Raw genomic sequence first — 72,089 nt, 5'->3', positions numbered from 1 at the left:
GCAAAACACCCCCCCAATTTTTCAGCAAACACCACCGTCCATCGTCGTGAGGAGATCTAGGACATATCTGTTTTGCATTGTCACTAGGCGCAGTGCGCAGAGCTCTATTTTTATCACGTTGAACCCTTCTTCAGTGTCGTTAGCCAGTTGGATGAGCTCCCAGCGCACTATCTGCAACCATTTGGCGTTCGTTCGTGCTTGCAGTCCCGGGACAAGACGTGAGGCGAAAAATGTCTCTGCTGATGAAAAGAGCTTGTATTTCTGCGGGATCTCAGCAAGGAGTTTCGATGATTCGATGATTCGGATGAGATGTAATTGGAGGATCTTTTACTTCATGTCAATCTTCTCTTTAGATTCATATTCTGACAATAGTTCATACAATGGAGCTTCTGTTATCATTAGTTGGGGCGCTGTTGATGGTTCAGCCCATTGCCCTGCTGCCGATAATCGAGCCGATTGCCCTGCTGCCGATATGCAAGCCGATTGCCCTGCTGTCCCTTGGATATGGCTCTCTGGTATTACCATCAGGGCTGTGTGGAGGGTGGCTAGAGCACAAGGTCCTTTCCACGATGCGGGGAGGTGCAGGTAAGCTTGTTTGCCACAAATCCAGTACATATGCATTAGTGCAGCGGTGCCTTTCTTCATGTCAGGTATGATTACCGTCTTGTTACATTTCGTTGTTTCCCCCATGTTCACTCTTCCTTCCCCATGGAAACACAGTTCATGTGGCACTTCTTTCTGTATTTTGAAAGGTTTTTCTAATGCTGTGACCCACGTTAGCTTTGTGGCATGCTGCGACCAGATGGGGTCACATACCTCCTTTGTCCATTGGAAAGTGTCATTGGATAGGCCTCGAAGTGCTTCTGCTTTGCATTCGATATTTCTTCGCGCCACTTATTTTCTGCATATCGCGTCCCCTTGATGGCAAGAAATTATTTCTTAAGGCAAATTACTCCTTGGCATCTGCTTGTGCACATTCTCTCATTTTCCAGTTTTTTCAATGTGATGGTGTGCGCTTGGAATGTGCTCTTTATTCTGCACAACAACAGATGAATTAAACATTGAGCCTCCGACAAGGGCACTTCCTGCGGTACTAACATTTTCGGTGTTCCTGATGCATGCGGAATGAGTGAACAGACGTATCAGCTTTCATTTGTTGGCACTTCTGTCGGAATACCATTTATTTGATTGATCAGGGTGGCAGGGATCTTCTATTTCGTCTAACCCCAGGTCATGACAAATGTATCTTTTCCCTCCCGCCCCCCCTTTTTCTCCTCCTTCTCCCTTCCTTGTTATTGTTTTTCACCTTTTTATAATGTATTGGAAACATTCCAGCCCAGGTTGTATCATTGTTATTCAATGTGGCATGTGTATTTTCATCAGTAGCAGCAATGGTGCGTGAGGTAGCCTGTATGGTTGTCTGTGAACGTGTACTATTGTTAGTTAAATCATTTGGCCAATAATAATCTCCATTGTATTCGTTATATTCATAAGCATCACTCATATTTATATTCAGACGTAACAATGATACACTTGTTGGTCCTACAGTGGTGTGTTCCGAAGGTTGTATCACATCTGTATCGTTAAGCTTAATCTCATGTGATTCTTTCCACATAGTCTTTACCCCAGTCCATATCAAGTGCGACCCTTCTCGTATCAGGTTAGCCCCCCTTCCATCCCTTCTGCATGTCAATAACCAAAGATACAAGGGTATAATACCAAGCCATAAAAAACAACATTACTGACAACAAAACTGCAGCACATTTTAAAACACATTCAACATTACTGAACCTATTAGCCCTAATGGCGTCCCTATAACGATCTAGCATTAATTGGTTCTCCGCGATTGTGGTTCGTTGGGCCATTTGTCACATGGAGGGGCGATATAAATTCGTTAAGTCACCACAATATATACATGTATTTACATGTCTTGTTCAACTTCATATTTAATAATCTTTTTTTTTTGTCATGTTTGCTCATTTTCTCTATTACACATTTACTTTTACTATGGAGAGGAGGAGAGTGAAAGAGTGATGGAGAAAAGCATGGAACTATAATTGAAAGGAAGGAGAGAGAGAGAGAGAGAGAGAGAGAGGGGATGTATGGAGAGGATATTGAACAATCAAAAAGAAAGAAGGAAAAAATGGAAAGGAAAGAAGTAGGAGATGAGTCTTGCAGAACAAGATGCATATCACAACTTTTATCTCTGCAGGTTCTGTTTACCGACAATTTTGTTATCCCTTTTGAACCTCATTTGTGGTGCCAGTGGCACCATCTTGCTCCTCCTGGGGGATTGTACTATCGCCTGCCCTCCTCACATCTGATAAGTGCACCCAATATTTCAATCCCTTCACCTTCACTGCAGTGGGTGTACTATAGATGACCTCATAAGGGCCATGAAACCTAGGTGAATTCCACCTCCTTACAAAGCTGCAGACGTACACTTGTGCTCCTGCCATCAGTGGCCCGCTTGGACTGTCTGTGGCAGGTGTGGTAGTATCAGTCGCCACATTTTCAGTAAAAGGCGGTGCTATTTGTCGCGCTATACTGCATACTGCGCGTGTCAACTGGGTAAGGTATTGTCATGATGCCTACCCCCAGGCATCCTGACCAAGCCCATCAGCCCCGGGAGCAGGCATCTAGACATTTAGTAAAACCTCAGCAGCCCCGGCTAGGGGCTATCTGGGTTCAGTCCTAGCGCCTTAGGCACCAGGCTCATTGTAGGAATCAGTCCTGGCGCCTAAGCCACCAGGCTCATAGTCATTACTTACCTCAGGCAGACCATGCTGCAAATGACTCCAATCCAAGCCTGAAAGGGACTGTTTTTCTACAGGGACTATTTTTTACTCAGGTGTAGTTCTAGGGACTTCTTACCTGGGACTACTTTTGAGGCTATTTAAACCACGCCCGACCAGCAACACACGCTTCGCATTATTCTGCATCCAGTGGCGTAACACTCACCGTGCCTGCAGCCTGCATCCAGTATTCTGCCACGCCCACCTAGAATCCGGAGCTCCCAAGACAAAGAGGAGAGAAAGGGACAAGGTTAGAAAACGTACTTACTTCTATTCCACACCTGATTCTGGATCCATCTTGTCTCCGGACCTGTAAAGAACATCATTTCTGCACGCGCCGCACCTCCAGCTGCAGCGCCGCGCCATACTTACCAGTCTTCACAGCATCCTTCGGGTTGGCGCTGCCTCCATCATTTCTTCGCCGAACTTCGGCACCTAGGAGACAAAAGAAAACCACATGGTGAGCCGAAAGAACCAACAAATATAATTCTTACCATCATAGACTTACCTAATTTACCACCGGAGGCATCCTTTTGTGACTCTCCATATTTTCACGTGCTGCATCTGTAAAGAGAGACAAAACAACACGTTTTCCTCGTGCAACATTTACCGGACAGCGCTGGGTAATACAGACTCTTACCTGAGCGCCACCAGCTGCCACAAGAGCATCTTTTCACGAGCCAGCTGCAAGACAAGAAAGGAAATGGGGAACAAGAGTAAACATCGGACATATTGAACTCTATGAACTTAATACTTACTAGTCCTCACCAGGAACCTCAGAGTCAATACTCTCCGGAACTCTCCCGAGCCTTCAAACCAGTGAAGTAACTGGAATAGACGCGCCCCTGCAAATCCATGCAGGATGGAGAACTCATCTTTCAAGAATATAAGGTGATATTGCTGTGAGGGAATTTCGGAGGTGATTAGTTGGGGAGCACTGTGGGGGTGCCATCACTTGAATCCACAAGTGGCTAAATCCATCTCTCCACTTGCAGGAGAATATTTCTATGGGTTAAGCAGACAAGATTAGCAGGGCAGATCCAGTCAGTCATGGCTGCACTACACATCACGTGGGTGGAGACCGCAGCTGTCCGGGTCCGACCGACGCCCCTGTGGGAGCCAGGTGAGCGCAACAGGTATTCCTTGAACTCTTCTCCCAGCACTGTGGCAGCCCTGTGCACATCCAATGCTTTTCTAATCGGGGATACTGGCGTGTGTATTCGCCTCCCAGTTCCAATTTCATGGGGGCTCAGATGGTGGTCTATACATGGTTGCGTCCTGAGTTGGAACAGTGCTAGGGGCAAGCAATACACCCAGTTCTTCTTCAGTGTATTAGACAACTTGGACAACTTACTATTCAGCAATCCGTTGATCTTTTCTACCATTCCATTTGCCATCGGATGATAAATTGAGCATAGTTTGTGTTTTACCCCCAGGAGGGATGTCACTTCCTTAAAGAGGTCATTCACGAAGTGCTTACCGTTGTCTGATCTTATCACATCGCATATTCACTTCCCGAACAAGGAATTTCGCCGCACACTTCGCGTCTGGGTGGGGACATGGGCCCGCTTCCACCCATCTTGAAAAAGGGCATACCACCACAATCAAATATCTTGCTCCATTACACCGCTCTCCCATATCAGCATAGTCTATATGGAGCTCTCTAAATGGTCCTGTTGGTCGGGGCATGGTACCGCGCAGTGTTCTCAATGTCATCCCTGAATTATATGTTTGGCATGTTAGGCATTCTACAATGAATTTTGACAGGTGCTCCTATAAATTGGGGACAAACCAATGTTCCTGGATGTCTGCAGCAATGTGTTGTTTTGCTACATGGCCGGGAAATGCAACTGTTGGAATGCTATTTCTAGTAATTTTACGGGCATTACTACCTTTCTTGTTATCTCCTGCCTCCAAATGAGGTCTGTGGCTGATTGTTTAGATCCCTGTTTGTTCCACAATTCTTGCTCCTCCTGTGGTGCTCTTCTTTGTAACTCTATTATCTGCGCTATTGGTGTATTACTGTAGGCTTCTTCTAGTGGGTCTGTAATTGTTGCCTTTACAATGCATTTGAGTGTTTGTGTTACATTGAAATACGAGGCCTCCTTCGCCGCTGCGTCGGCTGCCGCGTTCCCCAATGTGTTGTTGGTATGGGCTTGCCATTTCACCACTGCCACTACCGATGGTACTGCTAATGCATCTATTAACTCATTCAACAATGTTTCATGCTGTACTGGAGAACCGTCTGCCCTCCTGAATCCCTGTCTACGCCACAACCCTGAGTGGACTGTGGTAGTTGCATATGCTGAGTCTGAGTAGATTATCATTGCACATCCCTTAGCTGTGTGCGGTGCTTCGATCAGCGCAGTTAGTTCGGCTGCCTGTGCAGAGTAATGGAATGGGAGGCGCTTTTGCACAATCATCTCATAGTCATCTTCCTGCATGCACACTACCACCGTCCCTAGGTGTTTTTCCCCTGTTTCGGGGTTTATTGATGCTGACCTATCTATGAAATATATTTCTCCCTCCTTCAGGGCATTTTCACTTGCGTTTGGGATGTCATCACCTTCCCCCTCATATGTGGCGCAATCGTGTTCCTGTATCTCCTCTGTCGTGCATGGCACTGTGATGAATGTTGCTGAGTTCACTGTCTTGCACCTGACAACGTGTACGTTGGGGCTTGAAATTATTATCTCATATGCTGTTGCTCTCTGTGTTGTTAATGTTGATTTTGATCGCTCAAGAATGGCGAATAGGGAATTCTCCGCATACAGCGTTACTGAACATCCCATGACAATGATGGCGCTCTTTTCAATCGGGAAGGCCGCAGCTGCGAGAGCCTGTTCGCACGCGAAATGGACTTGCATTACTGGATCTAGTGTCCCACTGTAATAAGCCAATGGTTTGTGACCTAGTGATGTTTTCTGTGTCAGTACTGACGTCATCAGTGTTCCATTACAGTGTGAAAACAAGAAAAATTCCCTCTCATAATCTGGGTTCGCGAGAACTGGGGCATCAGAATTTCTAAGCAGAGATGGTTGGATGATCTAGTATGGTGAGTTGAGACTTTTCTAGTCAGTCTGCCAGAGAGATAGGGAGGTGCGGCATTGTTAAGGCATTTGAAGGAGAGGGATGCCATTTTGAGGAGTATCCTATCGCAAATTTTTAGCCAGTGCTGGTCTCTTCTGAAGTTGGAAATATGCTCTCTACGAGGTATGTTCAGGGCTGCTCTCAGGGCATTATTTTGTAATATTTGCGTTTTATTTAGGATATTTTTGTTAGCGCCTGCATATAAGGCATTGCAGTAGTCTAGCTTAGACATTATTAGTGCATTGGCAAGCGTAAGGCAGCTAGCTTTGGATAAAATGTTCTGCAGAACCTAATCAGTTTACAGGTATAAGCTGTAGATGAGGAGTTGGAGCTAACTTGTTTTTTGAGTGATAATGTAGAATCGGGGTTAAAACCTAATGTTTTTACCCCAGTAACTACTTTGATTATGTTGCCGTCGATGTTGAATGCAGCGTAACTGGGACATCATTTTTTTTTAGGTTAGAGTCAGAACCCAGAATCAGGATCTCAGTTTGGCAGTCATTCAGGCAGAGGCCATGTGAGGCCACCTATGCCTGAATGAAGAAGTATATCTTATTCACCAAAGCCACGTCTTCAACGAAGTTGCCCGAGAGGGGTATGAATATCTGGGTGTCGTCAGCATAATTAGTGTATGTGACACCCAGCCTATCAAGTTTGTTGACGAGTGGCTTGGTAAAGATGTTATACATTGTCTGTGAGACACATAAACTTTGTGGAATACCACAGGTAATTTGGAATGGGTCTGCTGAGACTGAAGGGGAGAACACTCTCATAACACTATCTACGGCATGAATTGCAACAAGCACGTGTACAGTAAAGATAAGAAACACACTACACAATGCATAGCAATGAATGTACACATTAATCATGAAACACCCCATCTAGCAAAAGGTGAACAGTGGACAATAACACCAAAATCATCCCCACTAGGGGTGTAAACACAAGTCAAACATCACCAGACATGCCACAGATATGACAGTCCAAAGCCCATGTGTAAAAGTTTGTGACACCGAACCATCCTTGCGAGCCCATGGATAAGGGAGGCAGGAGTGGCATATGTGAGTCAAGGACCCCAAGCAGCAAACACATACACAAGACAAGCCTGAAGGGCCCAGCTGGAACAGACAGTGGATGCCTTCAAAAGCCACAAAGCACCGCACTGTCACATGAAAGCACAATAGACGGGCAATTTTAAACTATAGTAACTATTAGCTAATTACACTAACTATGGAAAACCTACATTACCTAATTAAACTAACTATCAAACAGAAACTTAACTAACTAAACTAAAAGAAAAATCAAAAATGGCCACATACGACCCAGGGGGAGGGGAGGCACCCAGGAGGGGGGAGGTACAGGGTGCTGCTCAACATCCACATGCGATGATGCTGAGCCAAAAAAAACCTCCATTTGCTCAAGGCTTGCACAGCCCGACCTATGTGGGAGATAGATGGTCGTCCGAGTCTGGCTCATCCTGGAAAGGAGGACGTGGCACAGTAGCCTGGCCATGCCTAGGTGCAGCTTGCCCCTCGTCGGCAGCAAGTCTGCCGGACGGGTGAGCCTGGTTCTGTGTGGCGATGTGACGTAGGTCTGCATGCAGAACCTCACGTGATACACGTGCTTCCTCTTGCAAGATAGCACGTGTAACACAGAGTTCCTCCTGCAAGGCCTGGCTGGACAACCGCTGCACCTCCTGGCAAGCCTGTAGCTCAGCCGAGATGGTACGCTTAAGCTGTGCAAACCTCTCCTCTGCCTGCTGCCTCTGGGACATCATAAGGACACCCAGAGTGGATCCGAGGGAAGCATACTACTCCCTGAAGGCATCCATGTCCGCCTCTGCGTGAGCAGCAATTGTTTGACGCAGAGACGACATTTCAGCCTGGCGTGCCCTGTCTGAGGCCGCCATGCGCAGCCTGAGCGAGAGGGCCGTGGACCGTGCCGCCTGCTGCTGGAGAAGCACCTGCCTAGCAGGGGGGAGCACAGATCGGGCCACACACTCCATGCTCTCAGCGATGTTCTCCATTGCTGCCCCCTGCCGTTCTGAATTGGCAGTCATGTCTTGCTCCCACTAAGTATACTGCGTGGTGACCGCGTTGCCGGGTTTGACCCCTGCGGAACCCAAGGACCGGGGGTCCTCGCTGTGTTGGCACCGCCCGCGGCTGCACGACTACATGCCCCCATCGACGTGATGTCCCAGGCACATCAGTGACTGGTGTGAAGGGTGACCCTGCGTCCAGATCCACCACGGGCGGAGGAACCAAAATTGTCTGATCCCTCAGTGCAGGTGTCGCAGACAGAGGAGTGTCCACATCAGAATCACTCACCCCTGACATATGGACTTGATGCTCATCCAACTCAACATTGACGTCAGAGTCGTCATCAAGGCTGGACTCATAGGCAGCCAGAGACAAGATGGACTGTAGCACTTGGGGGGTTTCGTGGCCTACCACCCCATGACCCCCACTAGTGCCGGGTTGATGTAGCGGTACCAACCCTGTGTCTGGCATGACAACACCATCCTCCGCCTCCATTGCGTCATCACCTGAAAAATAGAGAGAAAAAAGGTCACTACACATGTCAGAAGCACACAACACAAACACACACCGACAGCAAACACATCAGGCAGACATGTGACACACAACATATAACCTGCCATGCATGCTGGGTCAACTATGAATTGCTTCTGTGATCAGACCTGTTGAAAGGTGGCAGTTTCCATGGAAGTGGGTCTATGCAGTGCGGAAAATGTGTACGCCACTCACTACCTACATGTACAAGGACTCCATGGTGTGTGCCAGGAAATGTGAAGGCAGTGCAATGTCAAATTCAGACATCACGTGCATTGTGCATTCAATGTGTACCAAATCTAGAAGCCAAGCACCCCTCCACCCCAGTACCAAAGCAGGGATGCCTAGCATGGTATCAAAAGGCTGACCATACACCTGTGTATTGACAGGCAGTGTTGACTGGCATCAACAGCTGAATGTGATTCAAGTGACAACACTGCAAATGATGCAGGGACAGTAAGCAGGACACATGATGAAAACTCTGGATTCCGCCCATATGTGAAGAAGACACAACAACAGTTGGACAGAGTCATTGGCCATTGAACAGGCTGAGGCCTGTGAGCCACACAGATTATCAGACCCTAAACATGTGTGCAACGCAGGACTGAGCCATAGTTGACATGGGAAGGCTGATGAGATGGCAGGCAATGTATGTAACCAAGGAATTGTATTACAGTGATCATTCAGTCAAGGACACATAGGGGCATGCGTGCAATGCACATGGAGCATGAATGGGCACTCATGTCCCTGCGGGACATCTGACCCATGCACAGTACAAGTGAGATACCCTGCATCGAGTACTAAGGCTGTACCACACGGCATATGTCTGGCAGATTCTACGCTGGAAGTTAGCATCTACACAGGACACATGAACAAGAAAGTACACATTGGCAAGATTGAAGCAGACCAGTGCAAAGGTGGAACTGGGGTGCAGCGTGGCGGAGGAGGGGCAAGGGAGCATGCCTACATGGAGTCCTGCATGCAGGCAGAGGAGACATGCATGACGGAAGCATTGCATTACTTACACATCAGAACCATGTACACGTCACATGTAGCGGCAATCATGCACAACACATCCCACAAGTGAAACACACACGTCCTCAACAAACACGCATCAACACTCACTGGACTGCGCATCAAAGTCCAGCATCTCTCCCACTCCTTCGACCAATTCAGGTGGTATGAACTCCGCAACGAGAGCCTCATGCGGAGTGAGCTCTTCCTCCTCTGGTGCAGGCCCACCGCCAGTCACCAGAGTCAACTTGTAATTAGAGGCACGCTTAGCCTTAGTGCTGCGCTTGATGTCATTCCAACGCTTTTTGCACTCTTGCGCCGTGCGCACCTCATGGCCGAATGAACTGACATGTTCTGCAACATGCTTCCAGTGGGTGTCACGTTGGGCAGCCGTAGTCTGACTATTGGCACCCACTAGCATGTCACGGCTGTGGCCCCGCACGTAGTCCACAAGGAAGTCCAGTTCCTGCTTACAGAAAGGCTTCTTCCTCAATGTGCAGGAGGTCGTGGCTGTGTGTGGGGTCCCAGCCTGTGCTGCAGGTGCAACCTTCCTCCTCTTGGACTGTGGCGCAGACCCTGGCTGCCTAATGGCGCCCTGACCAGTATGGCCAGTGGGTTCGGTGGATTGAGCCAAGGGAGTGGCAGGTGGAGGGATGACCAAAGGCCTGACTTGTGTCAGTGGCAGCTGGGTGCCCACTAATGGACCCTGCGCAGCAACATCAGCTGTGGCAGGGTCATTGACCGCAACGGTCCTGGTTGGCAGACTCACAACCGGGGTGCTGTTGGGTGCATCTGGCCCTGCACTTGCCAACAGCCGGCTGTTCGGGGCAGCAGATGACATGACTACACCAGGGACACGTGTCTTGGTCTGAGCAGCCCGGCCTGCCCCTATGGTTTCCCCCCTGGCCTGTTGGAGATCTACCAAGGGCTCTTCAAGTGCCAACACAGCCTGCGCTGGCAGACCCCGAGCCTGGGTGGCGGTGTGCACAGCTGCACCTGCAGCTACCACTACCCTTGGGCCCGTGGCAGTCGATGGAACGGACTGCCGGGTCAAATGGGTGCCAGTGCCAGATGCAGGAGCTGCATCCCCAGGAACCACAGGGGGTGGTGGCATGACTGCATCGACACATGGCACAACATTGAGCTCAAGTGGCGCACCCCTGCCTCTTCCCCCTCTGTGGCCGCCCTGGACACCCTGGAGTCCCCCTACTCCCTGGTCACCACGGCCACGTCCCCGACCACGCCCGCCACGAGGAGGACGCCCAGCTGAGACGCCCCTCACCTTTGGTGGCCTCCCAACCATGGCACTGATGTAGTAGTGCTGGCACAGATGGAGTGAAGGGGGTGGGAAGCAAGATGTTAACAGCCCCCCTTCACCTGCAAGGCTCTATGTGACCCCGGTGATGGGGTGATGGGTCACGCAATGCTCAGGCACTCCAAAACTGCAGTAAAACCGTGCACGCAACCCTGCAGCCTACGTGCGTGGATTCAACCTCCCGCAGTACGCGATGGCACCCAGTAACACGAATAACGCGTACGCGTGGGACACGCAGGCTACTATGACATCGAAAATGGGTGCGATACACAGGGGCACCGGCAGTGGGAAAAAGAGCGTGTGCGACTCACCGTCTGACTAGCGCAATGCAGAAAAAAAAGCGTAGCCAATATCCCCGCCAAAAGAAGAGATACGTCTTTGATAGCTGTGAAGTTGTGATGGCGCGCGAAACAACAGGAAGCAGCAACACATGTCGGTCTCCACGAAAGGCACGTACAGCGAACTGCTGGGCCCGCTCACCTTTAACCCATGCTGAGGGAAAGGCACGCGCGCGTCACGTCACTTACGCGCATGAGCCCTTTCCTCATATTACACGCGGATGTGCAGTTTTTCACGCGCGCTGAAATGCCCATGCACGCCTGTGCGAGTCACGTCACAGGGGCGCTTGCGCTTCAGGGGCCTTCTGTCCAATGAAATTGTGTATGCGTGCAGATGCGCTTACGCGCTAAGGGCCTTTCCTCAAATTGCACGCTGACGTGCTGAATTTTCACGTGCCAAATCACTCCGTATCAAGCTGGCCACGCGTAAGCACACGGAAGACCACTCTCCTGCCCAGAAGGCCAAACTACTGCCCCCCAGATCCCCGAGCACGCTCCCACCTGCCATCTGCTGCTGCCTGACTGCCTGCTTCCCACGTGCCCCGCCATTTGCTGCCTGCACATCAGCCAGGGGTGCTGTTGCTGTGACCACCCCTGCTGGAACCGAATACTCCCGACTGGGATTCCATCGCTTCACAGCCCAGCCCCAGGACCCAGTTGCCCACCCACTCCTGCCTCTGGGGTTGTCATGTCGAGGCAAACACCATCTGAGACCACTGACAACCCCCGGCCAGAGAGGCAGAGCGGCACCAGCTTCAGTGCCACCGAAGTTGGTGTCCTGGTGGAGCAAGTCCTGGGGCAGTATGATGCCCTCTTCGGAAGTTCCCGCGCCGACAAGGAAGGACGGACTCGGATCTGGACTGACATCGTGACTGCCATCAACACGGAGGGGGTGGCAGTCCGCGACTTCCAACATGTCAAGAAGCGCTGGGAGGACTTCAGGTCCAGGACCCTGAACAAGGCCCGGCGCCTCTTGAAGGCAGCGGATGCCAAGGGGCGCCGGGGCCACTTGTCGGAAGATCAGATGAGGGTCCTGGAACGCATATCCCCAGCGCTCCACGTCCAGGTCCTTGAGAGGCAGACCCGTCTGGAGTCGAGCGGTAAGTGTACATGCATCCTGATTGTGAGCTGTGCGTGTGGTGATGTTTCAGTAGTGTGCAGGTTGCACATGTGTTTGTATGGGGTCAAGTATGGGTGGGGGTGTACAGGGCCATGGGGCTAACACATGCGAGGGCTGGAATGTGTGAGACATGGATGGTGCTTGTGTGTGTAGGCTTGCATGCCAAATGCAGTGGTGTGGGCACACATGTTTGGATGAATGTGTATGTAAGTAGACATGTCCGTGATGTCACGCATGTATGTTGTTTTCAGCTGCATGTATCAGCACTGTGTACATGTGCATTTGTGTGTATTTGACAAGGGTGCAACAGTAATGCAACATGGATGTATGTGACAGTGGGATGTGGAAGCCTGATTGGCAGATGTGACATGGATGCCCGTCTGAACACTGCGACACTTGGCAGAGGTGTACACATGCATGCAAGTGTGGTGGTGTGTGTACATGTGTGTTGCACTTCCTGTGTTGCATGTGATGTCTGGCTCACCTTTGGCTGCTCAGCTGTTGTATGTGTATGGATGGTGCTGGCAGTTGCGATATGGCTGTGGTATGGCTCATGTGTGCGAGTTGTAATGACATGTGTGTTGGGGATTGTGATGACATGTCTAGGGTTTGCCAATGCCACTCATGTACAACTGTTATGTGTGTATGTGTCCATTGTACAGTGCCCTGATGCCTGTGTTTTATCTCTCCCTGTCTGCAGCATCAACTGATGAAGAGGGCAGAGAAGGTGCTGTGGAGCACAGCGGCGGGGATCCCACCGCCAGCCGGAGACGCAAGGCCCGGCTCCCCTCCCAGGTTCTGATCTTGTCGGGGAGTGAGGAGGTCGGTGCCGCGTCCCAGGCCGCAGCTGCCGGGGGGAGGTCCAAGAGGCAGAGGTTGGAGCTGGACTCCTCGGCAGCAGAAGGGGCAGCTGGGACCCCACAGGGCCCAACGGGGGAAGATGGCACGAGTCATCCAGGTTGGTGTGGGGTTTGGTGGAGGAGGAGGCCGTGCAAGCAACAGAGAGGGGTCTGGAGGTGGGGATCCCACTGGTGCTAGTGGTGCAGTTCAGGACCAGGGACAGGAGGCAGCACAGGCCGCCACAGAGGTGCCTGTGTGCAATCCTCTCCCTGATCCTGTCCCTGCATCATCTTGCACCAGCAGGGATGCCTACGTCCAGACCCGTTTTCAGGCAGGGGATGAGCAAACGACAACTGGCCTTCCTCTGCCTGCAGACGTGGCTATCCGGGTCTGGGTTGAGCCTGTCCTGACTGGTGTGGCGTTGCGTCAACGGGCCATGCGAGGTGACCTGCACTCTTTTCATGAGGAGACTGCACGTCATTTCGAATGGCTCGTTGACCACGTCAGCCTGCTGGGGCAGGTCACCCAGGCCGGATTCCTCCGTTTGATGGGGCTTGCTACGACCCCCTCCTCAACTGAACCCCTTACGGGCCAGTCGTCCTCTGTGCCATCTTCCCACCCATCAGTCACCTGGGTGCCCTGTGGAGCTGCCTCTGACGGTGCGGCCAGGCTGGTGGAGGAGGCATCCCTGCCACAGTCGGGAGTCGGACGTCCAGCAGGGGTGGCCACATCAACGACTGCACCCCAGCCAGTGGAGGATGTGAAGGCAGCAGGAGGCAGTGCACGGGCAGAGGCACAGCAGCAGAAGCAACGTGGTGGGAGCCATGAAGGCTCGGGGCCTTCAACATCGGGGGGTCAGGCATCGGCCGGAGGGCAGGAGGACCCAGGACAGAGAGTGTCTTCCATGTGGCAGCGGTTGGGCCACGCCATAGATGCGGAGCGGCAGCGGGCGGAAGATGCACGGCTCACAATGGTCAGGGCGGAGAACTCCATGCGGAGGGCCCTGAGGCGGGCCGAGTGCCTCGAGGCAATCCGCAGGGGTTTGGAGGTGGACACGTCGACAGCCCTGCGGACCCACGGGGCCATGGAGGAGGAACGCCTCCGGGACATTGAGCAGGAGTTTGATGATGCCCTGGCCCGGGACATCCAAAAGTGAGCCGTCAAACTAGCCCACTGCCCTTGTACATAGTTATGTAGGTAGTGTTAGGTTTCCTTTTTTTTTGGATTTCTTTTGGACCTTTTGGACATTGGCCACATTTTTGTACATAGTTTATTTTATTAGTTAGTGTAGTTAGATAGGTTTCATTACTTTTGTTGGGATAATGGACCCTGGCTTGTTCGTATTTACATAGTTCACTGTTGGATTGTATTTTTCTTTCACAATTTGACCATGGAGCAATGGCTGTAAATCATTATTTCCCATTGGATTTTCTTTTGTGGACAGTGACTTTGGACACCATTACTTTGGATTATGATTTTTGGTTTTGCTTTTTTTCACGGACATGCTTCTTTTCATTTTTGTACATTCCCATTTCTGTTTCCTTATTTTTTATTCTATTTATGTTTCCTTTAATACATATTTTTTTATTGAACTTCAATGTGTAGTATCTCATTGGTTTCATGCATATCATGATATGGGTTTTGAGATTCACTGACACCCATTGGGTGTATGTGAGGGAAATGTGTTTGTTTCGGAACTTGCAATTGGTGTTCTGTCATGTAATTGCCAATTATGAGTGGGTGGATGCAATACTCGGGTGGGTGTTTTGCATTTGGAGGCTGACCATAGGGACCAGGGATCTAGATTGTGATGACATGTTGGCTGGGGAACATGAGTTGGACATGGGTGGGGGCCTGCTGGCAGGTTCCCCACAGTGCTGGGGGGTGGGGGGAGACATGGGTGGGGGCCTGGTGGAGGGTGACCCTGCACTGCTGGGGGTGGGGGTGGTGGGAGACATGGGTGGGGGCCTGGTGGAGGGTGGCCCTGCACTTCTGGGGGTGGGGGTGGTGGGAGACATGGGTGGGGGCCTGGTGGAGGGTGACCCTGCACTGCTGGGGGGTGGGGGTGGTGGGAGACATGAGTGGGGGCCTGCTGGCAGGTGCCCCACAGTGCTGGGGGGTGGGGGTGGTGGGGAACATGAGTTGGACATGGGTGGGGGCCTGCTGGCAGGTGCCCCACAGTGCTGGGGGGTGGGGGTGGGGGGAGACATGGGTGGGGGCCTGGTGGAGGCTGCCCCTGCACTGCTGGGGGGTGGGGGTGGTGGGAGACATGGGTGGGGGCCTGGTGGAGGCTGCCCCTGCACTGCTGGGGGGTGGGGGGATGGTGGGAGACATGGGTGGGGGCCTGCTGGCAGGTGCCCCACTGTGCTGGGGGGTGGGGGTGGTGGGGAACATGAGTTGGACATGGGTGGGGGCCTGCTGGCAGGTGCCCCACAGTGCTCGGGGGTGGGGGTGGTGGGGAACATGAGTTGGACATGGGTGGGGGCCTGCTGGCAGGTGCCCCACAGTGCTGGGGGGTGGGGGTGGTGGGAAACATGGGTAGGGGCCTGCTGGCAGGTGCCCCACAGTGCATGGGGGGTGGGGGTGGTGGGGAACATGAGTTGGACATGGGTGGGGACCTGCTGGCAGGTGCCCCACAGTGCTGGGGGGTGGGGGGAGACATGGGTGGGGGCCTGGTGGAGGCTGCCCCTGCACTGCTGGGGGGTGGGGGTGGTGGGAGACATGGGTGGGGGCCTGGTGGAGGCTGCCCCTGCACTGCTGGGGGTTGGGGTGGTGGGAGACATGGGTGGGGGCCTGCTGGCAGGTGCCCCACAGTGCCGGGGGGTGGGGGTGGTGGGAGACATGGGTGGGGGCTTGCTGGCAGGTGCCCCACAGTGCTGGGGGGTGGGGGTGGTGGGGAACATGAGTTGGACATGGGTGGGGGCCTGCTGGCAGGTGCCCCACAGTGCTGGGGGGTGGGGGTGGTGGGAGACATGGGTGGGGGCCTGGTGGAGGCTGCCCCTGCACTGCTGGGGGTGGGGGTGGTGGGAGACATGGGTGGGGGCCTGCTGGCAGGTGCCCCACAGTGCTGGGGGGTGGGGGTGGTGGGGAACATGAGTTGGACATGGGTGGGGGCCTGCTGGCAGGTGCCCCACAGTGCTGGGGGGTGGGGGTGGTGGGGAACATGAGTTGGACATGGGTGGGGGCCTGCTGGCAGGTGCCCCACAGTGCTGGGGGGTGGGGGTGGTGGGAGACATGGGTGGGGGCCTGCTGGCAGGTGCCCCACAGTGCTGGGGGTTGAGGGTGTTGGGGAACATGAGTTGGACATGGGTGGGGGCCTGCTGGCAGGTGCCCCACAGTTCTGGGGGGTGGGGGTGGTGGGAGACATGGGTGGGGGCCTGGTGGAGGGTGCCCCTGGTGGCTGGGGGTGCAGGAGGACATGCGTTGGTGGGCAGTAGTGCAAGTTGACATGTGGGTTGGCTGGGGGGCATGGCCATGGTGGATGGGGTGCCTGCAGGACATGTGCAGGGTAGGCCCCTGTGGTGTGAGCCACCTGCAGGGGCCGTGGAGGGTGTAGAGGGAACACCTGGGAGGACCCACACGTGCAATTCACATGTGGTGCTCCCCGCGCACCCCTGTAATACATGTACCCTGATTGAATCGCGTGTGGAACTTCAAGCGCACCCCTGTGATACACGTACCCTGCTGAAATCGCGTGTGGAATTCCCGCGCACCCCTGGAATACACGTACCCTGCTGACTTTGCATCTGTGACTTCCCACGCACCCCTGGAATACACGTACCCTGCTGATATCGCATGTGAAACTTCCCCCGCACCCCGAAATACACGTAGCCAGGACATTCGCATGTGGAACTTCCCGCGCACCCCTGAGATACACGTACCCTGCTGAATTCACGTGTGAAAATTCCCGCGCAACCCTGATGTACACGTACCCTGATGGAATCGCGTGTGGAACTTCAAGCGCACCCCTGTAATACACGTACCCTGCTGAAATCGCGTGTGGAACTTCCCGCGCACCCCTGGAATACACGTACCCTGCTGATATCGCGTGTGAAACTTCCCGCGCACCCCAAAAAGCACATGGCATGGACATTCGTATGTGAAACTTCCCGCGCACCCCTGGAATACACATACCCTGCTGATATCTCGTGTGAAACTTCCCCCGCACCCTGAAATACACGTAGCCACGACATTCGCGTGTGGAACTTCCCGCGCACTCCTGGAATACAACCACCCTGCTGACATCGCGTGTGGTACTTCCCGCGCACCCCTGGAATACACGTACCCTGCTGATATCGCGTGTGAAACTTCCCCCGCACCCTGAAATACACGTAGCCAGGACATTCGCGTGTGGAACTTCCCGCGCACCCCTGGAATACACGTACCCTGCTGATATCGCGTGTGAAACTTCCTGCGCACCCCTGGAATACACGTACCCTGCTGATATCGCGTGTGAAACTTCCCCCGCACCCCAAAATACACGTAGCCAGGACATTCGCGTGTGGAACTTCCCGCGCTCCCCTGGAATACAAGTACCCTGCTGATATCGCGTGTGAAACTTCCCCCGCACCCTGAAATACACGTAGCCAGGACATTCGCATGTGGAACTTCCCGCGCACCCCTGGAATACACATACCCTGCTGATATCACGTGTGGTACTTCCTGCGCACCCCTGGAATACACGTACCCTGCTGATATTGCGTGTGAAACTTCCCCCGCACCCTGAAATACACGTAGCCAGGACATTCGCATGTGGAACTTCCTGCGCACCCCTGGAATACACGTACCCTGCTGATATCGCGTGTGAAACTTCCCACGCACCCCGAAATGCACGTAGCCAGGACATTTGCGTGTGGAACTTCCCGCGCACCCCTGAAATGCACGTACCCAGCTGAAATGACGTGAGGTACTTCCCGCGCACCCCAGTGATACACGTAGCCCGCTTGCCGTGCTGGTACAGGGTTAGCGCAGCCCTTTGCGCTGGATTGGGGATTTTGATGGCTTTTGCCTGCGCAAGAGGCGTTCTTGGGGGCGTAACTGGCGCTGCTGCAGGGTCGCTGAGCCACTGTGCGCCACGGCTGGTTTTGGTGGCTGGTATCCATGAATACACTGTGCGCTGAAATGGGTTTTGGCGCACGCGGCTGGCGCAGGGATTCGCACACGCACACTGTGCGCCAGCCACGTGCGCCACTTGTGCGCTGAATTCTATGAATTACCGTGAAAATAATGTACATAAAACACAACAAAACATAATACATTGCATTTAGATAAAAGCAACAGTGCAACTTAAACTAATACATGGCAACAAAGATTGTCTCTTGAAAACGAACCTGACATGAGGCCACATGGTGTTACCAGACATGACTTAATATATTGCATGTGATGATATATGAGATAACATTTGGGGTTCTCAGAGGCAGCTAAGAAAATAAACACAGTGATGAATTGATGGGGATGAAGTGGGGAGTGAAGCAGGGTGGGGGGGGATGAGCTGAGGAGGGGTAGGAGCGAAAGTGGCTGGAAGGGGAAGGCAGAGATGTTGTCGCTCAGAACCTAGAAAAACAAACACCCGGTGAACCGTGTGAGCAATTAACCCCGGGATCCCGTCCAGCATTCCAGCAGCAAAGCAGTTCCCGTGCGCGCAGCCGGTGGTAGCCATCCGGGGCGCCGCGCGCCGACAATTACATCCTAATTGGGAGATTTGCATATTCCGAACAGAAGAAATTAACAGAGCTTGTACAATGCTAATACAGGGGACTTCATTAATTACAGAGTTTCTTTCCCTGCTGCTAGCTTGCATATAAATATGTTCAATTAGACCCAGGGCTACTGGGAATTCTGGGAATTCTGGGCCTGGCAATGCAAGGGATTCTGGGACACCTGAGGGTCTGCCAGGCCCGGATGTGAGGAGTAGGTGCATTCGCTGGAAAACTGGAAAAACTCGGAACTGGTGGGAAGGGGGCGGGGGTCTAAAGCTTTAATGCTGAGGTGAGACGGTAAATGAGCAACAGGCCAGTGGCTGACAAGGTTAGTCCTTCAGTGGTCTTGGTATAGGGTGACCAGATTTAAAAGGTAAAAAAACGGGACAGGGCGACTAACATAAAGGTAGGACTAACTCTTGAAAGTGGCTGTCAAGGCACTGCACTTCAGTAGAAGTTGGAGGTGAAGGGGGTCTAAGTTTTACATTCAAATAAACACATATTGTAATACATTTCTCACAAACTGACACTATCTTAAGTTGTAAAATGCAGCGGATGGACGCATTTCTTCTATGTGAGATTGTGCATTCATGCCTGCCAGCTATAAAGACTGACTACCAAAAACCGGGACCACTGCAGTTTCCAATGGAAACATAATCTTGAGAAAGGGGGACAGAGCACCAAAAACTGGGACAGTCCCGGCAAAACCAGGAGGTCTGGTCACCCTATATTGGTAGAGAAACAGCAGAAATTTCATTATTGAAGTGCCACAGTAGCTCGAGCAAAACACACACCAATCCACATTCAGACATAAGAGCGATCATCCAATGGTTGGCCATCGCTTTAAAAAGATCCAGGCACTCAGGAAGGACTCTCAAGACAATGGAAGTGAGTCAACACTACTGCAAATGCCAGACAGCACTGATTTCAAGCTGAGTAGCCAATGAAACCAGTGGGCAAAGATGGCTGCCTCCTGGCACACACACAGAGAGGAACATGGGCTAGTCTTGTGATTTCTCAGGTCTTCAAGGCAAACAAAGACAACCTCCATTTTCTGAAATTAGGAGGGGTTCAAAAGAGGTACAGCTCAGTAAATGGGTTCCATCAAGTGGAGGCAAAAAGTTACCACCAGCCTAGACACCTAACAGAGAGTGGGTACTCTCTCTGGTACACTCAGAGGCACCTTTGGGCTACCATTGCCATAGGCATCTTAGTTCCCCTTAGAGACAAAATACACTACAACTAAACCACTCTCTCACCCTGGCTTTGAGTTAAGCCTGGCTGAGAGGAAAGGGTAGTAAAAACGACAAGCAATACAACAAAAAGCAGAGGGGTCTCACAGAAAAAGGCAAAACAACTTCAAAAATGGAACTCTCACCAATCAGAGAGCTTATATATTTAATGAAAATGCAACACCTGCACCTTCTGAGCTATTAATGTATTCATGTAGCAATCACCCCTGCGTAGGGGGGCATACATCGCTGGTAACAATCCATCAGCCCTATCCTTGGTAGGCCAGAGCGAGGTCGTTACCTGCCCTGTACGTCCCACTAAGCAGGGGTGATTGCTATTCACACCCAGAGGTTCATCTGAATAGTTTTATCTATTTATTTTTTAATGGGAGACAAGCTCTGTGCATAGCTGGTGAGCCAAATCTACCGTAAAAAAAAAAACAAGATGCCCACCGCCATAGTAATTATAAAAGGGACTGAGTCCCATTTCTATTGTGGTTGTCAGTAAGACGGATCACCAGGACCAGAGCACAGCGCTCTGGTCCAGCAGGTAAATGGGGAGAGATAGGGTGGAGACGGGTGCAGGATGTCCTGGAAATGTTGGGGAAGCTCCCTGTTGCTTCCCCACAATCAAGATGGCGGCAGCCGGGGATGCACGTGGGGTGGCTGGAAAACCCTGGCAGTACCCTTGGAGTTCTCGCCTGCATTTCCAGCCACCTGATTGGCTGAACGCCTTTCCTCAGGTGCGAATGACATATTAAATCTAAGATCCACATCTGAGAAAGTGCTACCAGGTCTGAAGAAGAACCCAATCTCCTCGAAGGTCTTGCCGAAGAGTGTCTGTCTGTCTCCCTGTTAGGGAAGTGGTATATATAGAGAAACAGTTTGAACTAAAAGAGAAAGAAGCTACAAACAACTAAATAAAGCTTATCCTCTTCTTAAAAATATCAATACTTATTGCTCCCTGTCTCCTGATGCCACTGACCTGTTGGAGCGGTTTCTGGCGTACAACTCTCTGGGAAGAGGAAGAGGAGAACACAGCAAAGAAAACCCAGAATCTCACAGACCGATGACCACACCTCCTGGTAACGCATACATTTGCTACGTGGTGCAGTGACTTCTTGGCATGTGTGCATACCTACAATTTGCAAGTACGAGTCCCATTAAGGTGCCACGGGGCTCTCAGTTGATTCCAGGTGGACCATTGTGATGGGCAATGATACCACCTGTTTTGAATATTGCTACAATGCATTTGCATTTTTGTAGGAAGACGTTTAAAAGAAGAGGCCTCTTATGATACATAGGGGCGAGAGAATTTGTCAAACCACCCGAATTCTGAGGATTTATTTTAGTCCTGTGAACTTTTAATACAGTATCACTGGCGCATGTGGCCTCTTTTCAGGAAATGTCTTATGTGTAATGATGTCACAACTGTTCTGAAAACATTATCCACTTATCTGTTAGATTCTAATGATGCTTTTGCTAGGAAATGGTTGTGTAGCATCTACAACACATTTATAAATGCTAATGTTTCAATTGATCTTCTAGTTACAAACCCGATGAAGGCCAAACTTCAAATTTTTACCATCAACTGGATTCAAACTAGAGAGCTATGTTTGAATTATAAACACTTTGATGGTGATTGCATGATTGATAAAAAGTACAGAACCATGTCACCTTACTTAATAAGAAGTCCATCTATGAATGTCCGGTCAGCAATCATGCGTTTAAGATTTAATTTATGGCCTACAAAGGAAGTACTGGCGGGTAGACGCATAATTAAGAAACTAGACAACATCTGTCGTTTTTGTCATCTGCCAGCGGAAACCATCAAACATCTGGTAATGGATTGCTCCCAGTTGGTTACTTTGAGGAAAACACACTTTGCCAAATCATATAATTTCCTTGCAGATATAAATCAAAAATTAAGATGGAAAATGATTTTTTCTGCTCGTCTGGTGAGCATCAGGATTGCAACTGTAAACTATTTGAATGCTCTGAATTTATAACCTCATAATGAAGTGCAGCTCCGTCTGGGTTTATTAATTGTGCATCTCAGTTGTACATTTTTGAAGGCTATGTCTCCACAATTCTAATCTGTCCTTTTGGTATTAATCTGAATTCCTTTTTTTTCTCTTTTATCAATTCTGAGTTTTTAAAGTGTGTTTTCATGCTTGTATGTAATTATGAAAATGAATGTTCTTTATATGTAATGATGAAAATGAACTGATTCATGTTTTGTATAAAAAATATAAGATTGTAAAAGTTCATTATTTAACTGAATACAATAAAGAAATACATTTTTAGAGGGGATTCAGAAAGCTAGTTTTGACTTGATTTATATTATACATATTTATATTAATTAAAGAAACGTATCACATATATCACATATATTGTGAACATTTTTAGAAACATTCTTTGAAAGCTGCTACATTTCTTTAAAATATGTTATCATATGTTCAACATTATTATGCATTTCAATATATTTGGCGATTTAAAGAGATGTTACTTAATCTTGGTCAGTTTATACCATTATTTATATATGTTCTAAAAAATGGTATAAAAGGTTCAAAACAGATATTTAAAAATATACTTGTTTAATATGCTGCACATACTTAAATTGGTTTGCCATATGAAAGATATATTTTTTTTTTTTTTAAACTTTTATTTTTGCTGGCAGTGGTAGTTGACATATACACACAACAGAACGAGAGTATGGTCTTCAAACATGTCAAGGTACATTGCACTGGGATGCTCACAGACAGTAGCATACATTTTCAGGTAAAGATCGGCTGAGTGACATATTGGGGAGCACAATATACAGATATGGGGTCTAGGGCGAGCCATCCGCCAAAGAGGTAGTGTCGAGGGCGTTAAGATAGCTGTTGAAGGCAGTCCAGATGTTTTTGGGCCGGGACCGGCCCGGGAGGGTAATGATGTAGTCCTCCTCGCAATTACGGGACCAGGTCACCAAATTCAGCCATTTCTGGAAGGTGGGGGGGGTTGAACAGTTCCAGTTTTGAAGGATACATTTTTTAGCAATTGCACAGCATACATTTAGCAGCCTGGCCTCCCCTCTGGCGTTCTCAACAGCCCATTGACCAAACAACACCCCCATCGGGTCAGGCTCGAGCACCGCATCGCAGAAACCGGACATGGTTTTAAGAACCTCATCCCAGAATGGGGCCAGGTTAGGGCAGTCCCAAAACATGTGGAGATGACCGTATAGTATAGTATAGCCTATTCAGCAATTTGTACTGTATAGTGCGATGTCGAAAGTTAAGGGAAACCCTACTGGTGTGGGAGCACATTTTACCCCACAATTGTTCTGAAACGACAACCCCCAGTTCAGAGGCCCAGTCCTCTCTCGCCTTGGAGGGCGGTGTTGCTGAGGCCGTGAGCAGGAGTCTGTACAGTGATGAGACCACTCCCCTCGCTCCCCCAGAGTTGGCAATGTAGGAGATGGCAGGGTGGTCTGGGGGTTCGCTGGGGAAAATGGGCCAAGCCGCCCGGAACGCTGCGCGGAGTCGGTAATACTGTAGTAGCTCGAGTGGCGAGCCCGTGTGGGCTGGCTTCCACGTCTGCGGCGTTATGAATACCCCATCCGGGTAGAAGTCAGTAAGGGCCAGATATCCCAGGTCCCGCCAGTGCCGTGCCAGGGCTGAGTCATTTGTGGGATCCAAGCCGGGGACCTGCCATGCGGGGAGCCATTTGTAGTAAGGGAGAGCTTCGGAGCCAGCAGAGAATATCCGCCTCCAGGCAAACAGGGTGGTCTGGACGGGGTCTATGGGGGAGTCAGGCTCATATTTCCGATGCAGAAGTAGGGACATAATGTTAGCACCGGAGGCAGCAAGGATCTCAAGCCTGACATGTGGGCGGGGAGGAGGACCAGGATACCAGTATGTGGCAAATTGTGCCTGCGCCGCGGTCCAATAACTCATCAAGTCAGGGGCCGTGAACCCGCCCCTGTCATAGGGAAGGGTCATATCACCCCACTTTTTCCGCACCGCGCCAGAATGCCACAAGAATTGGGCACACAGCTTGTGTAGATCAGTGAAGTACCTACTTCCAGGCCAGACGGGAACATTAGTGAACGTGTACAGGAACCTGGGGAGCAGTATCATCTTGACCAGTGACAGCCGCCCGGCTAGTGATAAGGGAAGAGAGCGCCAGCGCTCTAGTTTGGCTTCGGCCAGTGCATCCAATGTCACATAGTTGTCAGCCAGAAGAGCCTCCCTAGTCAAGGACACATGAACCCCCAGATATTTGATCCCATTGGGAGACCACCTGAGTGGATATTCAGTGGCCGGCTGAAGTGTGGAGTGCGTGAGGGGGAAAAGTTCGGACTTGGTGTAGTTTATTGTGAAGCCCGAAAATGTCCCGATGCGGGTGATGTCCCGGAGGAGAGGGTCAAGATGGAGATCCGGGTTCCTGACGAAGAGGAGGACATCGTCCGCGTATAGGGAGACCACCTCGGGGGTGCCCCGGAGACGTATTCCTCTGTGCATGTGCCGTTCCCTGATGAAGTCCGCCATAGGCTCAATGGCAAGAGCGAACAGAATTGGGGAGAATGGGCAACCCTGGCGGGTACCCCGGAAGAGAGGAAACAGTGTAGAAGTTTGAGAGTTAACGCGGACTCTGGCAACCGGGGAGGTGTACAATAGTCTGATGTAGGAGATCATCCCAGGACCGACGCCCATGGTCTCCAGGACCAGCCACATGTATCTCCAAGAAACCATGTCAAAAGCCTTCTGGGCATCCAAGGTCACCGCCACCGCACTCACGCTCTGGTCAATGCGGGCCATCACGTTGAGAAGCCGTCGAATATTGTGTGATGTGGACCTGCCAGGGACAAAACCGGATTGGTCCTCATGAACCATATAAGGCATGACCGGGAGAAAGCGATTGGCAATCACCTTGGCGAAGATCTTCGTATCCAGGTTCATAAGTGAGAGGGGGCGATATGAACCACATTCATCAGGCGATTTGCCAGGCTTAAGGAGAACCGTGATGACCGCCTCGCGTAGGGATGGGGGGAGAGAGCCCAGACGCAGGGATTCGTTCCAGACCTCGAGCAGTTCAGGGCCCAGTATGGCTACGTGCTCCTGAAAGAATTCAGCCGTAAGCCCGTCGGGGCCCGGTGCTTTCCCCTTCGGAAGGCTGGAAATGGCCTCTACTATTTCATTCAGGGTAAAGGGGGAGACCAGCTGTTCCCTTGTAGCATGGGAGACGACAGTGGTGGGGATCTGGGCGAGAAGCTCGCGCATACGAGTTTCGCTATGTTCGGGAGGCTGCGAGTACAGTTCGGAGTAAAAGTCTGTGAAGACCTCTAAAATGTGTTGGTCCGACCACTGGGTCAACCCATTGCTACCCTTGACGCAGGTAATTTGGGCTGGGCCCCACTCCCCCCTGGCCAAAGCGGCCAGAGTTTTGCCAGGTCTGTCCCCCTCGCCGTATTTCCGCGCCGCCTGAGGTCGGCTAAAGTACTGCACCTCCCTGATGGCCTGCTCGTTGAACAACTTGAGTTCCTCACTTATCTGGGAAAGAATGACAGGGTCAACAGAGGCGGGGTGGGCCCGCTCGAGATCTCGCAGTTTGGTTTCAGAGCGTGACAGGGAGGCCCTTATAGACTTGAGAACCCCGGACTCCCTAGAGATGGCTGCCCCCCGAATGAAGACCTTGAAGGCGTCCCATCGGACCCCCCGGGTGGTGTCCTGAGGTGAGTTGAATTCAAAGTAGGACCGGATATCTGACAGAATGTCTGCCTTGAAGACGATGTCCTGCAAGGCGGCCGATTTAAAACGCCAAGTATTCATGGTGGGGGCCAGAGTGCCCATATTGATGGTCAGTATGACCGGTGAATGATCAGACAGAGTGCGCGCAAGTATACGAACATCCGAAACCACACCAATCAGTTGGGCCGACAGTAGGATCAGATCGATTCTAGAGGAGCTATCATGTACCGATGAATAATATGTGTATTCCCGCGTTAACGGGTGGAGAGCTCTCCAACTGTCTAGGATGTCAAGTGTCTTGCAGTGTGCTAGGAGCCTGCGCGCTGCGCTCGCTAAGGGTCTGGGGGCAGAGCCAGTCCTGTCCACGGCAGGGTCTAAAATAAAGTTCATATCACCACCCCAAATGACCTGTACACCCACGTATCCCAGGAGTATGGACACTACCTGGTCAATAAATTCAGGGGAGTCTACATTGGGGCCGTAAGTGTTCACAAGTAGATAATCTCTATTGGCGATGGCGCAGTGCAGGATGATGTACCTCCCCCCCGGGTCGATATAGCTCCTGTGAAGAACGAATTTAAGAGACTTATGAATTAGTGTCAGCACTCCACGGGCCCTTGTAGAATATGTCGTGAAGTACCTGAGGGGTCCCCAGGTGGGCGCAATGCTTCTGGCCAACGGGCCAGTGGAATGTGTTTCCTGCAGGAGTAACACCTTGCAGTGGTGCCTATTAGCATAAGCCATGATCCTGCGACCCTTGGTGTAATTACTGAGGCCGCGAACATTCCATGTCATTATCGTCACAGCCATGTTAGTACCCAAATCAATAGAATCCCTAGACGGAGAAACCAGGGATGGTGATCCAACGTCAGAGGACGCCGGGTCCCCCGTCCCACAGTGTCGGACCCCAGCGCTATAGTCACCGGATCTCCCAATGACAGAGTGATCATGACTGAAGCGGACAAATACATTTCGACAGGCTTAGTGAACATCCCACCACAGATGCTGAAATACAGAAATAGAATGATGTACAATTAGAGCATCGCGACCCGGTGCGTGACCGGCTGCCAGCCCACCACTGCCATTTTTGAGAACATGTCCCCAATCCCCCCCCCAGCCACGTCCCACCCTCACTGCCCACCCCCAACTTGCAGTGTGAAACCCCCAACCCCCCCCGCAGGTGTCTCCAGCTAGCCCGACACTCCCAATAACCTGGAGGTCGGGGGGCGAAATCCAACAGGGATGACACCCTTCCCGTGCCCAACAGGGGCACCAAAGCAGCGACAACCAACCAACCAAGAACATTGCAAATGCAACGAGGTGTGCTGTAGCCGTGTGGACGGCTTTGTGGACAGATATTTAAGACAGCAACGCCGTCAGTAGCAGGTTCTGCGGTAACCGGATCAGAAGACAGGCCACCATAGCCAGCCGAGCGACTCGCCCGGTTGGGCACTTAGGGGGCCTGGAATCATAGGACTGTTGTGAATTGTTACAATGATCACGTTCCGATTGAAGGATACCCTGGACAAGAAAGAGAAGGCCGATCAGTGTGTGGCATTGGCTCAGACATCCTCAGCCGGAGCTCCCGCCGGGTTGGGAAGCGGTAGGTGTGCCTCGATGAATTTCACCGCCTCCTCTGGTACAGTGAAGAAGTACAATTTCCCGTTATGTGTGATTTTGAGACGGGCTGGAAATAGGATAGCGTAGGGGACATTCCGTTCTCTGAGTAGTTTCTTGACCCCAATGAAGTGGCGTCTCTCTTGCTGGACCGCTACCGAGAAGTCCGGAAAGATTCTCACTGTGTGTGACTCGAAGCGCAGGTCTCCCTTCTCCCGGGCCAGGCGGAGGATAAGATCTCTGTCTCTATAATTGAGAATCCTGGCTATGATGGGTCTGGGAATGTCACCCGGCCTGGGTCTGGGAGCCAGAGCCCGATGGGCGCGCTCAACGGCGAAGTATGGGGACATGGCAGGGTCACCCAGTAGGGTCCTCAACAACGACTCGACCGCGTCTTCCATGCGACCCTTTAAGGCATTTTCTGGAACTCCAATAATACGCAGATTGTTCCTGCGGGAGCGCGACTCGAGGTCGTCACACTTTGCTTTCACATTCCGCATATCTCGGGACAGTGATGCCACGGTATCCTGCAGCGTATGTATAGTGTCCTCGTTAGTTGATATACGGTTTTCAGCGTCCGTAATCCTGGTCCCCGCCTGATCCACCCGTGTCTTTAAAGAGGCAACATTCGCATTGATATCATCAAGTTTCTCGTGAAAAGAAGCAAAGTTTTTTGCCATAGCTTCCATGATCGTGGTCAGGTCCGGGGCCGCAGGAGAGGGGCAGATATTGATCTCCGGTTCCTCAGTAATGGGTAAGTCCTGGTCAGCCTCCTCCCTCGGGACTGCCCTGGCGAATCTATCCATGGCGCCCCCCCTGGAGGACCCCTTGATCTTACCCCGCATCGTGGGCCAGTGCGCGGGTGTGGAACAGGTAGTGATCTCAGTAATAGAGAGAAGTGCGGAGCCTATGCCAGGGGGGAGAACCGCATTTGCAGAGGCCTCTCGGGTGAGGGAGAACAGGTCTCAGCGGTGGCTGATTAGGGTGTGCTGGTGTTGGGCAGCTCCCAGGGCCCACGGCGTGGAGAAGCCCGGGCCGCAGAGGCAGGCGACCCGGGGAGTGGATCCAAGGGGGGGGAGGGGGCCACACAGCAAGTCTCAAGCGGGAACGTGGTGAGCGACGTCCAATGCCAATCCGCAGGCCGCGGTGCGCCGGCGGGTCTCCCCAACGGGCCGCAGTCCGCCCAGGACGGGGAGGGGCGGGCCGGGGATGCAGGGCCCACGGGCAGCCGCCTCTTACCTTCCGGGGGCGCCCCCCCCGATCCCCCAGTAAGGGACCACAGCGGAAAACCGCCCTCAGCCGGCGGAGGGCCGGGACGCGCCCCGCGTCAGCACCGGCCGCGAGCCCCCAGTCAGGCCGCTCTCGGGGGGGGCCGGGCTCAGGACGCCTGGAGGCCGCCGCGACTCCGATCGGGCCGCAGTCCGCCCGATCGAGCGCCCAGGAGAGGTGCCGGGCCCCAGGAGGGGGGAGGGCCTCGGGCCGCAGTCCGCCCGATCGAGCGCCCAGGAGAGGTGCCGGGCCCTGGGAGGGGGGAGGGCCGCGCACACCGCGGGGAGGAGAGCTGGAGTCAGGCCGCCTAATCCAGGACCCCGCTCTGGGTCACCTGGGGTCGTAGAGGAGCCGGAATTTCGCTAGGCAGAGGCGCTGAAGTGCGGGACAAAAGTAGCGAGGAGATGGGCGTACAACGCACAGTGTAGCCGCAGATGCAGACGGATATCGCCCGGTCCCACACGGAGCTCAGGAGCTAGGCAGCCATCTTGGGCTGCTCCACAGCGCCACCTGGCCCATATTTTACTTGAATTTGATGTCACACTTCTTTATGGAAATTATGTATATATAGTTTAAAAAATAGGTTTACATCTTTAGAAGATTCTGAAAGATTATGTTATGATATGTTTCATATATCTGTACATTTAATTGTGTTACTATCTTAGGGATTGTATTGAATTTGATATCACTGTTGTTAGACGTGGTTTAGTTTTATTTATTTATTTTATTTATTTGTGTTTGGCTCTTAAAGAAACTTTGCACACATGCAAATTAAAATCACAATTTAATACATCCACCTAAGAACAATTTATGAGCAATGTATAAGCAATTTATACAAATTACAACATTATTCCACGTTTTTTAAAAACAAATTAAAATATAGCAATGTAAAAATATGTTAACACCTAATACAACTTGTGACATTGTATGCACTTGTATTTGAATACTATTTAGTTTTTATTAATTAACTGTTAATGGTTTTGTGTTTTTTAAAATAATAAACATTTTTCTAAAAATGTCAAATCTACACTCAAGTTATTTGAGAGGCGTGGCTTGCTGCGATGGCGTGAAGACGCTCTGGCTTGGAGCTGCCAAAAATGATCCTCATTATAGATCCTTGTGGTGTTCTAAAATCTGCCTTTTACATGTATCGTGCCTGAGGGACCGTGCAGCGGATTGCTCGTATCATAGCAGGGATCGGTGGACGCAGTCTGCTGTTGTTGCGTCTTTTTGTGGAACTCGGCCTACACCAATGGTGGTAGTGAAGTTGTCAGCTTAGAACAGGATTTTTAAGCAATGGGCTGAAGAGGCAGAAGGGAGATCACAACGGAATAACGTCTGCATTATGTGGCTCCCAGTGGGAGAAGAGGGGTCTGAACCCACACTCTATATGGAGGATATGCTCCTGCAAGCTAATAGCCCTGGACAGTTGTTCCAGGACTTCACTATCCAGAGAGTGCTTCGAATATTGGCGCATCTGCTGTCTGCAGCCCCCAACCCCCCCCCGCACTCCCCTCCCTGCAGGACCATTATAGCGGGGGTCCTTCATTTTAGGGATTGAGAAGTGATCCTTAAATTCTCTAGAGAAGGGGGTACCATCAGACATGGATCACCATCAATGGTGCCATACCCTGACTATAAACCTTTTATTCCAAAAAGAAGGAATATATTTGTCCCAACCAAAGAGAGGCTTTGCTTCCTGGGGATTCAATACATGCTGGTTTAACCGGCAGACCTTATGGTGAACTACAAGGGTAAAGTCCTGTTCTTCCATAACCCTGGTGAAGCTAATCAATGGATGGATGGTCGAGGACTGACCTCTGGCCCAACACCTGGCAGTGATGGTGACTCCAATGACTGGACCCCGTTAATGCTTATAGTGGAATGGATGAGGCCCTTTTATTGGAGAAGGAACTGGCACTGATGGCATGGGATTTTTGAGGATACCCACTACTAAAAGGTTGATATGTTTTTGGGGAGCACTAGCAGTGCATACAAAATTGTAATGGCGTACCAGTGACTCTGCTGCCACTGGCACCGTGCTGATATTACAGAGGAGGAGCACCGCTAATGTGGGCTTCCCTACGCCTGCGGACCTCATAAGCAACTTTGCCTCTGAAGGGCAGGATGGCTCCAATGGTCATGTACTGTTCAGCCAGCTGGTTGTTGTTGTTATTTATTTATTTTTTAAATGCACAAAGCGCGCAAACAGCCGAGAGGCATTGAAGCGATGTTACAGTTTATGTGCTTAGTTACATGATGAGGCATGCGTCAGCCATTGTAGAACATTGCAAACATATAGTTCGGGCAGACACAGTAAAAAACACTGTATACATATAGTCCAGGATTAGGTGAATAGCAGTGTCTTGATGGCTTTTCAGAAGGCTTAGTGGGAGGTTTCTGCTCATAAGGGTGGTGGAAGGGCTTTCCATGCAGGGTTGCTATGAATGGGAAGCAAGCTCCGCCTGCTCTTGTTCGTTTGATTTCAGGTACCGTGAGCATGTTGACAGGGTGTTCCGGAAGGTCTGGAGGATACAGATCAGTGTATTCTTTGGGCAAGGTCTAAAGGGGCTGTGTGATTGATGCATTTGTGGGTTAGAGCCAGGGTTATGGTCGGGTTTTTTGTTTTGTTCATCTATGTTCAACCTCGGCAGAGAAATAAAACATACTTGTGAGAAAGGGTTTTGTGGGAGACTGGAGAATGCTATCATGAGGAGGGGCAATCTACTGGCTGGAGTGTGTGGGAATTGTTTTGTGGTGGAATGTTCATACTTGGGGATGGCTTGTGAAGGAAGGAGGGAGGCAGAACGCATCTGAGCTCAGTGTGGCAGCTTATGCGGGTCATTTTTTTCATAATACATCAGGATCAGACTGGATTTGTTCCTGGAAGGAATAGTGCTCTGAATTTGAGAAGCTCCAATATGTCCTAGACAGGATGCTGATGCATGACGTAAGGTACACCATAGCTTTCCTAGATGCTATAAAAGCCTTTGACTGTGTTCACTGGTGCTGGATGCACACGGTCCAGATTTGGTATTGGTGAGGGGTTCTCGCGGTGGGTCTAGTTGATTTACTCCGAGCCTGTGGCTGGAGTTCGTACGCGTAGACATATTTTGGTATTGGTGAGGGGTTCTCGCGGTGGGTCTAGTTGATTTACTCCGAGCCTGTGGCTGGAGTTCGTACGCGTAGACATATTTTGGTATTGGTGAGGGGTTCTCGCGGTGGGTCTAGTTGATTTACTCCGAGCCTGTGGCTGGAGTTCGTACGCGTAGACATATTTTGGTATTGGTGAGGGGTTCTCGCGGTGGGTCTAGTTGATTTACTCCGAGCCTGTGGCTGGAGTTCGTACGCGTAGACATATTTTGGTATTGGTGAGGGGTTCTCGCGGTGGGTGTAGTTGATTTACTCCGAGCCTGTGGCTGGAGTTCGTACGCGTAGACATATTTTGGTATTGGTGAGGGGTTCTCGCGGTGGGTCTAGTTGATTTACTCCGAGCCTGTGGCTGGAGTTCGTACGCGTAGACATATTTTGGTATTGGTGAGGGGTTCTCGCGGTGGGTCTAGTTGATTTACTCCGAGCCTGTGGCTGGAGTTCATAGGCGTAGACATATTTCCCATACATGGCAGATTCCGAGGGGCACAAGACAGGGTTGTCCCTTGTTGCCAATGCTCTGTGTTCCTGCATTCGAACCGTTAGCTATATATTTACGGAAAGAATTCAAGGGAGCGGATTATAAGTTGATGGGGAGCACCATCTTGCCTCTTTGTACACTGATGACTGTCTCCTGTATATCCAGGAACCGGCACACAATCTCCCTTTGATCTTCCGTCAGCCCAATGGTACTTATGAGGTACATCACTCAAACTCAAGATTTCTCCTTTATGGATTAATGTTATAGAATGTGTTTCAATTATGAGCATTTGACACATCACATGAATATACGATTATGAATTTTGTTTGGATTATATCCAGACATTTCTATTAAATCACACCCCTGATGAAGAGAAGAACTCTTGAAACACGTTGGCTCTTTTCCACATTAAAGTTCTTTTGTAATGGAATTACCATTGTGTTATCTTATAGTATTAATACATTTGAAATCTTACTCCTTAATATTTACGTATTTTCTACAAACATGTGCTACTCTTTAAAATAGTGTATCCTGATATATATATTGAACAGTTTGGCTCCTTTGGGCCTAAGATAGTGTGCAGCGGATGCGTGTTTCCAGTTGAAACTGCAGTGGTTCCAAAACAACGCCTTCAGAGCAGTTGGGGACTGAAACGAGCTGATCACATCTCCAAAGAGAGACGTGAATCGCAATAGATACTAATCAAAGCTTGCATTGAGTTCAATATCCTTGCCATTACTCATTGCTGCCTCTACAACACTGCCCCTCCATACCGCATCGACCGCATCTCCCAAAAATCCAACCTGCGCAACCTGTGATCCTCCTCCTCTACCTCATTAGTTACCCCGAGATTCAGCAGAAAAAGAGCTGGAGGAACAAGCTTCACCGTTATCGCTCCCACTGTCTAGATCACACTCCCATCCAACATCAAAGAAGATCCCTCCTACCAGATCTTTCACAAGAAAATCAAAACAGCACTGTTCAACGAATATGCCTAAACCTTTGCCTGTATTGCACTGCCTGTAACAATAACTGTACTCTGGCACTACTCTGTAACCTACCTGTTAAAAATGCATTGAGTGAAAGGTACCATATCCGGCGCAGTGATACCTGCAGGTCTTAGGCGCGATCAACAAATGAAATAAATAGATAAAATAATACCCTGAATGGTTTATGCCCTGTTGTAGGCTGTGCATTGCATAAGTCCCTGGGTTCCAAGAAAAAATAGCACTGGCTGGCCTTTTATTGAGAGCTCTGCTTTATAACACTACAACTTTCCCTATTGTCTGCATCATTCCATTTGACCTTGAGGATAACTGCTCTGCTCAGCTCGTCTTTGTGCAGTCAGCAAAAGCACAAGGCAATGCATCAGGAACCTGGCTCGTAGCTGGAGCTGGCCTCCATCAGCCAGTCGGAGTCATATTTCATTGGACATTTCTCAATCCTGCCCAGAGGTGTGTGTTTTTCAGTACATGACAAACAGAAACCAATGCTCAACAAATGCAGGGGCTTAAAACTGCTTGTTAACTGTTCATGTGTATCATTCTTTGAAGGTGTATTAAACACATACACATATCCAAGAAGGTCCAAATATCATGGCTCAGAATCTCTATCCTTCGAAAAATCAAACCCGTCATCCCGCCGCAGGACTTACGGACCGTAGTGCAAGCCCTTGGGGTCTCGCACATCGATGGGGGAAATGATCCCTTCACAGAGCTCCCAACTACTCACATGGCTCCCCTAAAAGCAGCCCACCTTGCTTCAGCATGACTTATTATGTGCAAAGCAGGCACGAGTAGCACACCAGCGTACCTGGCGGCTAAGCTCCACATATCTGGTGGCACTCGCTCCTCGTGCAGCGAATCGACCAACCGGCCTCAAACACAACTCGTCTGCAAAGAGAGGAATCACAAACAATCCTTCTCGTGTCATGCCCCCACTCTCTGTAACTCGATCACTGTGTCGGCTCCGAATGTCCCCGCAATTCTCCAATTTCGCAAATCTCTCAAAACATGGCTTTTTTAACAACCCCTGACCAAGTATCAATGCAGAGACCTCACAGTACTGAGCTACTGTGAAAAGATGCCTGACCAAATACTGGCTACCATCACTCTGTGAAGTGCTATGAACAATAAAATAAAAAAAAATAAAGAAATAACTGTAATTTAAAAAGTCGAAACGTTAAACCTTAAGTCACATCCCTTCCAACAGCAAGTGCATGAACTGACAAAGCTATATGAAGTGAAGTATGTACAATTTTGTTAGGGAGAATTCTCTGTGCACAGCTACATTGAACCGGATAGCCAGGAGGATCAGACCCTGCTTGGGTTTTACGGAGCGCACCTTTTATTTGTTGCATTGCTCTGCTGCTGGTTTCTTCCCTGGGCAGTGCAGGACCCTCCAGTCTCCCTACTTCGTGTCAGTCCGACAGTGGCTTCAGGAACCGTGAGCCTGCAGTACCTGCCAGGAATGTCTGCCTCAGATACAGCCTTCTTCTCCATTTAAGGTACTGTTCAAATCCGGTCGTTCATTCCATCCGATCGCGGTAAAAGTGTTTGAAATCCTTTGCCAATCTGAGGGCTTGTCCTTCTCTATTCTTTAAAGTAACTTTTTGTCTGACCAACTTCGTCCTGAACTCTTGGCAAAGACTTAACCACAAACTACTCTGAACTGTGTGATCCTCTGCAAAACTCTGATCCATTGACTTTGGCTCAGACCTCTTGATTTGTTTTCCTCACTGTAGTAGCGTTTTCTAGATTGCCCTACTTACTTACTTGTTGGTGCTGCTTAATTTTTGTCTAAACCTGTATTTCCCTCCTTTTTAAGTTGCTGGATTGCCGTTTTACTCACACTTCATTTTGAGCTTAATTTGTCTAGAATCTATTGGGTGTGGTGTAGTGTATTAAGATTGTGATTTTTCAATTGCTTGATAATAGTGAAATGTTTTATAACTAATGTGTAAATAAATGTTTATTCTTTTACTCAGAAACCTTGAGTCAGTGTTTGTTTGAACCATAGTAATTGCTGTCCTTTGTGTAACTATTGATACTGCTCACTTTACTCTTGAGTTAATTCTGGCTGCTCAGCCATCGCTACCACTTTACTGTGTAGTACAGTTTTGTACCAAAGGTGAATTTGTACTGTCACTTGTAGTCCTAATTGTGTGCGGTGTTCCCAAAGGGTACTGCATATGATTCTGCCTAACAAATTGTCCTGGTCCAGGAGGATGTTAGCAGATTTCTCAATAGGTTGGTACCTCCCACAGGACTGCAGCCTGCGGCAGAGTTATTCACATGCCATCCCAGTACTACCGAGGGGCATTTGGAGCACTCGAGGGTTAGCCACACGCCAGGCTCACTTGTGGAGGCCAGTATGACTCGCGCACCTCAGGCGAACGTCTGATCGGTCAGGAAGGCTGGGGCAGAGTCAGTCAAGATGCAAGGCGTCATTTTTATTGAGGTTCTGTTCAGCGCTGGCTGCAGGCAGCCACTGTCTCCCAAAGCCTTTCCCTGCCTTGTTTCCCTTGTTCTAACATTTGGTCGCCATTTCTAGGTCAGGCATTATTTCACATTGACACTCTACAACAAAGAGCTATTAATATGTGATGTAGTTGTTGTGGCCACAGTTGGAACATATGCCTTTTCTTGTTTTTACTTACAGCATTTACGGTTATTATGAGGATTTCAAATATAAAATAATGCATGCCTACATGATCTTGTTTCATTTTAGAAGACAATGAACACACATCTTTTAAACGCTTTTGTATCGGCGCGTTCTAAATGTCATATCATATCTTTCCAGTACGCATACCCTCATGTGCTTTCTGTCACATGGGCTAGACGTTTCACATGTGTTTTTTCATTCTTTGCACACGTAGTGTTGCTTCTGCGGCTCCTCCAGAACTAGTTTCCAAGGAGAGAGATGTGGTTTGGCATATGCCTCTGGTGTGTGTCTATTGGCACTGCAGGTGTGTTGGGTGATTAGAAGGTGCACTCATGTCGGTGTGTATGACCACAGTCTTCGTGGGTCTCACCTATTCACCCTGCTGCAGGCGAGCCACGCGGTCACCCTCCGGATGCTTCCCCGGGAAGTACCATCAGTCACCCTCCAGGAAGCCGGTCACCCTCCAGATGCTTCCCCTGGAAGTACTATCGGTCACTCCCAAGATGCTTCCCCCGGAAGTATCATCAGTCACCCTCCAGATGCTTCCCCCGGAAGTACTCTCCAGATGCTTCCCCCGGAAGTACCATCATTCACCCTCCAGATGCTTCCCCTGGAAGTACTCTCCAGATGCGTCCCCCGGAAGTGCCTTCAGTTACCCTCCAGATGCTTCCCCGGAAGTACCATCAGTCAACCTCCAGACACTTCCCCCGCTAGTACCATCAGTCACCCTCCAGATGCTTCCCCCCGGAAATACTATCGGTCCCCCTCCAAATGCATACCCCGGAAGTGCAATCAGTCACCCTCCAGATTCTTCCCTGGGAAGTACCATCAGTTACCCTCCAGATACTTCCCCCGGAAGTACCATTATTCACCCTCCAGATGCTTCCCCCGGAAGTACTCTTCAGATGCTTCTCCCAGAAATGCCATCGGTCACCCTCCAAATGCTTCCCCCGGAAGTACCATCAGTCACCCTCCAGATGCTTCCCCTGGAAGTACTATCGGCCACTCCCAAGATGCTTCCCCCGGAAGTATCATCAGTCACCCTCCAGATGCTTCCCCCGGAAGTACTCTCCAGATGCTTCCCCCGGAGGTACCATCAGTCACCCTCCAGATGCTTCCCCCGGAAGTTCCATCAGTCACCCTCCAGAAGCTTCCCCAGGAAGTACTATCGGTCACCCTCCAGGAAGCCGGTCACCCTCCAGATGCTTCCCCTGGAAGTACTATCGGTCACTCCCAAGATGCTTCCCCCGGAAGTATCATCAGTCACCCTCCAGATGCTTCCCCCGGAAGTACTCTCCAGATGCTTCCCCCGGAAGTACCATCATTCACCCTCCAGATGCTTCCCCTGGAAGTACTCCCCAGATGCGTCCCCCGGAAGTGCCTTCAGTTACCCTCCAGATGCTTCCCCGGAAGTACCATCAGTCAACCTCCAGACACTTCCCCCGCTAGTACCATCAGTCACCCTCCAGATGCTTCCCCCCGGAAATACTATCGGTCCCCCTCCAAATGCATACCCCGGAAGTGCAATCAGTCACCCTCCAGATTCTTCCCTGGGAAGTACCATCAGTTACCCTCCAGATACTTCCCCCGGAAGTACCATTATTCACCCTCCAGATGCTTCCCCCGGAAGTACTCTTCAGATGCTTCTCCCAGAAATGCCATGGGTCACCCTCCAAATGCTTCCCCCGGAAGTACCATCAGTCACCCTCCAGATGCTTCCCCTGGAAGTACTATCGGCCACTCCCAAGATGCTTCCCCCGGAAGTATCATCAGTCACCCTCCAGATGCTTCCCCCGGAAGTACTCTCCAGATGCTTCCCCCGGAGGTTCCATCAGTCACCCTCCAGATGCTTCCCCCGGAAGTTCCATCAGTCACCCTCCAGAAGCTTCCCCCGGAAGTACTATCGGTCACCCTCCAGGAAGCCGGTCACCCTCCAGATGCTTCCCCGGGAAGTGCAATCAGTCACCCTCTAGATGCTTCCCCCGGAAGTACCATCAGTCACCCTCCAGATGCTTCCCCCGGAAGTACTATCGCTCACCCTTCAGATGCTTCCCCCAGAAGTACCATCAGTCACCCTCCAGATGTTTCCCCCGGAAGTACCATCGGTCACTCTCCAGGAAGCCGGTCAGCCTCCAGATGCTTCCCTCGGAAGTACTCTCCAGATGCTTCCCCCAGAAGTTCTATCAGTCACCCTCCAAATGCTTCCCCCGGAAGTTCCATCAGTCACCCTCCAGAAGCTTCCCCCGGAAGTACTATCGGTCACCCTCCAGGAAGCCGGTCACCCTCCAGATGCTTCCCCGGGAAGTGCAATCAGTCACCCTCTAGATGCTTCCCCCGGAAGTACCATCAGTCACCCTCCAGATGCTTCCCCCGGAAGTACTATCGCTCACCCTTCAGATGCTTCCCCCAGAAGTACCATCAGTCACCCTCCAGATGTTTCCCCCGGAAGTACCATCGGTCACTCTCCAGGAAGCCGGTCAGCCTCCAGATGCTTCCCCCAGAAGTACTCTCCAGATGCTTCCCCCGGAAGTACTATCGGTCACCCTCCAGATGCTTCCCTAGGAAGTGCCATGAGTCACCCTCCAGATGCCTACCCGGAAGTGCCAGGAGTCTCAGCCGCATAGTCACAGAGGTGAGAGATCATGGGAGTTGTAACACTTGAAGGGTGACGGCTTTTCTTCGGCATTACCACCAGTGCGCTCACAGACCTGTCCTCAGCCCATCCATTGCCACAGCCTCATCACAATGCCAACGCAGGATCTGCCATGGTTTCCTGATCATCTCGGAAGTTGCCTGTTATAAACAAGGCCAGGAAAGTCTTCAAAATCACACTGGGGGGAGAATCTCTCCATACTTTTTATAATGCGCCTAATACCATACCTGAGTTTTGAAGCGCAAATCCGAGATTCAAACCTCTGTTGCTTTGTGTGGTTTTGCTTCCAAGACCAGCGCTTTGCCCCTGTGCTATCCTCGGTTCACTTGTGGTCTACTTCCCATAAGCCTTGTTTAGGTGGGCCAGATCTTCTTGATCTCTGACTCTAGGCACTGGATCCATCAGCTACAAAGAAGACCATACACCATTCTATAACTCATTGAACCAGATTGTCATATCAATGGGTCCACCTTCCCACCAGTACAGGAAGCCCCTTCCCCTATGGAAGTGAACAGCCGTGATATTCTCTCCAGCCTCCCCTGTCTGCCTGTGTTCCCATCTTCATCAGGACCCCACTCATGATGCTCTTCACCTCCTGGAACTCATGTTCTCATTACATTGCAAAACTGACATCAAGTTTTACCAAATGCTCTCTTGGTGCCCTTGCAGCTTCCTTCATCCTCATCAATATGACCAATGCATGGGTGCAACCACCCGCCGCTTGCCTGCAACTAGGCCCCTATGTCGACACAGAAAACGTTTCAACGTCGAGCCTTGCAACTTCATCAAGGCCTTTGTCTCAATCAGTCTGCCTGGGATCAACAATATTTTACATTTTAGCTAAAAGAATGGCTCAGATCCTCAGTACTGCGCCAAGTCTCAACTGGAGCAAACATATGCCCATCAAACAGAAGGAAAATAAGTGATTCAGTGACAACTGCGACTCGATTAATTGGTGCTGAAGATCTCTGAAGTGGTTGACAGGCTAAGATGTTCTCCACCAACCGTGTATTTTGTCACAATCACCAGAAACGATGCCTCATCGCGGATGACAATTCTTCTATGCCATTTTCCAGATCTTTCATGACATTTCCATACTATCTGAGGAGGCCACTTCTCCCTTCCTTCCTACCTGAAGATGCTACCCCCTTCTTTCCTTCCTACCTGAGGATGCTGCCTCCCCTTTCATCCTACCTAAGGAGGCTACCCCCTTCCTTCCTTCTTACCTGAGGATGCTACCTCCCCCTTTCATCCTACCTAAGGAGGCTACCCCCTTCCTTCCTTCTTACCTGAGGATGCTACCTCCCCCTTTCATCCTACCTAAGGAGGCTACCCCTTCTTTCCTTCCTACCTGAGGATGCTACCTCCCCCTTTCATCCTACCTGAGGAGGTTACCGTGCCTATCCACCCTACCCGTGGATGCGGCTTCCCTATTCCATCCTACCTGAGATTTCTACCTCCCCTTTCCTTCCTATCTGATGATGCTACCTTCCCTTTTCATCCTACCTAAGGAGGCTACCTCCCCTATCCACCCTACCTGTGTAGGCTACCTTACCCTTCCATCCTACCTGAGGATGTTATCTCCCCTTTCCATCCCACCTGAGATTGCTACCTCCCCTTTCCATTCTACCTGAGGATGCTACCCCACCTTCCTTCCTACCTGATGATGATACTTCCCTTTTTCATCCTACCTGATGATGTACCTCCCCATTCCATCCTACCTGAGATTGCTACCTCCCCTTTCCATTCTACCTGAGGATGTTACCTCCCCTTTCCACCCCACCTGAGGATGCTACCTTACCCTTTCATCCTAACTGAGGATGCTACCTCCCTTTTTCATCCTACCTGATGATTCTACCTCCCCCTTTCATCCTACCTATGGAGGTTCCCTTGCCTATACACCCTACCTGTGGAGGCTACCTTACCCTTCCATCCTACCTGTGGATGCTACATCCCTATTCCATCCTACCTGAGATTGCTACCTCCCCTTTCCTTCCTACCTGATGATGCTACCTCCCCTTTTCATCCTACCTAAGGAGGTTACCTCCCCTATCCACCCTACCTGTGTGGAGGCTACCTTACCCTTCCATCCTACCTGAGGATGCTACCCCGCCTTCCTTCCTACCTGCGATGCTACCGCCCCTATACATCCTACCTGTGGAAGCTACCTTACCCTTCCATCCTACCTGAAGATGCTACCTTACCCTTTCATCCTAACTGAGGATGCTACCTCCCCTTTCCATCCTATCTGATGCTGCTACCCCCTTCCTTACTACCTGAGGATGCTACCTCCCCTTCCTTCCTACCTGATGATGCTACCTCCCCTATACATCCTACCTGTGGAAGCTACCTTACCCTTCCATCCTACCTGAGGATGCTACCTTACCCTTCCATCCTAACTGAGGATGCTAACTCCCCTTTCCATCCTATCTGATGCTGCTACCCCCTTCCTTACTACCTGAGGATGCAACCCCCTCCATTCCTATCTGAGGATGCTACCTCCCCTTTCCATCCTACCTGAGGAGGTTACCTCCCCTATCCACCCTACCTGTGTGGAGGCTACCTTACCCTTCCATCCTACCTGAGGATGCTACCCCGCCTTCCTTCCTACCTGCGATGCTACCGCCCCTATACATCCTACCTGTGGAAGCTACCTTACCCTTCCATCCTACCTGAAGATGCTACCTTACCCTTTCATCCTAACTGAGGATGCTACCTCCCCTTTCCATCCTATCTGATGCTGCTACCCCCTTCCTTACTACCTGAGGATGCTACCTCCCCTTCCTTCCTACCTGATGATGCTACCTCCCCTATACATCCTACCTGTGGAAGCTACCTTACCCTTCCATCCTACCTGAGGATGCTACCTTACCCTTCCATCCTAATTTAGGATGCTAACTCCCCTTTCCATCCTATCTGATGCTGCTACCCCCTTCCTTACTACCTGAGGATGCAACCCCCTCCATTCCTATCTGAGGATGCTACCTCCCCTTTCCATCCTACCTGAGGATGCTACCTCCCCTTTCCATCCTACCTGAGGATGTCACCTCCTCTTTCCAACCTACCTGAGGATGCTACCTCCCCTATCCATCCTACCTGTGAATGCTACTTCCCCTTCATCCTACCTGAGGATGCTTTGTTCCCCTTCATCCTACTTGAGGATGCTACCTTCCCTTTCCATCCTACCTGAGGATGCTTCCAACCCTTCCTTCCAACCCGAGGATGCTTCCTTCCCCTTCTATCCTACCTGAGGATGCTACCTACCCTTCCTACCTGAGGATGCTACCTCCCCTTTCCATCCTACCTATGGTTGATACCAATTCTGATAAAGGAAGCAATGCCAGCAGCATCTAGAGTAGTGCTAAAAGAAGAAAGATTTGATGCAGAAAGTATTGGAGAAAGGTGTCATGCGCCGCTTCGGTTCATGGCGCATTTGGCCCCATTGGAGAATGCAGGGGGTCAATCATGCTCTACCTAATTCAGCAGTCTAGTTGTTACACGATGGGGAAGAATGGCTTATTAGCCACGCCCCCCTCTTCCGCATCGCGTTGTAACTGTTTTTGACAGGATTTCGCTTTCCTGGTTGCTTGTTGCTGTTCGCTCTTGTGTTTTTTGGCTTTCCTGTCGCCCCCGTGCAACTCTTATTCCCTTTTTCCCCTGTTTCCTGTTCATACATCTGTTTTCTGTGGTGTTCCGCCCTGTCGGCATCTTTGAGCTTTTCTTTCTGTGCTTTGCTATGTTCTGGTATTCTGCTACCTTGCTCACCCCTCTTTGCGAGTGCTACCTATACCTCTGGTCTCTTATCTACTGTTCGGAAGGGAGCGTTTCTGTGTTTATCCCTCACTCCTTTTTGCCAGTGTCTGCTCTGTGTTTCCGGACATTTTGTGGCCTCGTTTTTTTACTTACCCACAGAGGTTTTTGCTGCTACGGGTCTCTTAAGACTCACATACTGCTTTCTCTTGGTGAAGCTTTTCCTCAGCTACTATTCTCACGACCAAGGAACTCAGTTTGCAAACTGGAACCCTCCACATATCGCTCTGCCCTGGGTTTTTTTATATCATGGCTGGCTTTTTTCCCAGTTTTTGTCCCATCCGGGCGGAGGTCATAGTGGTGTTGATCAACCTTCTCCGTTGCTTCCACTCGGGAGGGATCTGCGCGGCATAATGGGAATGCAGGAAGCAACAGGGACATCACAGACATATAATCTGCGCCCGATGGACCAAGGTGGGTATGGGTTTCTGCCACGAGGCAGAGGATGGGGTTATAGGGGAAGAGGAGGCCGATTTCAGAATAACCAAGTTGGGTTTCAAAGTAAACAGAATGAGAACCAGAGTGTTCAGAGAGGATATAACCAAGGAGGGATTATCAGAAGGGTTCCACCAGTATGTCAAAATTGTGGAATGGCTGGACAAATTGAGCGTGTATGCGAGAGCCAAGGAAATGTCAAAATGGCCAGTCTTCCAGAGGAGGTTCCTCCACCATAAAGCACACAGACCAAAGAGGGCTTTGCCCAAGATCACACATTTTATCAGGCACAAGCACCGCAATTACAGCAGGTGCCGCAGCAGAGACACGCACAAATACATTCACTCCAGGAACAGTCGCAGCAAGCCCCTATGCAGAAACAGCAGTATGAAAATACAGGACAAATAATTACACATAGAATAGGAGGTGTCACAGTGGTTGGAGGAAAGTATTTCAAAGAGCTGGGAATGTGCTTGTACCCACAGTAGCACAGCTCACAGGGTGACTTGATGTGTTGCGTACTATCTGTGACACCAGACCCCCAAGGGGATCCAAGGGTCGATGTGACGACAGGAGGCAAATCCTTTTCTTTTCTTGTAGACACTGGAACAACTAATTTGTGCATACGAGAGGGAAAATATCCAATGTCAAGTATTGTCATTAATGCTCAAGGGTTCTGTGGAGCTACGAGTTGAGTTTCTTTTAGTGATAAAATTACCAGGCTCCATAGGAGAATGTGACATGTCTGTTCCTCTGTTATATTCACAACAGGCATCGGTTAACATTTTAGGAGAGATTTAATGACTTAACATGTAGATTTCTTTTACAGATCAAAGAATAGTGTGTTCCACACCAGGAATATACTATTTTAACGTGAGGGAGTTCATACTGGCATTTACAGGGCAAGTGGCACTGCAAGGTGTTCCAGTTGATTCAGACATTTTTCTATATGGGGTAAGCATTTTACTGACATGGCTACCTAGTGTGGTAGGAAAGATTGTGAGGATACCTTATGCATTTTTAATTAAAGCACACGTTGACCAGAATGGAACCTTGACAAAGGCCATGACACTCTTGACAGACTGCATGCCAAGATGCAAGAAGAGACAGATGATACTGAAGATGACTGTTGGTTTACCAGCTTGTTTTCATAAATTCCTCAGTGGTTGGTGAATCTATTCAAGGTTCTTGGAGTAGTACTGGTGCTATTAATGTTTGGATTCTATATAGTCAGGATGGTGATTGCCCAATGCAAGACAACAGCAAAAAAGGCAGTAGGAATGAATATCATGATTGATACCAAAGATGAACCAAACACCAAGTAGCTGACAAAGCTCTCTGAAGCACTTGTGTATGAGTGCAATACAAATAAAATATTATATGATATCATACATTTCTGTATCCAAAGAATCATAAGAAGTACGTTGGACAATGAGTTTATTGTACCGCAAATGGACAGTGTAACTACATGACCTAGATGAACATGTCAAATCAGCAGGGGGTGATGAAGATACGGACACCAAAGAAACACTTTTTCAAGAAAAAATACCAGGATGTGAAAATGATTGAGGAGGTGGTCGAGGACTCGACCAGAGGGGGGAATGTAGAGGAGCAGCTGCATGCCTCTGCAGGAAACCCTGCCCCCCTACCTCCCATATGTTGGAGACCTGAGAATGTGCCGTGTTTGACACCTGCAGTGTGCCAATACCGCAGCATGTGTTCGAGAGAAGATATCCATTGAGACAACCCTAACGGATGTATCTCCAAAGGGATGGCAACATGAGGGAGGAACTCCCTGAAGGAATATGAGAATGAGCAGAGAAAATAAGCCAGTGACGTCACAAAAGAGTATGTACTAAGTCCTGAGATATTGGCTGAAGAAGATGCATAGATCCTGAAGAGACTAATGATGAATTAAAGAATTAAGAGAACTGTTAAATATGAAAAAGGAGATTGCACGTGCACGAAGGGCTGCAGAAAATCAACCGTTTAATAATTGTACAGACGCTGAAATGTATGGTAGACTAAGTCATCATAGAAGCTGGCTATAAGTAGTGAATAGAATGTAGAAAGCAGCCATTGAATAGAAGCTCGACATTGGTATCATACATTTAGTAATCCAAGACCCATGGAGAGGGAAGGGAAAACTGTGTCGTAGCTATATTAAGCTGAATCGTGGAGCTGCAAGACGAGGCTGTCTGGTCTGGAATCAAGACTGAAGCAGCCAAGGTCAGCTATCTATTCTGGAAAAAGAGCAAACATGCAAAGAAGGAGTCATCCCTTGTTAAGGTGCAAAGAAAGAACACTATGAGTGCTAAGTTTAATTCATTTAACACATTTTATACTTCCGAAATGGATCAAATTGTGGTCTCCTGTCACGTGAGCCAAGGATGAAAACAGAGTTCGGACTTGGAGTACCAGAACACCATAGTGAGTTCTCTCACTCTCATGTATTCTGAAGACAAGAATACTTTGCAAGACCAAGTTCAAAGGCAATTGTGATGGCAGAAGGCATGGGCGATGAGAAATGCTGGGCTAATTGGGTGGGGCAGTAGTGTCAAGCCCCCTCTTCTTGCACCTGGGTCTCGGATTACGTGCTGCTAAGTGAACCAAATGTTCCAGAGCTAGCACAAGCATGCCAACCAATTGCTGTTTGTTCATATAATGAAAGACCTTATAGTTTGAAAATCAATGAGAAACTGTTTATCTAATGTTTCTGAGGATGACATGTTTTAGAGGTAGCCACATGTTGCCCACCTGACAGTGGGCAGCCAATCACAATCCTAGTTCCTATAGAAAGTATATTTAGATGTTCCTCTTAAACCAATCCCAACCCTGGATAGGTTTTTCATTATTGCCATGTAGTATGATGTCTCCTCTGACATATTTTTGATATAGAAGCTATGATGTATGTGAAGATCGCTGAGGGAACCTGAGCGTACTTCCGTTGATGTTCGTGGTAAACTCTTGCCATCTTCCTGAGTTGGTTTGGTTATTTAGATCTGGAGTTATTTTGTGTGATCGCATCCATTACATATGCACGTCCCTAAAGGGACCGAGGCTCAATGGGGTGTATGATTCCCATGGTATTGGCATTCATACAAGCAGCGGAAGCCCTTATTACAATTGAGCTACTTGGCAGTGAGCAGCGTCTTATTCCTATGTTCAATAAGCCAGAAGTCAAGCTTAGCTCCCTTAATTCCAATGATGTCATGGAGGCTGCCCTCATTATGCAACAGTGTTTTGCAACTTATGATGTCCTCCCTGATTATAGAGTGGCATCCACAGACTGTTCTGAGCCAGTGGGTACATTTATTGATGAGCGTCTCTGGCTTCCTCCTGGTCACTGGGGTTCTGTTGCCCTTCCCCGAGCCTGCCCACCTGGGCATTTGTTCTGGTTTTTTATGCAGTTTATTGGCTAACCCAACCTTCAGCGTGGGCGAGAAGGGACAGGACCTGGGGAGAACAGGTTAAGATAGATGACACATGTTTATAGAGAGTGTGACTGACAGCCACGTAAGATCACGGTGTGCGTAGTCCGCGTTTCTAGACTCCTGATTGGCTGACACCACTCCGCTAGGTGTGGTTCATAAAATGGCAACATGGAGCTGCACCTGTGTTAATGGACAAATCCCAGGCTGGTGAGAAGTGTATGTGATAACCAGCCACCAGAAAGAGGAACTGATGTCCTCCTTGGCATGGGATGTGAGAACTCGTAGGATAGCCACCACTTCCTGGGACAGATCTAGACATAAACCAAGGCACCCTTGGCTGGACTCACTATGAGTCCAAGAGGAAATAACACTTAGCAGGCGTTTCTATAGTTCTTGAAGGCGTGTGCTACATGGGATGCAAAAATAGCATCAACAACATGGAGCCAATAGTAATACTTACATTTTTCACATGATAATAACATTTGTTTTCATGATTAATGCTGAATATTTTGTCGTTTCATAATGATCATAATCCCAGGTTTTCCTATTCAACTATTCTAACTGATTTGATGTGCTCACCTCTGAAGGGTGAGACTGAGTGCAGGGTGCTGAGATTCTGCTCTCTGTGAGGCGGCAGGAGTAGCAGTGCTCGCCGACTTCGCATGCACGGTAAGTCCTGATGGGCTCTGTGCAGTGGGGGTTGCACAATCAGAATTGGCCTGATCGTGGTGTTTGTATCTTTAAGGGCACACATGCAGCAGAGTGACGTAACTCCGCCGCGTTTGTGTAATAAACGGGGCGGAGGGGTCCTGGGATCTCCAGTGCGACCGTAGAGCCCGGACAGTGAACACTGTGTCTGGTGTTTGTGAATACTGGCAACATACCACATTGGCGACGAGGTTGATCCGATAAGCGAACCCGGGGGGCTGAGGCAGTGAGGTTTCTTGAGGGCATCTTGTGAAATCCATGCCAGCAAAACGCAATGCAGACAGCTGCCATTTTGCATACACGTGGTGGAGAAGGTTGCGGCTCCCTTACAGAGTGCTTTTGTGTCTCCCATGTTAATTTTTGGAATTCCCCAGAAGGGGGGTGATATCATACTGCCAATGCACTGATTTTAAGGACTTTCCAGGAATTTTTCTCTTCATTGTTGAGGTGAGGCCTATAGAAAAAAAAATGTCTTCTTTTCCATCCATTTCAATTTTTTGGCACTCTGCTTGAGCCTTGGGGGGAAGCACTTCCTGGCTGTTTGGACACTGCTTGAGGGGTGAATTTTTACAGCATGCCATATTGTGGGGTGAGACTAATCTGGACTCGGGGGTGGAAAGGTTTCCTGTCTATATTTAAACACGGGGTGGAGTGTGGCTGTTTCAACATGCTAAATTTTTCTGGGTGCAGTCTGCCTTTAGTGCCATTGTGAGTTTTGGCCCCGGATTCCACGTGGGGTGCTCGTACGCTCACCACCATGGGTGACCAGGAGGATGGTGCAGGAGCACAGGCGCCAGCAGGGCCCGCATTCCCAGTGGGTGTACATGTGTCACAACAGCAGGGGGCGCTTACACCAATGCCCGAAATTGATGTTTCTGGGGCCCCGTCAAGCCTTGGACCGAGGTGCAGACTCTGGATAGACCGTCTCGACATGTATTTCCGGGCTACGGGTGAGACTGATGAAGACAGTAGGGTAGCCATGCTTCTGTATTTGGCAGGCCCACCAGTGCACAAAATGTTTCAATCTTTGCAACCAGTGGATGCGTCATACGTAGAGACCAAGAACGCATTGCGCAAACACTTTATGCAACTTGCCAACACAGACTATGAGTGTTTTGTCATGTGCAGTGCCAAACAAAAAGATGATGAGTCTCTGGACACATTTTATGGCCGGCTTCGGTGAATGCCATTATTGTGCGCCTAGGAAAATGCTCAGGCAATGATCAGGACAAAGTTTATTCAGGACTGTTCATCTGGTAAGCTTCTTAGACAGGTGCTACGTGAACCTGGCCTCACGCTGCTCTGTATACTTTAGTTGGGCCTGCCCCATGAGGTGGCTGAAGTGAGGGCATCAAAAATGGACGTAGCCATTCAGCCGGGGACGACGGAGGAGGTGTGTATCGTGGGCCGAGGTCAAGGAGGGTGAGGTGCCCGTCGACCGGGTGGTGGCCAGCGTGACAGAGGGGGTAGGACTCCCACATCCGGCAGAATGCCCCACGCAATGGAAGGGATGTGGATGCTATGGTGCACTAGATCACTATGCCCTCATGTGCAGGGCACCAGTGCTGGTTGTGGTGCAGAGAGAGCGGTTTCTTTCAACAGCAGCGCCTGCCCAATGGACCTGGGAGAAGAAGGGCTGAATTAGAAAGGGGAGGAAGAGGACAATGAAGAAAATACATTTTTTTATCTGCAGTGTCAGTAAACTGTGTGCCACCACCAGAAGGCAACTGCAGTGTTTGGTACAGGTCAATGAGTCAACGGTGCCTGTACTGGTGGACAGAGGGAGTCGGTGAACGTGATGGCAAGAGTACATTATGATGCTTTGTCAGTGCCGCCCACGCTGCAAAAGCTAAGAACGTGGATCTTCAAGTTAGCAGCCTATTCCACTGGCGTGAGCGTTTGTGGTGAAGGTGAAGCATGAAGGCACATCGATTAAGTGCCGCTTCCATGTGACAAGTGTAAGCAAAAACACTCTCCTGAGCTGTGCAGCGGCCAAAAGCGCTGGGCATCGTAAGTTTCAAGTATGGGGTGTATGTGGAGGACGTTCAAGGACTTATCACGAAAATACAGCCGGCTGTTTTAGGGGATAGGCTGCATGGCCGGCAAACCTATGAGACTTCAAATTGACAAATCCAATCAAGGAATAACCCTCAAGCACTGCAGAGTCCTGTTCCACCTGCGAGACCTGGTGGATAAGGAATTGGAACATTTTGTGTCCCTGGAAATTATAGAGAAAGTGGATGGACCTGCACCATGGGTGTCGCTGATAGTCTTTGCACAGAAGCCGAAACAGCCTGATTTGGTGAGGATCTGTGTAGACATGAGGCTCCCGAACAAAGCCATAAAGCAAGAGAGACACCTCACGCCCAATATCGATGACATCATTGCGGAACTGTAAGGTGCCAGGTACTTATCTAAACTCAAAATGTGTGCTGGCTATCATCAAGTTGTGTTACACCCAGACTTGAGATACATCGCCACTTTCACCACAGACTGAGGCCTGTACCGTTACAAACGGTTAAGCTTTGGTGTGCCAACAGCGGGGGAAGCCTTCCAGAATATCATACAAGGGGCCCTGGCAGATCTTGATGGCTTTCTCAATATCAGCAACGACATTCTGCTGTTCACCAAGATGAAGGCTGCACATATGGAACGGCTTGTGAAAACTCTGTGGCGGCTGCATGTGCTGGGGCTGACTTTTCACAAAGAGAAGTGCAAATTCCTGCAGAAGAAGACTGAATTCTTCGGGTTTGTCTTCAAGGAAGGGGATGTGTCCCCCGATCCCCGGAAGGTCAAGGACATTTAAGGTCAAGGTCCTCTAGAGAATGTGACCGAATTTGAAGCTTTCTGGGAATGGTCACCTACTGCGGCTGCTTCATCTGGAATCTGGCTTCCAGGTCGGAGCCCCTGCAAAGACTCACTAGGAAGGACTTGACGTTGCAGTGGCACCCACTAGAACAAGCAGGCGTTTGAGGATGTAAAAGGGGCAGTAAGAGCGGAAGACACAATGGCGTTCTTCGAACCGTCTTTGTCAATGGAGGTGGTGGTCGACGCCAGCCCGTTTGGTCTAGGTATGGTCCTTATCCAAACGGATGTACAAGGTGAGATCAGTCTGATTGCCTACGTGAGCAGGACCTTGTCTGAGACGGAGCAGTGTTATTCACAGATTGAGCGGGAAGCCCTGGTAATCCTATGGGGGTGTCAGCATTTTCGACTTTACGTGCTCGGTGACAGACCCAAAGCCTCTGCTCGTCTTCGAAGCCTCTGGCCTGCATTGAAAGGTAGATGCTTGCACTCCGGGACAATGGTGTCTCGCTGGTGTTTCACCCGGGTAACAACAATGTGGCAAGTTGTTTGTCGAGGCATCTAAGTTGTGGTGTGGAAGAAGGAGAAGACATCAGTGTGGAAGAGGCTGACAAGCATGTGCAGCTGCTCGTTGAATCGGCAACCCTAAACTCGGTGCCACTACAATAGCTCGAGAAGGCAGCACTTCAGCAAGGGTCATAGAGGTGAGTGGTGGACACCCTGGTGCAAAGGATCCAAAAGGCATGGGTGTCACTGGAACAGCTGTGGAGAATGAAGGGTGAGCTGACGTTCGTGGAGTCCGGGCTCCTGCTCCGGGGGGACCGCATAGTGGTACCAATGTGCAAGACACAGAAAGTTATCGAACTGGTGCACCAGGGTCACCAAGGGATGGGAAAGACAAAGGCGAGGTATGCCAAAAGGTGTGGTTCCCCGACCTCGAGAAGCGAGTGGAGGAGTTTGTTTCAGCATGCGTATGGTGTCAGGTGGCTGCCCCTGTGCAGAGAGAACCCCTCATTGAAGCTGTGCCCCAAGTAACAAGACCATCATAAAGTGTGCATGCCGACTTTGGGTGCACTGGCAGAGATACTCACTTCCTTGTGGTGGTGGACGAGTGGTCACGCTACCCCAAGGTTGATTTCATTGAGTTGGTGTCATTTGACAAGATGGCAGTCACCCTGGAGAAGATCTTTGCCATTCATGGCTGCCTCAGACCTTGTGCTTCATTAATGGACCGCCGTTCCGAGGGGGACAGTTTTGCTCAGCTGACTGGGGAGTATGGCATACACCATAAAACAATCACACCAGTCTGGCTCCATGCAAATGGCCAGGCTGAGCGGTTCATGAGGACCCTCAACAAAGTGTTCTGGTTCACTCATGGACAAGGTCAATGCCTGCAACGGGCACTGTACCAGTTTCTGTGGGAGTACAGGGCCACCGCTCATGCATCAACTGGAGTGGCCCTGGTTGTTAGGCAGAATCATATGCAGTACCCTTTCCCTTTGAGAACACCACACACAATTAAGACTACAAGTGTAAGTACAAATTCACCTTTGGTACAAGCCTGTACTACACAGTAAAGTGGTAGCGATGACTGAGCAGCCAGACTTACCTCAAGAGTAAAGTGAGCAGTATCAGAAGTTACACAAAGGACAGTAATTACTATGAATCAAACAAACACTGATTCACGGTTTCTGAGTAAATGAATATACATTTATTTACACCATCAGTTATAAAACAGTTCACTAATGTAAAGGAGCAGAAAATCACAATCTTAACACACTACACAACACCCAATCAATTCTGGACAAGTTAAGCTCAAAATGAAGTGTGAGCAAAATGGCACTCCAGCAATTTAAAAAGGAGGGAAAGGACAAGGTTATCAAAAATCAACAACACCAACAAGTGACAGGCAGGGCAATCTAGAAAAGGCTTACTACAACTAGGATTCAAATCAAAAGGCCTGGGCCAATGTTAATGGTTGAGAGTCTTTGCAGAGGATCACACAGTTCAGAGTAGTTTGCGGTTAAATCTTTGGCAAGAGTTCAAAACATAGTTGGTCGGAGGAAAATGTATTCAAAGAAGAGAAGGACAAGCCTTTGGAGAGGCGAAAGATTTCAACACTTTCACCGCGGTTGGTTGGAACGAACGACCGGATTCGAACAGTACCTTAAATGAAGAAGAATGCTGTAGCTGAGGCGGTTGTTCCTGGCAGTTCCTGCAGGCTCACGGTTCCTGAACCGACTGTCGTGGTGACAAGAAGGAGGAAGACTGGAGGGTCCTGCACTGCCCAGGTAAGAAGCCAGCAGCAGAGCAAAGCGTCGAATAAAAGGTGCACTCTTTAAATGCACAAATGGACTCTCTCTCTCACTGGCTATCCGGTTTCCTGTAGCACAGAAAATTCGACCAGGCTGAAGAGGAGGTCCAGGGGCTTTGTAAGCTGGTAAGTTCCCACCAGGCTCAAGCGGAGAAGACTCCTTGCGGATCTTCACTGTCGTCGGAGTTTCAGACAATTTGGACCTGCAGCAGGGCTTCACCGGGATGTCCAGTAATTGCAGCAGTTGTCTTCCTTCATCTCTTCATTGGTTCTCTCATTCCAGTGGCGACTTTGCCTTCGAAGTCCCAGAGACCTGCTTTTTAGCAGTTTTTCCCCCATTCACACAGCCTGGTTGTCAATCACACAGCAGGGTTGCTGTCCTGGCAGGAGAGTCACCTAGCCAATCAAACTAGAGTGCGACTTGGGTCTCCAAGGAGACCCTGTGCAGGGGGCCTCAAACCCCTCCCTCACATCCTGTCACCCAGACATGCATGCACCTAAGGAGGGGTCTGTGCAGAAGCATGCCAAAAGACGGCGAAAAAAGGAACCAAACTTGGTTTGGCACGCAGAGTAAAACACGAGAAAGACCTTTACAAAAAGAATGGCTAATAAACCCAACCTGAACTAAATACAAATAAAAGGGGTCCAGTGGGTTTAGAGTTTGATGCTACCACCATAGCCTCTAACTTTGCTGAGGCTATTTTCATAGCTCGCGGTAAAATAAAAATGGTAGATACCACTGCCACCAGCCAAATCTCAGAGAAAGGGGAACAAAATAATGTTCCATGAGAAACAGACGAAAAGGGATAACTATTAAACCTTCCAGTTCTCTATGGAAGATAGTTTGTACAGGGTCTGTATATTTAAAAAGACTAGTAAAGTCAATGGCAACTTTACATGTTCTGGGAGACAGTAGTCAGTCCCAGAATATGGAGTTTTTGTAACGCTCAACTTGTATCCACAGTGACGCCACCCGACTCGGCTGGATCGCTTCTGAGTTGGATTCACCTCCCCCGGGGACTTGCGCTGCTGAAGGTCTATTCTGGAAGACAGGAGTTCAGTATTAGCCACAATCACCTTCTCTCGGGGCCCGCCTCCCAAGTGACCCCTTAGCGATCCCCTTAGAGCCTTCCTCACCTTGTATTTCGATAAGGTGCGCTCTTCGTCCTGCTGTTTTGTGCAGGAGCGCGTCCTGGCTGAGCACCTTGCGGCCAAGTTACTTCACTGGCGTGGGCCCGGGAGTCCAGTCCTGCTGCGACTCCGCTCTGAGTTTAGTTTAGTTCTTAAATAGTATGTGTCCCTATTAGTAGTTGCCCTGGTAACCTTCTCCTTCTCTCGTAAATGCAGAAGGGATGATGAGACGTCGAGCTGATGGAGAGGGCGGTGCTCGAGAAGGTAAGGAATGCACGAAGCGCGGCACTATGAGCGTCTTTTGAATCGGGCTAACCTGTGCTATTCTTCCTTGCAGGTCGCCGAGAATTTCCTGGACGAAATGTGGCCAGATGGAAATGGGACGTAGTGTGGAAGTTGTCGAATTCCAGCAGAGCCTTGGTAAGTAAGCGTGAGTCTGAAAGGCCACGGAATCGGAAGACGAACGCTTACTAATTGTCCTCTTCTTTTTTCTCCTCCCTAGGATGTTGCTTGTGGTTGAGGACGAGCTCCTGAGAAGACTCCGGAGCGGTTGAGGAGCTGGTTGCTGAACAGGTAAGTAGGAATAATGGTGTTCTTCTTCTTCTCCCCTTGTAGATGCAGGCCAAGGATGCTGCAAGCAGGACTCGGCGAACGTCAAGCTGCGAGTAAAGAACAACGCGAAGTGCGTGCCTCAACTCGGGCGTGGCTTAAATAGCCAGCAGGTATCCCAGGGGCCTCCAGGGCGGACCACGCCCTAGATGCTAGACTGCATGGTGCAGATCCACGCCGAACCTTGTGGGGGCAGCCATGTTGGCATATTCCCCAATGGAAACTCCTCCTGCCATATGAGCCTGACGCTGAAGGCACCAGGACTGGCTCCAGGACAGCCGAGAGGGGCATGATTGGGCCCCTGGCGCCTTGCAGGAACACTGTGGCTAGGGCCAGAGACCCCGAGTTTCAAGGCCAGAGGCTATGGTCGTGACAGTTTTAGAGTGGGAAGTCTAAAAAGATAACCCTGTGTCACTGCACTAAAGGTGCTGTGTGACACACAGTAAAAAGATGATGCCTATGGAGGAGGTGAGACTCCATAGTCCATGAGCACAAAATGTACAACACAGCAAAAACACATGTAAGAGTGGGGAAAAAGGCTCAAACTCTTACCATGTGAACAAAATAAATCCTAGAAATCCAGAAAAACTGCTGAGGGACTCAATAGGTAAGGGGAATTAGCCATTCTGGAGAATTCTCTCTAACACCGGCTCAAGCAATGTTTCGATGATGCCCGAGGGGACTGATACCTAAAGCGGGGGAGCCGGAACCAGCGGCGATCGACACTCAGTTGGAGCGAGAGACAAGGACAAAGACGGAAGGGGAGAACACCAGAATAGGACTGAGACCCCATCAACTGATCCCCGGTGATAAAGTTTTGGTGAGGAATCGTCATCCACAGTGCAAGATATCACTTACGTATGAACCTAATCCCATTGACATGGTGGCCGAGCATAGCTCTATGGTGACCGCATCGATGGAACTGTCAACGAAATGTCAGTTTCTTTAAGAAGGTGGGGCGACCAGGCCAGAGGCAACCCTGCTACGAGACTGTGACAAGGTACCGAACGAGGGTAGTGGCCTGGCCTATCCGCCAAGTCCACTGGGTTAAGGGGACACATGTGAGGAGAGTCTAATCTGGGGGGCGGGCAGGAGATATCCCCAAAGGCCAGGGAGGGAGAAGCCTGCCCATCTCAGTGGCTATGTGTTGGATCCATGAACTGGCGTGCCCGGTCCATGGACTGAGTCCGGACTTGTGGGCACAAGTGAAGGAAAATTGGTGTTTTGAGCTTGCAGTGTTATATGGGACTGGCAGGGCATACCAGCAACATACCACACTGATGGGCTTTGAACCCGTTTTTTTATGCATTCTTTGCCTGAATTTAAGGTTCAATTGTTATGCCCTTAACACGCACGTTGTCTGTCATCTTGGAGACTCACCTCTCTCTTGCTGCCCCTTCTCATTGAGTACACAATTGTTCTACCCTCTTCTTCTTTTTGTAGCCTAGACCCTACCCCTAATAACCTCTTCCTATTGTATTGACTCTTTTACACCTACTGTCTGGAGACCTACTTGTGCTTGTGCAGTCCCCCATTTTTACTCTCCACCCCGTCCCTTTTTTGACTATGGCACTGTCCAGATCCAACAGGGTTGGAGGCGGAGTAGCCCTTGTCTACCCCAAATGGGACCCTGCATTTGTCATACCCACCCAATCCTAATCCTTCTTGGAGTGTCTTGTCTGCAGGTTCTGCATCTCCCCTTCCCTCGCGCTCACTTTTGCTACCATCTATAGGGCTCAGGGCCATCCGCTCTCTTCCTCTTGGAGTGGGCCAACCTCGCCTTATCTCTAATGACCTCTTATTGGAGACTTCAATATTCATCTAGAATCCTCTGATGCAGACACTCTACCTTCTGCAATCTTTGCAACTCCTTTTCCTGCACCATTCTTCCATCCGGCCAAAAACACTCAGCTGGTCACACCCTGGATGCTCTTATCAATGCTGATATCTCCCTCTCTAACTCACTCACTTCTCCTCTCTCTTGGTCTGCCTATGTCCTCCTCTCCTCTCATCTTGAGCTCCTTGGCTCCTTGGGTAAGCCTCTGCCAACACTTTGAGCTTCCTTCTCCGTCATTCGACCGATGAAGTGAGTGTAAGTAGCTGCATTTACCACCTCCTTCATTCCTCCACCCTCCCCTTCTATCCACTCCCATACCGACTCTTCCGTTGCTAACCTTCACCTTTCCATCTCCAACACTCTTGATATCCTTGCCCCTGCATTGAGGATTCGCATGAAGCCTGCCTCCAAGTGCAATAGCTGGTATGATTCTGGCCTGCCCTTGCTTAATCGCAAGTGCAAAACCTCTGAACGTAAATGGCTGGCTTCTAGTACATCCTCTGACTAAGTGGCCTGTCACATACTCCAAAGGCAATACATAATCTCCATCCACTCAAAGAAGTTGGTCCACATCCAATACCCCATCTCTGGGGCCACTAATAACACAGCTGAACTTTTCAAAATGTGCAAGGAACTCACCAACCCTACGTCTGTCTCTACTCCTCCTCTCCCTTCCCAGACCCTCTGCACGGCCTTGGCCACCCACTCCACTACCAAAACACAGGATATTCCTCCATCTCTTTCTCCTACCCCTTCCACTCCCCCCTGTACCCAGTCCACCATGGGCACCTCTTTCGCCCTCCTCCTTCCTGTCCTCTGTCACACCCATAGCGCCTGATGAGGTCACCAAGACAGTATACTCTATGAACGTCTTGTCTAAAAAAGTGCTCCCCTGCTCCTCTAGAACTATCAAAGACAACGTTGCCTCTCTCGCTTCCCCCTGGCTGAGTTCTTTAATCACTCTTTCACCACTGGCTCCTTTACATCACACCTTGAGCACTCCCTTGTGCACCTGCTTGTAAAAAAGCCATCTGCGGACCGTTCCTGTCCGGTCAACTATCAGCCTATTTCCACTATCCCTTTCTTGGTCAAACTCTTGGAAAAGTTGGTAATCTCCCAAATAATCCAACACACTCAATCCGTTGGTTGTCTTCACAACCACTAGTTTGGCTTCAGAGCAGCCAGAGGCACAGAAACTGCTCTCCTGAACACCTGTGATGACCTGCTCTCAAACCTTGATTCCAGCTCTCCCTCCGTTCCCATCCTCCTTGATCTTTCCTCTGCCTTCGACAAGGTCATCCATTCCACCCTCATAAATCGGCTTTGTGAAACCATAGGCATCACTGACCAGGCACTGGATTGGTTGACCTCCTTCCTCTTGAATAGGCTTTTTCAAGTTCAACTGGGTCCATTCCTCTCCAATATCTCACTCTCCAATTGCGGTGTCGCGCAGTGTTCTAACCTTGTGCCGTGGCTCTTCAATATTTACCTTGCCGCTCTCATCCAACTGATCTCCACCTTCTATGGCACTGAGCTCTCCTTTAAGCTTCCATCCTCATATTCCAAACTGTCTGACTGCTATTCCGGCATGGTGTACTTCTAATGATCTCTGTCTTAATGCCAGCAAAACTGAGATCATCCTCATTGAGACTCCTGCCCCACCCTTCCCCCCTACGATCTGACTGCCTTCCTTGGGCCACCTCCCTCGACGCTCCTATGAGGCAGAAAACATGGCTGTCATCTTCGACTCCTCTCTCTCCTTCTCACTTCAAATTGCTCACCTTTTGAATAAATCTCTCTTTCAGCTCATCTCCTCAGAGGCATTCTCCCTTTCCCCACCTTACCCCAGAAACTCTATGTCTCCAGAGCTCTGGTTCTCTCTAGGTTTTATTACTGCAACAGCCTCTTCTTTAATCTGCCCCTTTGCTCCCTCTGCCCTTTTCAACAGATCCAGAATAGAACTGCAAGACTTATTCTTGGCCACAGTCAGGGACTACATCTCTCCAGCCCTATAAACTCTCCACAGGATCCCTGTGGCTGCAAAGATCAAATTCCAGACCCTTTGCATCATCCACAAGGCCTTCTGAGACGACGCTACATCCAACTCTCTCTCCCTAAAACCATCCATGCGAGAATTCTTGGCCTTCTAGCTCTAACGCTCTGTAAGTCAGACACTTCTCTAAGCAGAGAGGGGGGTAGATCTATTTCTTCGGCAGGAGCCTCCCTCTGGAACGTCCTTCCTGCCCCTCTCTCCAGAAGCTTCTCAAGACCTTCCCTTTCTCCTCCTCTTGTCCTCTCCCCCTGCCCTGCTAGGTACATCTGCCTCTATGTCTGGTTGCTTGGAACCCTCATGAGCCTTACGGGGCCAGGTCCTCCCTCAACCAGTCTGCCCCACCTTAGCAGCACTTTCCCCAGATCCCCCTTCCTAGACTAGCCTACTGAATTTGGTCCACTCCCCCTCTCTCGCACTAGTTGATTTTCTTCCTTGAGCACATGCCCGCTTGGGTCTCCCTTAGCACTTGCCCACTCCCTCCCCAGCCCCCAATGCACTTCTCCCTCCTCCCTCTGCCACCTCCCTGCATTTCCTGTTTTTACACTTGCACAATACGAATGTCACAAGGCCTTGGGGGACCGTTCTTGTTATTTTCTCCCCTCTACCCTCTCCCTTTGTCTTTTGGCGCCTGAAAACACTTTCTATGTATAGGTGCCATACAAATGAACAATACATACACATAAAATAAAACCTGTGAACTGAGTTATGAACTAAAATCTCAACAGTTAGCAACGTAGAGTGCATGGATATAGCAAGAGCTCTGAAGGCCAAACGGAAGGTGGCAGGTCCAATGTCCTGATTTCCCAGGACAGGCCTCACCTGGGAAATTGTGAATCAATCGTGGAGAATTCCTCAATGACCGCAGTGCAACATATTGTCCAGGATAACTGACATGTACTCTGTGTTTCAAGAAGCATTACAGTTGTTGCCTCACTGTATGTTCGTTTGTGTTCCTGAGACATTGAATGCATTTTGACCGACTAGGGAAATGAACAGAACAGACATCATTACTAGAAGAAGTCAGACAGCTTTTCTCTTGCTGGTTCACTCATGCATTAAGTCACGTTGAGTGCAGTTTGAAGTTCCTTTGCATGGTCAATGTTATCTTCACTCACTCTTTCCAATGTAAGACATACATCTGCATTCTTTCAAATGGCTGGTTATTACCTGAATTCCCCACCAGCCCGTGGCCTTTCTCACTTTCTTTGGATTAAACTCCTGGAGGTCCAGCGTTTATGGTGCATTCCGATGGGTGCATGTCAAGATCACCAGTGTTAGTGTCTAGGAAATTGGCATTTGTTTAAGAAAGAGATGCATTTGGGCTTGCTCTGGGTGCTGCCCTTCCCCAATTAAAGGAAGGAGGGTGGGAGAGCTCTCGATATTGTAGTCTGACAGCTATTTTAACATGAAGCACTGTACCTTAGACTTGGTATACAGAACCTGTCTGTGCATCTTGCAATGCAGCGGTGGTGTAGACAGGATTTCCAGGGTGTGCCTGTCCAATATACAACAGGGCCTAAAACATGGGTTTGTGTAACAAAAAAAAACATATGTACTTCATCTATGTCGTTTCTTTTCCCCTTAATAATCTAGATAAGAGATTCCAAAAAATCTTCTGAAAAGGCCTGGTGTTTATTACACATGCCATTTGCATGCACATATTATAAATGGATGACTACATGTACCAGAGTTAAATATGATGTGAGCACAAAGCAGGGGAGTTGCTAGGTCTGGAAAAGACCCGGGGCTAAGCTGATGTCGGAACTGTTGGGACTGGGGGCTAGGTAGTCTTTTGGCTGTAGCTCCTGAGATTCTATCCGAGGCTACAACCAAAAGATCAGGGGCTATAGCCCCCTTATCCCCCCCCTAGCAACGCCCCTGGCACAAAGCATTACTTGAGATCTCTGTAAACTACCCTCTGCTTTCTTAACCTTCTGGTTTACACAACCCAAGTGGGCCTGGCAGATGGGTAACTACTAGTTGACCTTGTGCGACACATGCAAGCATTTTGTCACTGCTCACAATGTGCAAACATGTTTAAATCCCCAGGTGAAGGTATTAGAAGCCCTTTCCACGGGTAGCCAGTCACTCCTCCTGCTCGGGTCTGAGCAGGGAATGTCCTCGGTTCTTTCTGGCCTTCATGTGTTTTAGTTTTTACGGGCAGGGTCTTCCTGAAGCAGCCCCCTGAGATTCTTTCCCAATGTATTATACCAGAGGTATCCATGTAGGAAGGAGCTCCTAAAGTGGGCCAGCAGCTTCTGTCCATGTGTGTACAGAACAGCTAACATCCTGCGATTTTTGAAAGGAATCACTGCCCAAAAAGTATGTATGTTTCATTACAACACTGTTGTTATATTTTGTATAAAGTACTTAATTTGAGATGCCTTTAAGACTAACAGTTCCTTGATACCCACGTTGATGAAGGCAATTGATCAGCTAGACCTTTGTGGCTCAGGTTGTGGTTTTGGCCAGTCATTTGCAATCTGCTTTGTGGGTGCCTTGCCCTGGCTTCTGACAGCCAGGTTCAAGCAATAGAGTTTCTAAAGGTCCCTGCAAACCCATCAAGGCCAAGATGTGTTATTTTTGCTTTCAACTTATTGCCTAATGTTGATGAAGTAGTTGATGGCGTGAATGTAAGCCTTGTGTCGCCAAGGTCACAGAAGCAGGTGTTCTACAATAGAAACATGTGTTAATCAATGGGCAGGTGACCAGCAAAGCACAGCTGACACGGCAGAGGTTGCACGATACAAGACCGCGTTACATTACAACACATTGCACTCTGCCAAGCAACCTTTTCAGAGCCACTCCACAATGGCCTCAATAAGCAGAATCACAAAACCACACTGTACACATCAGCACAGGCAGCAGAGCCGAGGGTGTGTTTGACTTGCTGGACAGCCGGTCCAAGTCTTTACATGGCTCTAGGGGGGTCCTACTATGTTCCTTCATCATACAGCAGCAGCGAGCAACATGCTCCTGTCAGGTGATGCCCAAAGAGCTGATGGTGAGAGAATATTCAGGGCTAGGGAGCAGGTGTTGAGGGCGATCAAGTGAGAATGGTGATTTTCAGAGATGTTTGTTTTAGGGGAAGTAACAGACATTTAACTGGCCCAGATAAAGGGTGGACACTTCAACACGTGGCACGTTCACACCTTGCATTCAACGAGGCCGCGGTTGAGAACTGAAACATGAATGCTCCTATCTGCTGTGGCATATGGCCAACTTGAGCCAGCACTTGAGCAAATAAAGTGTACTGTGAATGAACTTTAACACAAACATTTCTACCAGCTGCATTACTTTTGCACCTGAAGCAAAGCGACTTGAGAAGAAAATGTAATATGGCATGCCTACTGAACATGTCTGGAAATACCAGCATTCACTTCTCAGTAGTTGTGATGAATCAGCTTCCGGGGCACCAGTGGTCCAGGAATGAATATCGGTTTCTAAACCATCAATCTGCCCCACACCTCTAGTACCAGAAGGGATCCAAACAGATTGGAAACACAAGCACGTTATAAACCTCCTTGTCCAATTTTGGTAGCGTGGATGGACGGCAGGCTTTTTTTTAACATGTTTTCATTTGTTATATAAACATACAAACAAACCCAATACAAAGACAGGTTTCCCCATGTCATTACGATTTAACCATCACATGTCAATTCATACTTCCCACGGATTGTCACCATTCCCCTCAAACCTGACCACACTGCCCAACTTAACCAACCATTGTGACATTGTACATTGTCACGTTTGACCGCACAGTCTGTTATTAATCTTTCTGGTGTCCTCCCTGCCGGGCCAGTCACCCATCATGTGTGTTTATCCGTGTCCTCTGCTTTGGGCCAAACAAGTAATCTGTCAATGCATTCAGGCCTCAATACCGTCACTCCTTTCATGCATCCCTCTTCGCAGCACTTCATACCACACTGCAGATTCTGCCAAAGATCGTCTATCAGGTCTGCCCACCAAACCTCCAGTCTTGGGCCTTTAGGCTGTTTCCACACCATTGCAATTCTGCACTTCGCCAATATTCAGATTAAATCCTTCAATTTGCTGAGATGAGCGACCCGTTGGCCGCCCCTTGGAAAAAGTCCAAGCAGGAAAAGCTCCAAGGACCATGCCCGCATCTTGATACCTCCTCTTGCAACTTGCACGACTACCTTCCCCCAGAATGTTCCAATCACTGGACATGCCCAAAACATGTGCATCATGACTGCCCCGTCCTGCACACATCTCGGGTAAGCAGCGCTCTCTCTCCCTGCTATTTGGGATAGCCTGTGCGGCATCATATAAGTTCTATCACAACATACAATTGGGTTGGTTTGAATCTGGCGTTTCGTTTTTCGATACCTGTTTGGTGGACTGCAGTACCTTTCTCAATTCAGTGTCTATGAAGGCTCTCCCTATGTCTGTATCCCAGTTCCCTCGCACTTTCAGCTCTGTGGCTGTAAGCCCACCTAAGAACAGGTCATACAGTCTGGAGACCACATGTCCTCCCTCTGACACATATATGATATCTAATGTTGCATTGGTTTCCACTGTCTCTTGTGGGCTCTGCCACCTTCTCTATATCCGCGTAGACATTCCCAGGTATAACAGAAATGGACCTTCTTGTATGCCATATTTGCTTACCGATGTCTGGAAGTCGATTATTCCGCCTTCTTGTACTATGTCACCCACCGTGGCTATTCCTTTACTTTACCATTGCCTCCTTAATGACCCATGACACTCTGCTGTTCTCCAATAACTCCTACCAGGGCAACATGCACAGAGCAAGAATCCAATACTCCCAGAGACATCCAAACCCTGCGCCATACCTTTCTGCCAAGGGACAGTAATCTAGAGGGTCCATTTTAAAGCCCACAGTACATCTTTCAAAAACAGCTGCCTCCCTAGCTTTGGCTGCAGCCACAGTGTGTCCTGTGAAGTCTCATCTCCCAGCCAGTTTACCATGAACTGCAGTTGCCCTGCCAGGTAGTAGCACTCGAAAGGCGGTATTTTCAACCAACTCTCAGCATAGTCTCTTTGCAACATGCCCAAGGCAACCTTCTTCCTCCCTCCCTCCCTGCCTACCTCCCTCCCGCAGGAATTTTATAACCATCACGTCCAATTGTTAGAAAACGGCTTTAGGTATATTATGAGGTATACGCGTGAAATAATACAGGAGGCATGGGAGTACTATCCTCTTCAGTAGGACTGCTCTGCCTGGTGTCCCAAGGAGCAGTGTTTTCCAAAACCCCATTGAGGCGACTGCGCCACTCAGGGCCTTTAACGCCACTCAGGCTCCTGTGCGCAGCCACCCGGTCATGCCATACATTGATCCCTAGGTATCGAAAAGTATTGGTCGCCCACTGGAGGCCCAATTACGCCACACTGAGTCCCCTGAGCCCTGCGAGTGGGAACAAGCATGATTTCTCCCGGTCCACCTCGATGCCTGAAAGCGCACCAAATTGATCACCAACATCCAGCAGATACGGTAGATTCTCTGTTAGCCGACTGACGTATAGCAACATGTTGTCTGTGTACTGGGAAACGCTGATGTGCCACCCGTCTATTTTGATTCCAGCTGCTGTGTACTCTCCCCTAAGAAACCCTGCCAGTGGTTCTAATGCCAAAATGTCCAGTATCAGCGACAATTGGCAGCCCTGCTTGGTTCCCTTATGTATCTCCCATGCTTCAGGTTTCTGCTTCCCGTCCTCACTCTCACCATGGGTGAGGCGTAGATTAATTTCACACATGCGCAAGATTTTGCCAATCCCAAATCACCCCAAGGTTTGCAGCAGCCAGTCCCAAAGCACCAAATCGAAGGCCTTCACTATATCCTACGAGGCCACCACAGAATCTTCCGACATTTGGTTAGTGCTATCTAAGCATTGTGTAACCTCTGCAAATTCCATGTGGTGTTGCACCCTGGAACGCACCCAGTTTGGTCCTTGTGGACCAAGCCTCCTATCACCTTCTTGAGTCTGTTCGCCAATACTGCTGTCAGGATATTGCAGGCCTGATTTACCATAGAGAGGGGTCTGTATGACCTACAGCTCTGTGCGGGCTTGCCTGGTTTAAGCATAGGCACTAGGATATCTTCCCTCAAGCTATCGGGCAACACTACCAGTGCATACGCTTCTGCGAAGACTTCCAACAGTCTGGGAGCCAGCATATCTTCATATGCTTTATACAATTCCTCGGGGAGTCCATCGAGGCCTGGGCTATTGGCACTCGGTAGTTCTCTTATCACATCTTTTATTTCCTCCAACTCCTGTGGGGCATCAAGCATGTCTGCCTGCTCGACTGCCAATCCTGGCAAATCAACTTGGGTTAGTGCTTCTTCTATGTTCCTGCCTATCCCGATTGTCTCTTCAGAGTAAAGGGATTTGTATAATCTGGAGAATACCTCATTGATCCCTTCTTGAATCCTAATTATATCTCCATTATCATCAGCAACAGCACTGATAATGTCTCTTGGTTCCTCACGCCTCCACAACCATGCCAATAATTCCCCTGGCGTATTCCCTTCTGCATGAAGCCTTTGGGTATATTTAGCAAAGCCGAATCTTCCTAGCCTGTCCCATTCTCCTATGCACTTTTGCCTCAGTCTCAGCAGCGCCCCTGACTCACTTAGCGACCCCTCCTCTTTGCCTTCTGCCTCTGCTATCTCAGTCTCAGTGTCTTCTAGAGCTTGCAGTATTTCTTTCTTGAGGCCTCCCATTTTTCCTATTGCCTCTCCTCTCATGACCACCTTAAATGCATCCCAGAGCGTGCTTGTTTTTGCCACGATATCTGTGTTGGTGTCGAAATACTCCTTTATCTGCTTTCGCAGGTACTTATTAAAGAATCCTCTTGTAGGGCTTCTGACCTTAGCCGCCATGTCAGTATCCAGTGTCTCAAGGCAACACCATACCATTCTGTTATCAATGGGCCATGGTCTGAAAGGACCCTGGCCCTGTACTCCAGATATACCAACTCTCGCCAAATTTCCATCCCCATGAAGATGTAATATATCCTCCTGTGTACGCCGTAAGGGGATGAAACATGAGAATAACCTCTTGTTTCATTCACCAAGTGTTCCCTGCCAAATGTCTACCAGTCTTAGGTCCCACAGTTGATAGCCCAGCACTTTGGTCGGTGGCCCAGGCTTCTTATATTACTTGTCTGACCTATCCAGGTTGGGATTGAGGGTGCAGTTAAAGTCCCCATCCCAAATCCATGCAGATTCCCTATATGTTGACAGTTTTGGGTATAACGACTTAAAAAACACAGTGGCGCAGTAGTTCGGGGTGTATGTGTTTATTAAACAGACTTCGCTGCTTTCCCATAGACCATTCACCATGAGCATTCTGTCCTCATCATCTTTCTTGAACTTCAAAAGCTGGAAGGGAGCAGCCGTAGCAATCCATGTGAGGACCCCACTGGCACTGCCACCTGTATGCCCTTCCTGACCAAGTATGCGCATACTCGCAGTCTTTTCACATAGTTTTTAAGGTCTCTTGTGTTCCAGGTGATTATGCCCATGCCTCTGAACATGGGGGGGTATCCATGGGCCCCCTGTTTCCAATTGCTCGACCAAACCGCCTACTGAGATTCATGCAAAGCCCGCCTTCGTGCATCCCCCTCTCGTTCCCTGATGTCCATGGTTCAACCATTCAGGTAACACTGCAGCCCCCCTACACCACAACTCGCTGCTCCCCTGTCCCACCCACCTCCCTACTAAAACTGTGTGCACCACAGAACATGCCACACAACCTGACTCCAACCTAACAGTCGGTCTTCTACTCAGACCTTGCCGCTTCTCCCGTTCCCACTCCACCTCTTCCAAGTAATGTGCAGTGGCGAGATGCCTCAAGACTGACATAACGACATTCTCTTAAAACCTGTCTGTCCGCTCTCCCCTCCCATCCCAACAAGTTGTAGCTTCAGTAACCCTAAAACATCCCCAAACTTCAAACAAGAGCCCAGAGGTGCATTGCCTGTCAGACTCAGCTTCTTCTCCTGTATCCTCCTAGCCTCCCCTAGGTAAAGCACAGCAGTGTGATGCCTTACAACTGACATTTTAGGTTACCATTGAGGAATGTGGCAGCTGCCCTCAGGGATTATGGGCAAGTCACCTGGTCTCAGTCTCAGTATCTCTGTGCCACGTGTCCCACTGTCGTCTCATTATCACAAGCCTTTTCTGTCTGGGTTACGGGCGTCTGTTCAAGGACCAAAGAGCCGTCTTTGGGCATATTGTTCCATTGAAACATTACTCCACATTGTGCACATCCATTTAGGAGTGCGTCTCCACTGTGTTCTCAAAGAAATCTGACCTTCCATTATGTAAAACCTTCAATTTCGCCATGTAGATCAACAAGTACCATAGATTTGCTCTCCTTAAACGTTCTTTAGTCTGGTCAAACATTGCTCTACTTTGTTGCACCAAAGTCGTATAATCGGGATATTTTGCCAACTTGAGAATTCCCTTGTAATGGTTTCCCCTTCTCTCGAGAAGGCCAGAATCCACTCTCTATCTTTATAGTTCAAAATGTTGTCTATCACCATTTCTCTGGGTGGGGGGGCACATGGAGTGTTTTTCCGCCAATGATCTATGTGCTATCTCGACAGTGAACCCCTGTGTTAGCCTGCCTGAACCCACCTCCTGCAACAGCATATTTTCCACGTATGTCTTATGGTCTCTACCTTCAGAATGGCAAGCTCATCTCCGCAAGGATGTGGATCGTTGCTTAGTTGCAACACAGTGAAAATACAATTATTACCCAATGATAAAAGGGACTATCCAGTCAAGGTTGTATAACAATATCTACTTTATTATTATCACAACAGACAGTCCTAGAACACTACAAAATACAACCCACCCTGTAAAGCAATGCAAAGGACAGACAGTTTCAAGAAGGAAAGGGGATGCACTCTGAATACTGACAGGCAGGGGAGTTGCTAGGTCTGGAAAAGACCCGGGGCTAAGCTGATGTCGGAACGGTTGGGGTTGGGGGCTAGCTAGTCTTTTGGCTGTAGCTCCTGAGATTCTATCCGGGGCTACAACCAAAAGATCAGGGGTTATAGCCCCCTTACCCCCCCCCCCCTAGCACATCCCTGCTGACAGGTGGGTAGTCAGCAAAGTAATTAATCACAATAGTTCAAGGTTTCAGCAGAAATAGAGCAATGGGTCATAAAATGTCACTAGGGGCCTTCGGAGAAGGACCAGGGGGACGGAACCACAATGTACCTTGTGCTTGTAGAGGTTCTTGGTGCTTGACAGGCTCTAGTCGGTTTCAGGGTTTTTGAAGCTTTTGCCACAAAGTTCAAGAGGGGAGACAGCTGTGGGTATCAGGTGGCAGGCAGTTCGTCGAGAGAGGCTGGATGGACAGCTGCAGTCTGGCCTACATGACAGTTCGGGTCAGGAATCCTTATCCTAGTGACGTGACAACAGTCAGCAGTGCAGTCGGTTGCCGCTCAAGGGGCTCATCTGGCTCAAAAATGTCCTTTAAGGTGGATGCTGGTTGATGCTTGCTGATGGACTCCTCGCAACTTCTTCATTGGGCTTGTGTCATCCTTTTAGGCAGACGGCCCAAAGCTGAGGTTAGTGTTGCAGACACTGACCTTATCCTGATTTTGGTACAGCGATTATCTGGCACTTTCCACCTAGGAAGCTTGCTTGCAGAGCCTAGCAGGGCACGCTGTGTGCTGGCTGGCTACCGGTTCTGGAGCTGCAAAGGGGCCCTCAGGATTCAGTATCTACCGTTGCTCCCTGGGAGATGTTTAGGGGATGGATCTTGCTTCCCTCTTTGAAAATTGTGGCCTTCCTTCTCTGACAGAAGCTGCAAGGCAGACTGTACCTTCAGCTAGGGTCCAAATGAATTATTCTTGTTATGACCCTCTTTTAAAGCCAAATGGGGCACAGTGATTGGTGTAGGCTAAACCCACCTTAATGAACCAATCCTGGGTCCCTACCATAAATCTCCTCTATGCTTTGCAATAGAAAAGGTAAAGGGGTAAAAACATGTAATACTAAGACCCACCCATCTTCCTTTCTGTTGTGGATCAAAGCGTCTCTCTGGTTAATTGAGCTCTCTGTACTTCCTGAATAAAGTGGCAGGTCTCCCTTCAAGCTGCGGTGAGACCACACTTTTGGTCGCGCCAAACCACATACCCATACCATCTGAATGCGGTCCCCTGCATGGATGACTACTGTAAATGCATAGACCCTGACATGACAGGACACTGACCTTGATTCTGAGAGGCAGGAGTTGGCTTCAGGTTGACACAGTGCATATCAAAGGTTGTTGGAGTTTTCCTGTCTTTTGTTAACCTCTGCAGCCAAGCTCCATGTGAGCCTGTTTGAAGTATATTATATTAGTGTGTTAATTATTTTAATTGATGCCACCATCTGCAGTGCTTACACAAAAGGACAGGGTGGATCCATGGAGTGTACTTCTGACTACCATATCCAACAAATATGACAGGGGTACTGTGCCTGTAGGCTTTGTCCACCCAGAGTACACAGACCTATGTGTATGCCGTGCAGTGAGCATTTGAAAATGTGTGCGGATTATCCCCACACATTTTTCAGAGGCTGATCTATGATCATTCAATTTAATAAAACATTTTTTCTTAAGACAGGCGAGTGCTCACCCACCGTGTGGATGGTCGAATTCCTCACAGTAGTGTGGTGGCACGGTTATGCAGGTGAACCTCCTACTTCCCCATACTCTTTGGTGCAGTAGCAGCATCTCGTGACCCGTCGCAGCATGTTCACGATGGCATTGGTACCTGTACCATCCTTCCCACACTGGCTTTAGATGAGCTTCAGCTGATGTTGAGGACACTCTGGTCTGAGTAGGAGACACAGATTTGATGCTGTCCACCTTCGATGTTACATTTTGTACATCAGTGATTTGTGCACTTGGAGATGTGTGACCTATTCTCAGTCACGGCTTCCACTCTTCCCAAACTGACTAAATTCACACAGAGTGGACAGTTTACCAATAGTTGTGGTTGTTTAAGATCATCATTCTATTAAGATAATAATGCATACCTATAAAAACAGACATATAATAAAATAAAAATACATGATAAACATCTAAAGGAGCACTACCAGTCAAATACCTTACAACACAAGCACTTACCAATAAACACATATAAAAACAAGCCTAAACAGGTACTTTCATAAGGTTCTTATGAATCTACAAAGCAAACTCTAAAAATGTGCTGTGGACAGAATCAGAAACATAAGTATGTTTCCACTGTCTCTGTGCACCGAGGATAACCTTTGGAGGTTGAGAGATTCCAATTTGCTGCCACAGTGGCACAGGGGGCAATGATTAATCCAACTCCAAGCCTCGAGGACCGGATCCATGTCTGGTTTTCAGGATACCCCTCATTAATATTCATGAGACACATTTGCAGCTAATGATTCTAAATGTATGCTAATTTCTCCTCATGAATATTAGTGAAGGATATCCTGAAAGTCCATCAGGATCCCCGCCCTCGAGGCATGGAGCTGGACAACCACATAGAAGGCTCTCTGCTGGTAGAAAAGTCCACCCCGATTAAGGGTTATGATAAAATGTGTGCTATGGCATTTATAACGTGCCTATACACAAGTGTTTCATGGTGTGACGAGGCAAGGGAGGGGGAACAGAGGGAGGACAGACAACGATCCTACTAGGCCAGGTGTTAGTTAAATCGCGCAAGTGCATGGGAAGGGAGAAGGGGGAAAGTGCAGGAAAAGGGGGGAGGGACAGTGCAGTACATGGGATAATAGAATAAATTAACAATAAGTAAAAAGTACTGCCAGCAGATGGCAAGTGCAAGGGAACGTGCAGGCATCAGTTGACAAGTGCTGGTAGTGAGACTGTAGGGATACAGAAAAACAGTCCCCAGGATCGGGGGTTGACAGGAAGGCAGCGCAGGAGTGCGACTGGAGGGGCACGGGACGTGGGCCTGAGATCAGAGGTTGGCCAGGTGACCAGTGCATTTTCAGTTTCAGCCAGGAAGTCATCAGGGGAGAGTAGGAGAAAATACAGACGCAAAGAGAAAGGTCCTGAGGTGCTCCGGAACCGGAGTTGATTCTCCTCATGTTTTAGGGAGGCAGGGAGGCTGTTCCAGAGGGAGACCCCAGCCAAAGAAAGAGATCTACCACCAAATTGATGCTTGGAGAAGTTGCTGACCCTGAGGGAGTTGGAGGTGGATTAGCGAAGAGATTGAGAAGAAGATATTTAGGAAGAGAGAGTATGAGGTATTGAGGCCCCAGGCCCCAGAAGACCTGTGGACAATGCAGAGGGTTTTGAACTTAATCCTCACAGCCACTGGGAGCCAGTGCAGAGATTTTAGTCCTGGAGAGATACGATCCCTGGTCTTGAGGCCAAGGACAAGTCTTGCAGTCCTGTTCTGGATAATTTGCAGAGGGCGGAGATTAGAAGCAGGCAGATTTAGAAGGAGGCTGTTGCAATAGTCCAGCCTAGAGAGAACCAGAGATCTGGAGACAGTGAGCTTCTGGGGAAGGAGAGGAAAGGAAGAATACCTCTGAGGAGGTGCAGCTGATAGTGTGACTTCTTACAGACATCAGAGATGTGAGGAGAGAAGGAGAGTGTGGAGTTGAAGATGACCCCAAGGTTTTTAGCCTCACAGGTGGGAGCAGGGAGAGGGCCAAGAGAGGCCGGCCAGAGAGTGACAGGAAAGGAGGGGGCGGGTGTGCCGATGAGGAGAATCTCAGTCTTACTGGCATTAGGCAGAGATCATTGGCGGCACACCACTCCTAGATGGTGGACAGGCAGTCAGAGATGAGAGAGGGATAAGAGGTGGCTGAGGGTAGCCTGCACATTAGATGAGTGTCATCCGCACAGCACTGGAAGTTGGGGCAGAGCGCAGGAATGTGGTTGGCAATAAGTGCCAGGTATTGGTTGAACAGCCAGGGAGAGAGGTTAGACCCCTGGGGAACACTACAGGTGGAGATAGAGGTAGAGGAGAGAAAGGACCCAAGTTGAACCTGGGAGGGTCGGTCAGAGAGGAAAGAAGTCAGCCATGCCAGGGCCTGACCGGTGATCCCCAGGTTATCATGAAGATGGTTGAGCAGGATGGCATGGTTGACCGTGTCGAAGGCAGAGGAGAGATCAAGTAAGATCAGGACACAGGGGGTGTTGGAATCAAGGTTGGAGAGCAGGTCTTCACGGATGTTCAGGAGAGCAGTTTCCGTGCATCTGGTAGCTCTGAAGCCAGACTAATGATCATGGAGACAACCAACAGATTCCGTGTGAAGATTGAACCCTAAATCTGTTTTAGGGCATTAGTATTCTTTGGAATGGGATCCTGAAAGAGGGTCACACAGGAAATAACCCAATTCCCACCTCTCAGATTTGAGCTTGATCTCAGAAATGGCCCCATCGGATGACACCAGGTCCTTTTTCACTTGCTTGCATGAGTACATCTCCTGAGCAGCTCAGTGCGGGTCTTCATGATCTGGCACTGGCAAGCACTGTTTTTGATCCGGGATGGGATTGTGGCACATCTTCCTTGACACGAGTAATGACAAAACCACTACCACCACTGCACCACGAAATGCAAGCAAGTCCACTGCATCACCATTAAGAGGTGTCAGCCTATCAACAAATATCCCATGATCACAACTACCAACACCCCACCGGCAAGTGCAAGTCAATCCACTGCATTGCCATTAAGAGGCATAGGCATAGGAACCCCATGATCACCACTGCCCCCACCACCAGGTGCAAGTACATTCACTGCTTCAACATTAAGAGGTGTGCCCGAACACATATCAAGAAATGTCCCATGATCACCACAACCACCACCACACCAGCAAATGCAAGGGAATCCACTGCATCATAATTAAGAGGTGAAGGCATAGGAACAAGTATCCCATGATCACCAATGCCAGCACCACCAGATGCAAGTACATCCACTGGTAGAGGTAATCATGGTACTTTCTTGATATGCCTTTGGTCACACCTCTTACTGGTGCAGCAGTGAATTCCCTTGCACTTGCTGGTGTGGTGATGGTATTTCCTCTTCTGGTGTGCCCGAATATATATCAAGAAAAGTCCATTGATCACCGCTACCACTGTAGAGGAGCAGCTGGACGCATTTTCCCTAGCTCCCGCCCCCTCACCACAATCATACTGGAACAGCAGGAGCAGGGCTCTATATGGGTCTTCATGTGCTGGTCCTATACTGCATAGAGTGTCCGAAAGACGATATGCACTCAGACAACTGTATAAAATGTACCCTTGCACTGATAATGTGGTAGGATGATGTATGGAAGGATGTCAGCCCGCACCATTGGACATCATGGAGCGTTGAGTGAAATCTGACGTGGGCAGAGTGATGTCATGAAGCAAATACACGAGGATTTACTGAACAATATGAAAATA

This window comes from Ambystoma mexicanum, chromosome 1q (assembly GCF_040938575.1).
Source record: "Ambystoma mexicanum isolate Mex_15411 chromosome 1q, UKY_AmexF1_1, whole genome shotgun sequence".
NCBI classification, from domain to species: Eukaryota; Metazoa; Chordata; class Amphibia; order Caudata; family Ambystomatidae; genus Ambystoma; species Ambystoma mexicanum.
Note: the sequence above shows the minus strand (reverse complement) of the source record.